The sequence below is a fragment of the Phoenix dactylifera genome, chromosome 1 (assembly GCF_009389715.1).
Source record: "Phoenix dactylifera cultivar Barhee BC4 chromosome 1, palm_55x_up_171113_PBpolish2nd_filt_p, whole genome shotgun sequence".
In the NCBI taxonomy this organism is placed as follows: domain Eukaryota; kingdom Viridiplantae; phylum Streptophyta; class Magnoliopsida; order Arecales; family Arecaceae; genus Phoenix; species Phoenix dactylifera.
Genome location: NC_052392.1, coordinates 1,243,120 through 1,304,067, shown reverse-complemented (window position 1 = coordinate 1,304,067; position 60,948 = coordinate 1,243,120). Strand labels below are relative to the sequence as shown.

Here is a 60,948-nt window from a genome sequence, read left to right as displayed (position 1 = left end):
GGCGCCGGAAGACCCGGCCACCGGCTTTTCTGCAGGCACCCCGACGGAGGACGCCGCCCGCCGACGGACCGCCGCTCTCCTGTGTCCACCGCCGCTCCCCCTCCTCGACCGACGATCGCCCCCGGGTCCAATTTCCAGCAACAAGATCATTTTTTGATTTTGTTCAAGTTGGCAACCCCACCTCTCTTTCTCCAAGCAAAGCAACCAAACTAAAGTAAAGATTCATTATGGAAAAATCTCACTCTAAACATAGTTAGGTATACATTGGATATCACTGCTTAAGCATTCTTTTTATTTCAGCTTTCTTAACTAAGTTTAATTAAAGTTAATCCATCAATATAACAGCATGCCTTATAGATGCACGAAATAAACAGCCTACTACTATAAAACATATACCTTGGATTAGTAATTCACTTTTTTATTTTTGTAATATGGGATGTTAAAAAGCATCTTCTTTATTGGCACTAAGCTAGCAGGCAAAGTCAAATTTTTGCAAACCCAATTTCTCCATTATTGTTATTGACTCTTTTCAAGATCTATGATAGCAATTACCAAGGTCATTGAACTTTTATATAAAAGTTACATGATGCTAACACATATACTTGAAGTAATAATTTTATATATGACTAATATAATATTTTTTTTATTTTTGAAGTATTATCTTTTTGATAAAAGAGAGAGGCCAATCTCTATATTATTAGAAATTAAAATTAAATTAATTAAAGTATGTTATTAAATAAGAGAATACCATTAATCACTTCGAAGGCAATATAAATGAACAACAAGTCTTTGCCAAAACTATGCGAAACTCCTTAGCCTTGTCAAAATCCAAAAAGTGGACTAGTCTTAGAATAAAATCAGTCACATGTCTTAGAATCTGTCCAATGATATTCTGTTTATCCTAGAACATCAAGCTATTCATTTCCTTCCACTAATTTTAAAGATGATATCATTTAGAACCTATATACAAAATAGTTTTCTCACTTAACCAAACTCTTAAAAGAGGCTTGTTTGGATCCAATGGTACTCCTATTTTCTAGCCTCTCTCTATGATTATAGTCGATTAACTCTGTTTTGTAATATTTTCTTCACAGAAAAAAGAAAAGATGGTTTTGTAGTCTATAAGGTTGTAAACAAGCCTAGTATGATGAAGCCGAGATTGGTTGAAATTAATTTCGAGCTTGAAAAATGAGATCAAACTTGATATGTTTACTACTATTTTGAATTTGATTTAATCTTAATTTCAAATCAAGTTGAGCACAAGTCTTATTGATTAGCTTGAAAATCCTAAATCAAAATTGTTGCAGGAATAAAGGGTTCGAACTTAGTCCCATATCGACTAGATAGCGGAGAGGTCTGTTCCTTAAATAGAGGGAGGCTACCTCTTTCTCTTCAAAGGCGTCTTTTATGGAACAAAACCGTGCGTTGGGAAGAGACTATGAAACCTCCTTCAAAGCGGACAATACCTCTGAGGAGAAGCAGTCACTTCCGCTTTCTAAAACCGGTGGGGACTGGCTCTAGGGTTCGGAGGATACCCTCCGACCTCATCAATGGTGCTTTCATTGAGAGCCCTGACCCCAGCACGGACCCCTCTGTTGGGAGGGCTATGTTGTGGGAATAAAGGGTCCGAACTTAGTCCCACATCGACTAGATAGCGAGAGGTTTGTTCCTTAAATGGAGGGGGGCTATCCCTTTCTTTTCAGAGGCATCTTTTGTAGGGTAAAACCGTGCGTTGAGAAGAGACTATAAATTCCTTTCAAAGCGGACAATATCTCTGAGGAGAAGTAGTCGTTCCCGCTATATAAGACCGGTGGGGACTGGCTCTGGGGTTCGGAGGGATACCTTCCGACCTCATCAAAGATGTAAACTTGAACCAAGTTTGAACTAAAACTTGATTCAAGCTTGGTTGAAATTTGAATTAATATTTGATGGATTCGAAAATTAAATAAATATTCGAGCTTGAAACTATCTTAATGTTATGGACCATATGATATAAGATCCAATAGCGATTAATTACCTTTATATGCTATCCAACAATGAATATCTTACTTTTATATTTTATAATATATTTATATATTTATTTTCGAGCCTAGGTCGCCGGTTCAGGTTTAGTTTGTTTAGGTTTGAAATGAGCCTGAATTGAGCTTTTCTTGAGCCGAGACCGGTCTAAGCTTGAACTATTGATATAATTTAACTTCTCTACTACACATAGTTTCCGATGAATCAAACGAGCTTAAAGTTAAAAAGATTGGTCCCACTAAATTATAAAGCATATTTTCGCTTCAAAAAAAATAAATAAAGATCAGTTTCAACTTTTCTTAATTATTTGTAAATTAGTTTTTAGATTAGTAACTCAGCTAAACAATGAAAAAAATAGCACTCCGTAACTACGTTGTATACAACCCCTAATCCCTATCCTTGTCATTTACGCTAGCAAATAATACCACATTCATACACGGCCTATCTCCGGATTGGATTAGCCCATGAATTTGATAAGAACCAGACCATTAATTCTAGAGGCTGGGCTTCATCTTCTTATTTGTACTTGTTGGGCCGATTGTGCTTTGTGTCCATTTCTCTCTCCATCTTTTTTTCTCTTTTTAGTTTTCTTTGTTTTTTTTTTTTGTTTCTTTTTTCACTTTATACTCCGAATGTAACATGATTTCTTCCATCATGTTGCTCATCAAAAAAAGCAAAACAAAAAAAATAAATAAAACAATATTGCTGGAGTTATTTTGTTAGGTTTGATAAACTATTTTAATGGACAACTCGAGGACCCATGCGGGAATGTGTTTAGTCTTATATCGGTTATTCGCCGGAAAGATTTTAGGTATTTATACAAAACTAAGAAATCCAAAAAAAATCTTTCGGCTAGTTATTTTGAATGATGTCCTACGTTGTTACGAATAGTATCAAAGCAGATCGGTCTATGGCTCATGTGGACTAGAGCACATTGCACTACAGACTGACATGGATCGATCGTGATGCTTGTGATTAGATTTAAATGGATTTAAATGGATTTGGACCTTTAGCCGAACGAGGATGTTAGGGATGTTCGTGGTGCTTGTAATTAGATTTAAATGGATTTGGACCTTTAGCCGGACGAGGATGCCAAGGCTTAAACCGAAAAAGTATGTAGGGATTCGTATGGGTGAGGATGCCAGGGCTTAAACCGTAAAAGCACGCAGGGATCAATATCAATAGACAATGAACATGCAGTCGTGGCAAGCTTCTCCCCACATCTACGTATTTAATTTTTTTTGAATCATAGGGTAGTTTAATAATTTTTTTTGAATCATAGGCCTGAAAGCCTGAAAAATAATGAGTTGTTCTCAGACAAAGGGAGGGAGGGAGGTGTCAGCATGTGGTTGTCTCGGTCTGTTTGTATAATTTGCAAGTGAAATAGAGACCAATCCATTATCCCTCGCCAGCCCAAGTAAACAAAACAAATCAACTCCCCATCGTTTAGTGCAAAGCCTCCTTCTCTCTGTCCTCATGTACGTCAAAAGCCCATTCACGGGCTCTGCTTCATCTGCAATTCTTCTCTAAAACAAAGGGAGCCTTCTCTTGTCTTTTTTCTTTTTTCTTTTTTATTCCGAGTGCCTCTATGCCAACAACCAACCTTCTCAGTGCCCAACACAAATCACCAACCTTCTTCCTAGGTTTGTAGTTGTTTTGGCAATCCAAACAGCACATAGACAAAACCTTCATGGACCATTCTCCTGGCAAACCTCCATGCAACATTGGAAGATTATAGCTAAGCATGCACATAATTCTAAAATATTGCATTTGTTTTACTAAAATCAGCTTAGTTTGCCCATATACGACAGATTATCGAAGCCCTACTTGCTTGATTTGGATCACCGACAAGGGCTCGCGGATTAAACAATCATGGCATTAGGGATGCTACATGTGACTAATGAATTGTCTTGTAACGACAAAAGGAAGGACACCTGCTAACTATAACGACAACAATTAAACAACAATGACAACAACAACGACGATGACGACAATACTTATAAGATACTGACAATCTTTCATCTTAGAACTACAAGGAAATGTCATTCCTCAACAAATTGCAGTGCCTCTTATGGGTATTGGATCCAAGTCTTTTCCCACATATTGATCCATAGGAACATCCTAAGGAAGGATTATGCAGATAGGCATTGTTTCTTATTTTACCCTTGTCAAATTATTCTTGGTTTTTAGAATTTTAATCTGCGAACACATCATTCATTTTGGTAACTAATGGATGGAAAAGTAAATGGAAATTTTGATCTTTCAAAAAATAGTGCTGCTGCACACATCACGCAATCATCTAAAAACCTAGTGAGAAAATTAGGTCTTTCCAAATCGGTGGTCAGCTGCAATCTTTAATTAAATCCTATCCATGTCTTTCTCTTTGTCGATTGTATGTTGTTGAATGAGTCAAAAAGAGGATATATGTAATCAAATATTCATTATTGATAGCTGGCTGAATTACAAATGACTAAGCTAGGAGAATAAGTTCCTATGATGGTATATTTTAGATTTAGGCATTCCCACCATCTTTTTTCTCTTCCTTTTTTTATATATAAAAAAAGGAGTGGAACTCCACTAGCTTCATTGGGGAAATGATTATATTACATGGAGGGAGCATGTAGATTAGGGAGAGAGGCATTCCCACCACAGATTAAAATCCTTAGCTTTCTATATACTTTGTCCATGGAGTTCCTTATTATATTTATTTCAACAAATAAAGTATATGATGTGGTTTGGGCTTGGGGTGGCACCATTCAACAAAAATAAATAAACAATAATAATGGGCCTGATTCCTTGGGGCTGAAAGAAACTAATTGGCCCAAGTCTTTAATTTAAATGGGTGGATCTGTAAACAATTTGCTTAGCCCAATACAAGCCAAGCCCATGTGCAACTCTTCCTCCTAGGAATGAATCCAAAAGGAGTTCCATAAGAAATGAATACCCACATTAGCACTTTGAAATGCTGTCTATTTTCTTATTGCAAGAGATCTCCATCCCACATGCCTCCTGGAAAAACTAATCATTCTCGAGACCGGGCCTCCAAAAATTTCAATTAGCAATCACCATTACGGTCCCCATCGACATTACGCCGATCGTTGACGATTCCATTGTCTATGATCGAGTGGGCAATCCACTGTATTTCAAAGAAAGAAGATTAGATAAAACATTCTCAGCCTAATGTTTGAATGATGAACTTCATTTTCATGGAATCATGCTGACTGAGATGACATCCTAAAGCCCAAATAATGTTGTCAATCACTTAGTGGTTGATGCTTAATTGCTGGAATAAGAAAAATATATTGATGATTGAGAAATCAAGTGGGGTCAGCAACATGCTCAGGCTTCCACGTGGAGCAATACTGAGGCCTGATCATGGGAAACATAAGCAGGTATTTAGGTGGACCTCCTATTAAATTGACATGTAGGTATATTCTTGTTTGGTGACACAGGAATGACTAACATGTATAGCTTAGGTTGTTTGATATGTAGTTATCTATTGTGTTTTGTTCCATAGACTTTGAACAAGTCTGATCACAGAACTCCCATGTTTTTTTTTTTTTTTCAGTGGGTTCCCTAGCTGTAAAGTTGGTGGTTTGTTGGGCCTAGAATTGACTTGAATTTGATCATATATAGTGTCAAGATGACTGTATTATTAACTTAATGCTTGAAAGTTCAAGATGATAGTGAACAGGTCAACAATATATATTGGAACAACATCCCTTTCTCCAAGGTTTGCATCACATACAAAGACTATGACTTAGACAGGATGATAATCTTGAATAGTATGATAGCTAGATTAATTAAATAATGATTTGTAAAAACGGGATACAAACTCATGATCTCCTAAACTCTGATATCATGCTGTTTTACTAATTGTTCTCAAAAGCAAGTAAAGAACGGGTCAACAATATATACTATGCTTAATATATATATATATATATATATATATATTATATGTGCGTGTATATATAGAGAGAGAGATGGACTTTACTTCTCTCAACTCCAAAATTAATAATGGAGTATCCAAATTGAAGACTTATACCACTGATCAATGATACACACACATACAAAAAAAAAATCTTAGAGACCAAAACACACATGCTTTAGTAGTGTCTAACCTAGATATTCACTTTTCTAGATATATTAATACGATAAATAGTTGTGACTAGAATGTAAATATATATGGAAATGTTGAGGTAAACCTCATAACAGTTTCTAAATGGAGTGCATCACAAGATACTAACTCCTACAAAGAAGGTTCTCAATGCATCATGGCATGATAGAGTTTGATTTTTACAGAGTCTCAAATTGTCACTATATCAATGAATCACTTGTGGAGAGTATAATCATTCTTGATAGTCTAGCTAAGCACTCCGAACTATCCATCAAACGTCGTAGTAGTAGGGCTGAATTAGAGAACAACTCAAAAAGAGTAAGTAGAAGAAGCAACAAAACACTCAAAACTTTATTAATCAAACATCCATTACAACATGCTATTTTAGCATCCCTTTATGCGCCTCCATATGGATGCATCATCTACAAATTTAAAAGGTGCAGCTATTAACTAAATATAAATTATCATGAATGCACTCTATCATTAATTCTAATCAATATATAAAAATAATTAAGTTTTTAAAAATATTTTAATAAATTTGATTTATTTTCTGATGTCACAAATTAACCTACATCACTGGCAGCATTGTTGTTGAGGTGTCGCAAAGCAAGGGTAGCAGGGTTGCCGTATTCTGAAGGCATGTGAACTAAGAGAGAAGTACCATGTAGATGTATTTCCAGAATCGCTGGTGGAAATCAACTTTTCCCACTGTTACGTGTAAGCTTCACAAAACATGCAAGGACTGCATGTGAATTAAAGTGATGTCAGGTGGTAGCATGGAGCTCGCAAAGCTTCCTTCTTGGATTTCTGAGTAGAAGTTTATTTGCTTGTTTAAAGAAATCTATTGGATGAGACCTACACGTGTGCATACACGTCAAAGCGTCTCTTTTTGTTTCAAATCTTTATATATATTCTTATCAGCCCATCAGATCCGGTTTTTAAGACATCATGATGGTGCAATGGCTTGCACCAACTCCCTTCGGTGTACCTACACCTCGTAACAAACACACACACACAGACACCCCCCCTACCCAAAGGCCAAGCAGGCTGGACAAAAAGGCTATGAGGTTGCCAGTCTTTTGCCCCCTCCTTCCAAGCCAAGAGATGTATTCATCCAACTACTTTTGTAGTTTGTGGACCCATTGCCCATGACCTTATCTTCTCAACCTTTAACAATTAAACAAGCAGCTCAAGAGACCACAACACCGAGAGCTAGACGGCAAAGCCATGGCGAGGAAGGAGAGTTCCCGATCCTCACACTCATCCATTAGAAAATTCAGTGATCCCAAGGCAAAGACACCAAGTCAAAAGAACAGCACGATGGTCAGCGTTTCAACAGGAATCTACCAGTTGTACTTTGCCAACATATGGACTCTTTGAATCCCCCCCCGGCCACCCTCAGACCATTTTATATATCTCCCCACAATAGATTCTCCATCCCCCTCCTCCAACTCCATGTTATATACCCACTAACACCCCTCTCCCCTTCTCCCCCTCCAAACCCCTCAGTGTCCCTTCTATCATATCTCCTTCTCCTTGCCTTTCTTCTTCGCTTTCCAAGACATCGATACCTATATACGTGCATACATACATATATATATAAGCGAAGAGAAAGTATGGTGGTGGCTTCTGTAACACCTGAACGCAATGAGAGGATCCGGGCACTGGGTATCCCGGTGATCGACCTCTCGTGGAGGAGAGAGCACGCATCCGAGCTCATTATGAGAGCATGCGAGGAGTTCGGCTTCTTTAAAGTCATCAACCATGGGGTGCCAAAAGAAGTCATCAGCAGAATGGAGGACGAGGGTGAGGAGTTCTTCTCCTTGCCAACCCACGAGAAGCAGAAGGCCGGGCCACCAAGCCCTCTTGGATACGGGAGTCGGAATATCGGGTTCAATGGTGATAGCGGGGAGCTGGAATATCTTCTTCTCCACACCAGCCCAGTTTCCATCTCCCAGAGAGCAAAGATTATATGCAGGAAGGATCCAATCAAATTCAGGTACTTGTAACTTGTTTTTGTCCTTTGCTTCATCTTTTCTCTCTCTCGTCTTTCCATACGTGAGGAGCCCTAGTAGAATAATACCTGAGAGTAATATGATATATTAGTCTTCATCATCTCATTACTTGGTAGCGTTAGGTGGTAGGAATATAGATAGCTACAATATGCACTAAGCCTTTGGAGCTTGGAGCCAAAGCCTGGAATGGTTTTATGTATGATCTCTCTTGGTAGTGCATGCCATATTATAAAACCAAACAAAAAGTTCGACATAATGTGTTCTTAAACATAATAATCATGTGTAATCTTAAAAGTTCGAAAAACGGCAAAAAGAAGGCTTCCTTTGCGAGTACATTCCCAAATGACCCATCACTACTGTAATCTTGAACATAATAATATTATGATATAGTATTATCTGTCACAGCTATATGTCACTCGCAAGAAGATGGAAAATCCTGCGTAAGCATAAGATAATATTCATTGCGTTGTGATCTTTTTTGTCCTACCAAGCTAACAGTTGACAGTGATAATGCTTTAAAAATAGCTCCGAAGTGTGGTTTGTGATTGCATAAAAAAGTGTAGTTCGTGGTGATGCTGGTGAAGGGTCATGATTAAGATTTTTTTTTTTTTGATGGAAAAAAATATTTTAAATTTTCAATCATTCATTGCTTGGTGGATCCCTACAAGATTATGAGTGCAAAAATTTTAAATTATAAATGCAAAAGGAAACTATTAAAAATCACAATATTTAATAACAAAAATATATGAAGGACATCACAATGGTCCAATCAACCAACAAGGAATAGACAATTCAACAGTACCAATATATATTTTATTTTAATTTATCGCAAAATGTCCTGCAATATAAAATGATTTAACGTCGAATTAGCTACCGATACCTATCAACGTTTATCATCTTTCATGGTTGCTTGCCCCTTTTGATCATGCTAACATCTTCCTAAGCTTTATGGGGTCAATTGCCATCATCATAATCCAATAGCAACGCATAGATTCCATTTACAATCGGGTCGTGATCCACTAATCTATTCTTGTCATCCTACTAGGCAATGTATTGTTGGTTGGGCAATCACATCAATTAGGGTGATGAAATGATATTGTCTCAACCTATCACAGTTGCTGCTAACCACCTGATATCTTTCTTAGATTCTTAATTTCTTAAATCCAATGGAACCAACCAACAAGCATCAAATTGTACACAGTTTTAAGCTTAATCCTTATTATGAGATGACTTACCACTATTAATGAAGCATAATCAGCGAGATATTATGATTATAAAATGATATCGATCCATTTAAAAACATATAAATCAAAGTATCAAACTCATTGACATGGCTAGGCCATAGCCATGTCCAATAAGGCAATTGTTCCAACTACTTGAAGAGTCTCAAATGCATGATAACCTCACAGCAAATACAAGCTATACAAGTCTCGATCAACGACCAGGAGATTTCAGAAAGGACGAGGATGAAAGCCCCCACAGGCAGAGCAGTACACCTGACTGAAAGATGCCTTTTTTCATCATCACACCATGCTATCCATATGAGGAAATTTTTTACTGCGAACCCCTTATGGTAAGTAAAAAAATAAGGAAAGGTGCACAAAAGCAGTTAAAAAGGGAGCGGATGCAACTGTATGACGGGTCTTTCCAATCACCAGTAGAAGTGTGACCAATCCAATCACCTTTTGCCTTTATAGCTTTTTTTTTTTAGTTTTTTTAGTCCTGTCGACACATGTCTTTCTTTTCGTACCTATTGATGCATGTCCTTGGTAAAACATATCTTATTTCCGGTCGCCACCTTTTGCCTTCGCATTTATTTTTCTTTTAGAAATCACGCAATACATAAATAACAAGTAACGCTTAGGAAGTTTTGCTTTTCAACAGGGTGGATCAATGATTTGGTCCTTTCATTGATAACGTAGTTTGACTGGAATGATTTAGTGACCATTTTCATAACTTTTAGACAGCTTTCTAAGCTTTTTTTTTTTTTTTTTTTTGTTCTTTCCAACATTGCATGCAGTTGTGTGGTGAATGAATACGTGGGGGCAGTGAAGCAGGTGGCATGTGAGATATTGGAGATGTTGGCAGAAGGACTGGGGCTGGGGGAGAAGGAGTCTTTTAGCAGGCTAATAAGAGACACCGAGAGTGACTCCTTGGTCAGGCTGAATCACTACCCTCCCTATTACACCACTGGTGGCAATGACATCAAAGATAGCCTCAGCAGGAGAAATGGCAGCAAGATCAAAGATGGCAAAGGTGGCAGGATTGGCTTTGGGGAGCACTCGGACCCTCAGATCCTGAGCTTGCTTCGATCCAACGACGTCGATGGGCTGCAGATACTGTCCTCGCACCACGACGACGGTGGCGTGTGGGTCCCCGTGCCGGCCGACCCGGCCGCCTTTTTCGTCAACGTCGGCGATGCTCTCCAGGTTGGTGTCTGGTCGGTGGTCATGCTCTAATAAAAATGGCCACTTTTGCAGCTTGAGTCGTCTTCATTTCTCTGAAATTTCTAAAGCTAGATTCGTCACTTCATTATTGGCTATGGTCCGCACCTTCCTTTTGCACGTGTGTGTGCATGGGTGGGTGGTAAAAGAGAACAGTAGCTAAGCTTTGAGTGGGTTCAATAATTGTGACACTTGGGATTACTCCAGTGTTTCTAGGTTTGAGATGCATGGAAAAGAAGGCGAACGAATGCGTGCAAACCATTCTTTTTCGTACATAAATGCATGGAAGCTAGCCATTAATGGTCAGCATTCTTAGTTCTTTTGAAGGGGTCCCGGCCCCTTGTAGGAGCGCTTAGGAAAAGCTCAAGTATGGTACAAAAATGAAAGTTGGTTAGGTATGATCATGACACCACCACCACTAATCGTTGGATCTGCAACCACTCATTTTTTGTTCAAAAAAAAATAAAGGAATAATATTTGATATGAGAAGAGGAATGCTGACCAACTAAGCTAAGATTTTATCTGCAATTGGCCTAATTATAGTGGTCCTGAGAGAGAAAGTTTGCAGCCAACTGTAATTTCTTCATCCTTGGAACAACAGATAAGTGTTAGGATTAGTACATCAATTGAAGATCTAGCCAACAATGACAAGATGAGTTGCTCCCCAAGTTGCATGACACCTTTCATAGGTTTATGTATGTGTCCATATGGTTTAATGGCAAGATTTCACTTTACATGATGTTTATTATCATAATTGATGCTAACTTGATTTGGTCCATTCTAAGGCTAAGCTATTAATTTTTTTTTTAACCTAGCATAATTAAGTTTTAAAGAGCAATGCCATGCATATAATGCTGATCACTGGCTTCATGATCTGATTTTGTGTGCATGTCCAATTGAAGGCCTTGACAAATGGAAGATTTGTTAGCGTGAGACATAGGGCCATGGCCAACTCCTACAACTCAAGGTTGTCCATCATCTTCTTTGGTGCACCTCCCCTCCATGCATGGATCTCCCCTCTCCCTGAGATGATCACACCTGAAACACCTCAGCGCTACAAGTCGTTCACTTGGGCTGAATACAAGAAGGCAATGTACTCCCTCATGCTTGGCCACAACAGGCTCGACCTCTTCCATGCAGATGATGAAAAAGAAGATGTCGATTTGATAAAATCAATTTAAGATTTGTTCTTTAGATAGTTTGTAGTCCAGTGCTTTTGGATGAAGAATATCACAAGAGGGAGTGTTTCTTTTTTGTTAGTGTTCCCCCAAGTTTTGGTTGTTCCGCTGCTTTATGAAATTGAAGGTAAGAAGGGTTACGGATTGGGTGCTTTTCACATTGCATCTGTAGAAGAGAAGTGGATGTAATATATGTTTAATTTTGTAAACAATGTGCTAATCTGTCTATTTACATATCATTACTTGGATGATGATTTGTTTTTTGACAGCATATTTATGCACAAGCTTGGTAGGCAGGGAAAATTTCGCCAAGGGAAAAAATTCATACTTCATTAGAAAAAAATGATAAACTTGATAGTACTTTACATAGTTAAAGTTTAGAAGAAACAATAAGAATTGAAGAAAAATATGAACAATTGACATACTAAATGATTATAATTAAATAAAATAAAAGATTGCAATCCGAGAGTACTCCATACATAAGTCGTAAATAACATTTTTCTCAAGAAAAAAGTTATGAGTAATTCGCATATGCATCACTAACGGCACTGAGCTTTTGGTTTTTCTTGATTAACCAATTGGCATACTAAATAATTTATAATTAAATAAAATATTGAGATCCAATAGTATTCCATAAATAAGTAGTGAATGATTTTTTTTTCAATAAAAAAAAGCTACGAATGATTCACAAATGCATCACTAACAACATCGATCAATATTTATTCAATAAGTAGCGAGACATTATTATGATTTTTTTCTTAATTAACCAATTGGCTTAGACAACCATTTATTGAATGAGTGTGAGAGAGATCTAGAGAGAATAATTTGAGGAGTCATAGTTTGGATATTATTATTGCAACCATCAAGACCACCAGCATCAGCTTGCTTGTTTGAAAGGTCTTTGGACAAATTCACTCTAGAAAGCTAGTTGGCACAAGCCCGTATGCCATGACTATCACGATCCACTTGTTATCACAACTCACAAACAATACTGCCAGGAGTGCAACTACGTAGCACTCAGTAAACTGATAAGCTGAAACAAAGGGCATAGGTGAATCTTTCTATTAAATCCGGTAAAAAAAAAAGCAGCCAGTACAGGAGTCATTATATAATTTGGAGAGGGTTAGATGTACTATTCTTACATGCAAAAAGGTTGTTTCTATAATTCGAATCTATGATCTTGACTCTTGAGACCACTACAACAAAAATAAAAAATTCCGACTCTTATGTGCCGATGCTTATGTGAGCACGCCAAAATGTGCCGATGCTTTTTAGTAACGCTGGCGGAGATGAAACTAAGACAACGTTAGTTAGCATCGTTGAAACAAAATTTATAAAACGACGCTTCTAAGCGCCATCGGAGGCCAAAGGAAAAAAACAGACGACGCTTAATTAAAAGCATCGTCGGAATCCTACTTACTAATTTTCCACTTAAAACTAATTTTTTTCTTAAGCACTAACTTAAGACGACACTTCTTAGCATCGTCGGAGGCTGCTTGGGCAAGACGACGCCTAAAAATGTCATCGGAAGCTAGACAATGCTTACACACCCCACCCCACTGCACTCCCCCCCCCCCCCCCCCCAAAAAACCCACTTTATAAAATGCGTTAAGCGATGAAACCCTAGCGATAGCCGGCCTCCAGCAGCTCCAGTAGCCCCGGTAGGAGTGAGAGACCTACGAGTAGATGTCGGTTTGGGAGCCCAGTCCCAGACATCGCATCATCCTCCTACTCCTCTACCGCCCGCGCCCCATCCCTTGTGGACTCGCTGTTCCAGCGCTCTCTGGACCACCTGATCAAGTCCCTCCACTCCCAGCCCGCCAGCATCGAGCCCTCCCTCCTCTCCTGCGACCTCGCCGAGATCCTCCACGAGATCTGCTCGCCGGACCCCGACACCAAGGCCATCGCCCTCCAACAACCCCAGTGGGAGTGGGAGACCTACGAGCAGATGTCGGGTTGGGAGCCCAGTCTCGGATGTCAAATCGCATCATCCTCCTCCTCCTCCTCGACCTTCTCCGCCCCATCCCTCGTGGACTCGCTGTTCCAGTGCTCTCTGGACGACCTGATCAAATCCCTCTGCTCCCAGCCCGCCGACGTCGAGCCCTCCCTCCTCTCCCACACCCATGCCGAGATCCGCCGCGAGAACCACTTGCCGGGCCTCAACACCAAGGCTGTCGCCCTCCAGCAGCCCCGATGGGTGTGGGAGACCTTTTTTTTGTTATTTTTTTCCCTTTTATTTTCTTCTTTGGTTGAATCCATTTAGCTGTAGCATAAATCTAAGATGGGGGTTTGTTTCTCTTGTCTCTCTTTTTTTTTCTTTTCTTCTTTCTTTTGTACAAGAAAAATATTATTAAATTTGCTTTTGAGATTGTATTCAGCTGCTGCCTTTTGTAATTATTTTTTTTTTATTGTGGTTGTGACTGCCATGGACCGCATAGAAGAAGAAAAGAAATGAAAGTGCATATGCGAAGAAGATAGAATGGAATTTGAGAGAACTAGTCTTTACAATTGTAATTGTAATTTGTAAAAGAAATATCGGGCATTTGTAAAAGAACTATTATCCAGGTTTTTTTTATCCCCCCTAAAAGTTAATTAGGCTTTTTAAATATTTTTTTTAAAAAATAACTCTAACGTTGCTTTAAAGCGTCGTTAGAATAAGTATGCAATACTCTCATTATTTGCTGACGCTTTTGAAAAACGTCGGCCAAAAAAATTTCCACTCTACGCGAGTCGACGCTTTTGTGATGCTTTACAAAGTGTCGGCGCCAAATTTACTGATGCTTATAAGCGTCGGTACAGGCTTTAAAAAGCGCTAGAAAAGATAATTTTTTTTGTAGTGGATCCAACCTTACTATTACGGCAAGGTTCTACCTCCTTTCCATTGAAAATCAATCTCCATGATAACTTAGATGAGTGTCAAAAGATATGCTTAGGACATTCATATCTATCATTGAGATGAGTGATGCAACTAGGCTCCTATTTTATGCAAATGAAGAGTTCGTTTGTAATGTGGCAAGAGATGATTAGTGCAGCTTGAAATTTGTTTCCATATATGAGAGATTGCAGGCACAGCAATTTGCAGGTTGGATCATGTTCAGGGCGGTTGAGATCACCCAAGCATACCAATGCGTCAAGAACACCCAACCCAAACCTGACTCATAGCCCACATTGACTCGTTTTACTTGGCCCAAGCCCATCTAAGATTTGGGCGTTGCATTGCATGACAATTTTTTGATAGTTTTTGGTAAAGCATGGGATATACATACAATGGTTCACATTCACCATACAAAATGAATCATAGAGAGATATTATATTAAATATATATTAAATTTAAAAATATAACAAATTTCCATTCTGACCTGTCAACTCGAGGGATCCTAGTCAGAACATGACTTGACATGTTGGTAGGTCAGGATTGTCCTATAGTCCCATATCCACTAATAAAAAAGGTGCCATGTAGATTTATTAGCACCTGTTGATTCTCTTTCAAACAACTGAAGTTTTTGGGCATAATATTGCATGATATCAACACATGTTTCTTATGAATAGGAAGCTTGCAACAATAATATAGTAAATGATATCAACACATGTTTCTTATGAGTAGGAAGCCTACAACAATAATATGGTAACCATCTTCCCACATTTGCTTTTCTGCTAGCATAGATCAACAATATTAAAACTCTCTTAATATCTAGTTATGGAAATATGATTTTATTCTTATTGGGGTGGGAGGATTTGGAAAATTGTTAGTTTTATGTTATTTACATAAATCATATATCACAAAAGTGATGGAACTAAATTACAGATGTACAAAATTGAAAAGGAGTATTCGAATCAGTATTTTAGCTGGTTAGTTCCTACCCAAGAAAAAATATTTGAAATAGAATAACAACTTTTTATCAAATTCTTGATCTTAGATTATTGTCTAATTCATGTTATATTCTTTTGTTTAATTAATTGAGCTATTACTCTTTGGGGGATAATTTATACTGAATTTTAATCTACAACAAAACATATATTTGAAAAATTATCTTATCTTAATAAATTTATTAATAAATTTATATAAAACAAAGATAGTAGATAAAATAATAAAATTATATTGATATCCATTATTTACTTTGAGATTTATATGATGGGTGATGCTGGGTGATTTGTGCGAAGGTGAAATTTCTCAAACGTGAAGAATACAACGGTTATACATATTTTGTTTACCTACTAATTGCCATAATTGGAGCAGGAATCAGCTCAGCACATGTCCGCTTCAACATATGCCATGTGTAGGCATCAGCAACCCGCACTCCCAGTTGCGGCAAATGCTTCCACATATGATCGGCTTCCTACAATTTCTACTGGTGGTAGGCAGGGCAACTAGGAGTTGCTAAATAACGGATTAGTAACATTTTATTTTCTTTGGAGCTTCTCCAGCCAAAAAATCCTGTATGTGATAAAAATGAACGTGACGTGAGACTTTAATATAATTTAATTTTTATAAAAAAATAATTTTAGCTTTAAATAATGAGGAGGAGATATTTCTTAGTATCCTTTTATAGCATAATTTATGCAATTTTTTTAATTGACTAAAATTTTCTTTCAGTGTACTAGCTATACCCGTTGTGAACAATTTCAAGGCAACACTCTCAACAACACAAATTATCTAATCTTAGATGTCACGAATTAAATGAACATATCAAATTTTAATTTCTAAATTATACATATTTATTAATAGGTTAATGAAGTAAAATGTTATATAAGAAATTTAAAATATTATGAGAAACTAACTCTTAATTTACATTCCTATGCTAGCTTAATTCTCAGGATTTGTAAAAATAGGAAAATATCAAATAATGAGCTAGAAAATCCAGTAAGTAATAAATACTTTAACTAGATAAATCAAGCAATAAGATAAATAATAATTTACTAAAAAAATAAATGAAGTACATCAGTTCAAAATCAAATTTAGATATGCAACATTATTGAAATATTATATATGCAGATCTAACTTTCTCAAAATCTAATTCTTCATTCATAAATTCAATTTCTTTCAAAACATCAAGTACATCTCATTAGCCATGAACTATGGCCATACTTATACCTTATGCCTGGGTTGGATAATAAGCTCAGAAATAATAAAAATACCAACTAATAACTCCAATTAGCAGGATATCGATATGCCAATATATAATCTTACGGACAGGATATTGATATATCAATATATATCTCATACTAGTAGGATATCGATGTGCCAATATGTAACTCTCACTAGTAGTGTATCAATATGCCAACGTATAATCCTCACTTGCAAGGTATCAATATGCTATAACTTCTTTTAGCAGAGTATCAATGTGCCAACATATAACCCCTACTGATAGAGTATCGAGGTACCAACACATAACTCATACTGGCAAAGTATCAATATGTCAGTATATGACCTCCACTAGCAGAATATCGATCTACCAGCATATAACCCCCAGTGATAGAGTAACGATGTACCAAAGCATAACCCTCCATTAGTAGGGCTTATTCAAAAATATATTCTACGTTGCAAATTGAAAGAGATATAAAACTATCCAAAATATCAAAATCAATCGAGCATGATTGATATTGAAATCAACATATTCAAATAAGAATCATATAATATTCCATACAAAGGAATATTTTTAATATCAAAACATCGTTGATCAAGTTCATAAATCATAAATAATTCAATTCAAAAAATATTTTATAATTTACCAATAAAACTAGAAAAATGTTACATTATTTACCTTACAAATGCTTTGAGAAATCTAAATAATTCCAAATATTCATTTTCCTCAAAATCCTCACTTTACAAACCGTATCGCAGTATCCTCTACACAAATTCAATTCCAGCAAACAAAGAATATTGGTAGAAAATTTGGATAATGATGGAAAAGTATGAGAAATGGGTGGAGGAGAAACACAAGGACTAGCTAGATGGTAGCACTTGATGGTCCAGGCTGGTACGATCAGGATGAATTCAACTGGTCAAGATCATCTAAAATTTAGATGACTTAATATATGTCAATGATGAACAGATCCTAGAGATGTCTAGTAAGGACCAGGGTGGGGTTCAACATGCTACCCGGCGACTAGGGCAAGATCCCTTATGGTGGTCAAGTTATACGGTGGGTTGCATTGGTGCAGCCCATAGGTCATGAAGAGGTGAGAGAAAGAGAGGAAAATATAATATTATTATTATTTTCCCTCGCTGTCTTTTTTTTTCCTCTCTCTATGTGGCGAAAGAGGAGAATATGGCTGTGCCTAGGGGTGGCAAAATATGATCCGACCCGCCAACCTGATCCGTGTTCGACCTGCCATAAACAGGTTTGGGTTTGGTCTAAACAGGTTCAGGTCATAAACAGGTTGACCCATTTAACCTGTTTATTAATTGAGTCGGATACATATTTTAGATGTCTTGACCCGTTTAACCCGTTTAATATATGGAACCTTTAGATATTTTTTAGCTGCTTTGAGATCCATGGAGACGGATGAATGAAGCTTGATCGACTGTTAAGAGATCAAACCGCTTGCATATCCTTTTCTGCTCCGCGATGGGGATTGGGGATCGAACCCTAGATCCATATCTCCGCTCCACGATGGGGATCGATCTCTTCAACTCCTCCGATCCGGGCACCGAGGATGTCGACCTCTCCAAGCTCGAGGTCAACAAGCAGTACGCCCGGCGATTGGAGCACAACAAGAAGCGGGAGGCTCTCCAGAGGTATGAGGAGCTCAAGAACCGCAGCCTCACCGGCAACTCCGACGAGGACAAGTCCTCATCAGACGACGGCAGCGATGATCCTGTCGACTCCGATAAGGGGTACCTCCAATTCTTTTTTTTTTTTGCTAAAAGAGGACCTCTAGTTCTTCGATGCCCTCGTCAAGGTTCGGAAGAAGGACCTCAGTGTCCTCCAAAAGGATGCAAAAGTCTACTCCTCCGATGAAGAAGAGGGGGAGGAGAAGCCTAAAGCTGCGAAAAAGGAGAGACTGACATGGCCCAGCATTTGATTGAGGAGGGAAGCCGCTGAAAAATAACCCCAAGGTCGATAACAAGGAGCAGGAGGAGGGTCTCAACTCTTAAGGCATTCCTGGAGGTGGCGGAGAAAGAAGAGGGCAAACAGGTTAGAAGGTTACCTGTTTAACGGGTCAGGTCGGATCGGGTCAGGTCGGGTTGGGTTAAATGTAATTTCTGACTTGTTTATTAAGCAGGTTAAATGGGTCGGGTCGGGTTACTTGTTTATTAAACATGACAGATTCAGGTTGTAATTCCTGACCTGTTTAATAAACAGATCGGGTTTAGATTTATGATTTTCTGATCCGACCTGCATCTGACCTGACTCGTTTATGTCCGACTCGACTCGATTGCCACCCCTAGCTGTGCCCCCTTTCTAAAATCAAAGGAAGAGAAGGAAGGGAAGGGGTGGTGGTGATCCGGCGAGGTGTGGTGGCACAGCCGGAGGTTCGGCAGTGGTCAAGCGGGGTAGTGGCCGGCAATGATCAGCGCAAAAGAGGAAAAAGGGGTTCGAATAGGGAATCCTTAGGCTTGTCAATCCCGGGTTCTAGCCCACTTGCCGGCGGCTGGGACTCCGGTGCAGGATAGGTTCCGGCGCATGGGAGTGTCCGAGGCCGTCGGAGCGAATGTCGGCGATGGAGATGCATGGAAAAAGGAGAAAAGAAGTGAAACAGGGGCGGTGCTCTCGGCTCAATAATCTGCTATTCCTCGACGGAATCTGGCCGGAAATCACACAACAAGAAGGGGAAGAAACCAAGGAAGAGGAATAGAGAGGGACGCTGCATTTTCGGTAGCACAGAGTTGATGGCCGTTTGGGCCTCTCCTTCACACCAGACTGGGCCAATGGGCTGGACCTGGGTAGACCGGCCGGTCAATGGACTGGGCCGGGTCTTACCAGGACTAATAAATTTAGAAAACCTATTACTAGTTTTCTAGAAAACTTTCCGTTTCCATGAAAATTTTAGTTTCTGTTTTTATTCTTTATGAATTTCCTTGCAACCAAATACCAATGGCACATTTTCATAGCTAAAGCAATGTTCAATCAACAAATCATTTTACACCATCTTTGTAACAAACTCGTAGTCCGAAGCAAATTTTAGAGTTCTTGTACTTTGCTACAAATGTCATGAGCAGCATGAATAAATAACTGTTGTCAATATATATATAAATTATCTTGCTGCTGAACCTTACTTTTTCTTTTTGGCTTATCTTAGTATTGAACATTATGTTTGATTTATACACCCAGAAGTATTCTGGGATCAATACAGATGAATGACATTATGATGCAAATAGTTCCATTAATTTTTTGCAAAGCGGATGCGATGCAAGCTAGCAGCAGCAGCATCGATGGAAGCTTTGACATTCTGAACATATTCAAAAATATAAGTCTAACATTTTCTGCAATGGATACAATATCTATCTCTTCTATGACTACATTATGAGAATATTAAAAATATAAGGGAATAAATTCCAACAGCAAGTTACACTTTTGTTCAGGTGGATTAGTTGTTCATTTCTGAAGAAAAATGAAACTGTGACAGCACTCTCGGCTGCCAACCATACAAGGGAATAGAGAGACACACTCTTAGATACCAACTACATACCATTATATATTTCAAATGATTGCGATGCAACTCTGACAACACCTCTTTTATCCAAACAAGAAAAAAAAAGGAAAAAACTCTTTAACACCACCTTAAAAGAAGCTTTAAACTTCACAGAAAACTCTTAAAAGCCATACAGCTTCTGCACAGTACCAAAATGAATTTTAAGAACCAATATAATTTCATATTCCTGCATGCTTGTAATCCAATACAATATGTTAGCAGTAGCATGAATCAGTCACTGTTGTTTGAAATATACACAATTTTCTTGTTGCAGAACTGAGACCTATGATCATGTCCGCTCAAATATTGGACAGCAGGCACCCTCCAAACCCCCAACTTTCATCTCCATCAATGCTAGCTCCACAAAAACAATGAGCACGCATTGTGGGATGAAGATGGACAAATAAATCTGTATATTCACCAATATTACAAAGAGTTCCATTTTTTTCTAATACAAATGGAACCCTTTGTGCTTATTCTTTCTGCTATTATACAGTATGAATACATTAAAAAACAAAAAATTCATAACCCCGGCATGGTTATACAAGGACCTGAGATTTTGCAGCAGAGCGCGAACACTTCTTTCGTGCACTCTTGGCACTCTTGGTTAGACTGCAGGCACAGCCCTCAAGAAGCTCGAGATCTTCCTCACATGTCAGGATGGATGACATCTCAGGATTTTCCAGGAACATTTTCGAGGCCAGGTATCCAGATACTGTCCATGTCTGATATAGCCTTGCTTGCTTCCCGATAAACCTTCCAGTTCGGGTATCATAGTATTCTGGCCACTTGTCATTAGAGAGCCTCTTCTCAGCAACAGCAATAGCCTTCCGGGCTAATTCAGGCCTGCCCATTTTAATGCAAGCCAACGTGAACTGAAATATCAAGCATGAGAGCAGTTAGCATAGCATGTTTGGAGAAGATAAAAAGTAAGAGAAGAGTCGCCAATGGAACACAAGGATACCTGCCATAGTAGCGTGGGCCAGGATCCACCATTATGATATGACCAAGGACTGCAAAGTAATGTTTTTTATTAGATGAAACATGTCAACCCCAGGGCTCCAAAAACTAAAACTTGAAAATGCAATATCTGCTAGCAGAATCTTCTAAATATAGACTTGCATTTCCTTTTCCCATTAAAAGTAAACAAGACAATCCTATCTTGATGGTTTCCATTCACCATATTATTCAATCTACTGTTACAGCAGATACAAAATCAAACACCGCAAGCTGTATCAACAGTCATACTTGCTAAAGCAAAGCCCTTTAATAATACTCTTATGCCATATGTTCACCAAATTATTGTTATTCAATGTTAATCTGCAGTTTTTCAGTAGCTATATAGAAGGTGAATAAAATTTGGTAGCTTTATAAGAATTAAACATGGATTTGAAAAGTCTAAATCATTTAAATTCCTCATGATACAGCTCGCCGATAATCAAACCAGAAAAAAGGGATATTCTAACATGTCTGTGTAATTCAGTGTCCATTAGTAGGCATGTTATCACAAGTGGCAATACATAGAGCATAAGATGCTTTACATGCTAAGTTGATAGCCGCAACATGCGTAATACTGATACTACTCAAATGATAAAGGTTAAGGCCAATACACAAAAGTAGCTTAAGGAAAAACATAATCTAACATGCTAATTTTGATATAACCCATTCTTCAACAGATAGCCATCAACTTTGTCAATTATAGAACCAGAGAAGATGACTCTAGACGTGACAAGAAGAGAATGTATTTAACATCCCCAACAATAACATGATAGCCAAGTACTAAAGGTAGCTACTCCATAATTACATTTTTTAAGTACTATATATGTAGTATATTTAATCTGAGATCTCGATTTATCTTAATCAATATTAAACCTTGAAAAATTCTCAATACTTCTATTTACAAATAATTGAGATATTTGGATATCTTAAAGTAGAGACTAGCAACAGTTTACATTTTTCTTTTTACGAAAGCTAACACAGTTTACATATTGATTTTAATATTTGGTGAGTATTACCAATAAAAGTTCTGGCCAATATACTTTCATCATAATGGTTGATTTCCAGGTATATATTGCTTCATGCCAACCAAGGGGGAAAAAATAAAGCCACTTAAGTGCCAAGGAAACAATAATAATACATATTCGTATCCCATATCAAGCTCTCATACAGGATAAGACCATGACATCAACAGAAAATGAGCTAGAAAGGCCATAGACTGTAAGAAAGCTTACGTATTCTTTGGATCGCTGCCAGTAATTATGCGCCACTCCTCAAATTCTAAAGCGGGATAACATATCTTGAGGGGCATATTACCCACAAGATCATCCCATTTATCTTCAATAAGATTGAGAATACCCTCAGCATGTCTTGGAGTAGATAAAGATGAAACAATGGCCCAAAGATTACCAAGTGAGAAGAACCTAAAGTCCATGTGAGCCGGCTGCAGGTTCCCAATAAAGTAGCCACCTTTCTCAGGAATCCAATGTACTAGCCAAGAAGGTATTTGTTCAGGGTAGATGTTGAACTTGTTTGTAGCATCTTGGGAATATTCTTCAGTCTTGTAACGGTATATCTCATTGATCTTCTTCATATCCACCCAATAGTACTCTCTGATGTGGAATGACAATGCACTGAGCCTATTATTGATAGCACGCAGCAGGTTCTTTGTTCCATCATTAACAGTGATCATTTCACGGGAGCATCGTAGAGCAGAGTAGAATAAAGCCTATGGAATGGAATTGGTCAAGCAAGTAATAAATCTTATTTTTGATAAGACATAGTTAATGTTTATACAAAATGTCCACTAACTATGGACTACTAACAGTAGTGCAGAGCAAGCATTTAATCATCCAGTGTTCAGAAATGATGACAAGATAAAAAAGGCAATGAACCGGTAAACAGTTAGAGATATTTGAAAATTAACAGGTACTATTTCTTCAGATATAGAATTCAACAACCTTTGAGCGGTAGTATTATAATGATCACTATAGAGTACTTATGTCTAACACCATATTCGGTTTTACCAGAACAAAAGTAAACTACTGAGAATGAAATAGAGCAATTTATGCATTTCTTGCCACTCATCTCATGGTTGCGTTGGTTTGTAGGCATGATGAACCAATATATTTACTTCAAATAGAAAAAAAAAACTCAACTTCTGAGAGTAAAAAAAGAAAAAAAAAAACTTCAAATCTTCCATTTGCAGAGCCACTGCCAAAAGATTATTGTGACTACAGGGAAACTGTAGCCAATGCACATATTGGCAACACATCCTAGCTCCAAATCATGCATGTTAAGTAGGTAGTCTCACAAAATGCCATTGCACACTCATAGAATACCATGTTAAACCTATCTACCCTGTCTTAAAATAATTTGAGCAAGCCATACTGTAACAACCCAGGACCTCACCCAAAATGGCTAGCCGGAAGGTATTATTTGGGTTCCTTGATCCTGTATAAGTACCCAAGATCTACCCAGCGAATAACCGATGTGGGACTAAACACATGCCTGCACGGGTTCTCACATACTCCCCCCGTTCAAGCCCTGACGTCCTCGTCAGGCTAAGGGGTTTATATCTATTCAAATCTAATCACAAACACCACGATTGGCCCGTGGTCAGCCCCAATGGATCCTGCTGCAGTGTCCCCTAGTCCACATAGGTTATGGGCCGGGTCCGCTCTGATACCATTTGTAACAACCCAGGACCTCACCCAAAATGGCTAGCCGGAAGGTATTATTTGGGTTCCTTGATCCTGTATAAGTACCCAAGATCTACCCAGCGAATAACCGATGTGGGACTAAACACACGCCCGCACGGGTTCTCACACATACAATGAGCATTGAAGATCTGAAGATATCAGTACAGCAATAATTAACTCAATAAAATCATCCTAGAAAACACCCCAACCAGCAGATGTGTTTATTTTATGTCTGGAAACAAACATGTTACAACCTGAAAAAATATCCTACCGCCAGATGCTTTTTGTCATATCAAGTTATAAGATATCTGTTAGGCGTCTCATTTTATTTTAGATGTTTCAAGAATAAACACTCATATACCCAGAAAGCCAGGAGTTCAGATACCACCATCATCAAACAAACAACTCTGCATGCAAGAAACTTATTCCTAAGCACCATTATGTAGATTCAAGTTACATGCTATCCTTTATTTTATCTTTTTCCTTTTTTTCCTTTGTCCTTTTTCCCCTTCTTTATGAAAGTTTAAGTAAACAAGGAGAGTGAGCACAGGAACACTTAAAACATGTAACTTCCAAAATAGGAGATTCAAATAATATCTCAACTTACTTGGATCTCAAGAGGATGGCCATGGATGCCCATCCGCCGATCTATCATGCAAGAGCCATCAGTTACGAGCAGAGAAGGGAACATGTCAAATCCGTCTGATAAACATAAATTCAGGATCAGTTTAATGCCCGTTTGCACATCAACTCTCTCTTGTAGGCCATAGTCCCCAGTAATCTTTCCATAAGCTCTCAATAAGATGATCCACCATAATCCTGTCGAAAACAAGAAGTACGAGTTAAATTTCTTCCAGCATTAATCAGATTCATAAGTCATGTTTACATTTAAATCTAGATTAATCATGGGACTGCAGTGATCGTGGAATATTCACCGCAGACTCACCAGAATCCACTGGGGCTACACGCCCAATGGCCGACTCGCCAAAATCAGGGTCCAGAACCTCCTCATATGCTTCATTACTTCCATCCATAGGCAGAGTTCTAACCTTAAAGCTAGCCGGCATCAAACCTTGTCCAGGGCTATAACAATCCACAGTCTTTTCCCAGCTCTGTGTATCAGATAAAAGAAAATTAACATTTTGAAAAAGTAAAATAGAAGTGTCCATACATTAGAAATGCTCTATGCTTCTAAATTGTTTGTGGTAACAAATCATACACGCTCATATAATTAGCAATCTCCACCCAGAAAGAGACCTAAGCAAATCAAGACACCCGAGGAATGCAAAGAACTGTTAACAAATCGACACACAAATGGAACTGGAAAAAATCCCCCTTTTTGTGCATGATATAATTGTGCAGCAATTGTTTGCGGAACAGCTACGTTCAAAGAAAAGTGGAGGGGGTGGGGGAGAAAAAGTTACGGATCTGCTGCATGAATTCACTCCCAAATATTAACAGGAAATAAATCGAAACAAAATAGTAGTTTCAACAAAGTCAACTGAATCGAGGGTGATGAAATATTTACCAAAAAAATCGAGGGTGATGAAACAAGCGTCATGAATTTTTATCCAGCGTTTTTTCTTTCTTTTTCAAAAAGAAAGAAGCAGAAAATGATATGATTAGATCTTGCCCACCAAATTAACAGAAGATTGATTCAACCTAAACAGTAATTGTAACAAAACCAATTCAATCAAGTTAATGGCGACAAAATCAATTACAAATCACTGGAGGAATGCATTACTTGTGACAAATTTCCTTCAACAGATCCGAAGAAAGGAATCGATTAATAGATAGGAAACGAAGATGAGATTGTTATCATTTATACCTGCAATTGCAGGGTGTGGAGGAGGAAATTCTTGACGATCTCCGACTCCCCCTTGAGAAGAAAGGCGAGGGCCGACGGCACGAAGTCCCGGATGAAGACCTGATCGTAATTGAGGGGCCCAGCCCCCGGATCGTCCGCCGCCACCGTCCCCACCGGGTTCCCACAATAGTTCACCACCGCCCTCTTCAACAGCCTCCACGCCTCCTTCTCGAACTCCGACTCCTCCCTCACTGGAGCGGCCTCCGGCGGTGCCTCCACCGGCGCCTCCGGAGCCGGTTCCTTGACGTCACCCTCCGGCTTCGTCTCGATCACGAGGGGCTTGACGGCGGCGAGGCCGCCCTGGACGTAGATCCGATCGAAGGCCTTGTCGCCGGGAACGGGGTTGACGGAGGTGGAGAGGCGGCGGAGGGCCGGGGCGGCGTCGGGGGAGGGGGCGGGGGCGACGGCGGCGCGGACGAGGGAGGGGTGGCGATGCCGGCCGGCGGCGAGGACGCGGAGGTCGCCGAGGCGGTGGTGGGGGCATTTCGGGAAGAGGGAGGGGGAGAAAGAAGGAGGACAGGGGCATTTCTGGAAGACGACGAGGAGACGGCAGCAGGGCCTCACGGCGGCGGAGAGTCCCATGGAGCCCGTGGCATTCATCACCCCGACGAGGAACTGGATGTTAATAGAAAAATTAACAATCCAAGGATCTAAATGAAAGAATTTGGGGCGCTAATCTGTAAGAAAAATAGGGAAAGAGGGATTGGGTGGAAACGTGGGAATGGCCGAAGTTGAAGGGCTTGCGAGAAAAAGCGGGTTTGGTTTGAAATGGAGGAGTAAAAATGGGGGAGGGTCGGTTTTAATATATACAAGCCGGTGCACGGGAGGAAAGTTCGGACAAGGTGGGTGGCCTTCCATTTAATTATAGGTTAGATATTTTAAAATCTAAATTTTTGGATGAAAGTAGGCCTAGAGGTTAAGAGAATTACAGGGATGCCATGTCCTTAGATGAACCTGCCATGGAGTCCCATCTCCCATGCATTATCATATTATCTTATTTTTCATTAAGATTTTGAAGAAAGCGCAGAAAAAAACTTAGTTTTGTTTTGCGAGTTCATTAAGTTCAGTGTGTCTATTGTTTGATTGGTCAAATTATGGAATGTATATATGGATAATTGTTCAGATTTTGTGGATATTTAGAATATTATAATCAAGTTTAGATTATTTGGACCTTTATACATTTCTAGAACCATAACAAAAGAGCCTTTTGTTGACGTTCTGAATAACCTTCGAGAACTTTGGTCTTGGTGGACTTGTATTCATTCGAGTTTTCTAAAGTCAATAAACTATCATATTCGTCGAGAAAAAACTAATAACTAAGATTAATGTATGCCTAGTTTTTTAAAAAACTGGAAAATACAAAAATTCCATAAAAAAGATGAAATCTTTCCCTGATCTAAAAATAAATTTACAGAATTATCAATTTTTTCATAACAAACAAATGGAAAACTTGATTTTTTTAAACAAATTATATATATTTTTCTTGCAACCAAATATATTCTTAGATTTTTTTCTAAACAATTAACACTATAGTCTATTTTACTTAGATGTGGTCCCGTGGATGTATATATATATGGTAACAAAACTTTGCTTTTGTTTTATCCATGAAAAATCCGAGTCCCTATCACATCTTTGTAAACCCGCTTATATTTTTGAACAATAGGGCATTCAGTCAAAAATATCTAATTATAGAGTTTAATTATACAATTTTTTGGTTTGTGTAAATAAAAAAGGTTCTAGCTTTTTTTACTTCCTCTAAAAAGAAACATAAAAATTAGAAAGAAGCAAAAGAAATTATATAGTGATCGACAAATATTGTGAATAATTATTATATAAAGATAAGTTGTTTAGGCTGATAAAAACTATTTTCTTCCACGTGAAATGCAACGACTGACGAGTCCATACCACCATATAATACAAACTTCCATTATACGTCTATATACGAGACGTGTCTGACCATCCTGTTTTCATGATGCTTCCCATATTTTTTCTCTTTTCTAATTTTATGTTTCAACCACAACATATCAAAGATTCAAAGCTTTTTTCTACCAAAAAAAAATCCAAAGCTTTCTTCCATTTTTTTTATTTACATATTTTCTATTAAAAACAATAGATATTATTTATCCATTTTTTTTAAAAGTTAAAACAAAATAAGTTCATGAGATGGTTGTTGTATTTGAAGAATCTCTTGGGGTGACCTAAAAATCTCCTTGGAAAAAAGACAGCGGACGCAATAATCACGTGTAGGCACCGCCCACGGCACATGGTACCTTCCCAGACGCGTCAAATTTTTAGTCCCACAATCTCACGCTATATAATAATTCTTCATTCACAACCATGAGATCTTAATCCAATGGTTGATAATACGAACATCATCCTCTCAATAACATGAGATGGTGACATGTGGAATAAGTTATCCCGAGAATATCGTGATACGTGCACGGTATGGGTATAAGACCCGAGGAAGAGAGAAGAAAAAGGAATGGATAAGATTTGTCGGAAAGCTGACGTGTTTGAGATTTTTCCTGTTTTTTTTTTTCGCTTTCAGGCGTCGCCAACGGCTCATCATCACCACAAGCGATGAGCCTTTTTTTTTGCAGCCTGTAGCTGCGTCCACAAGTAGCTTTTTGCCACATTTTAAATACAGGACTTGTCCCATCTTTGGGTGGCCTACCACGCCCAAGTCGAAGGACCAATCCTTTCAAATTGACGTGGTCCAAATGATGGTTCTTGGGGGATGAAATGGGAGGAGCACAAACACATTGAGTTGATTTGGTCAAGCTAATATTAAGCATTATCCAAGCACAATTAAAATTTAGACTTTGCACAAATTTTTGGTCAAATACTAGATACAATAGTCATTGCAAGAATCAAGTTTTGATAAAAACTTACATGGGTTGTTGACAATTAGCCAATCAAGGAATATTAGTGGGAATTGCAATTGGTGCTGATTCTCTAAAATACATCGCTTCTAAATATTTAGCATGTTCAATAAATGCAAGGAGACAAAAAAAGAAGGAATGACTATTATTAGGTATTAGGAAGTATAGTTTATTGTGATTTCTTAATCACTCTTAGTTGGTGCACATAAGTGGTTAGGGCAAATTATTCGCTTTACAGTAATAAAGTTGATTTTTAGAAATATATTTGATACAAGAAATTAAAGTATATTTAACTATTTGTAAATATGTAATATTATCAAGATCCAAATGACTTGTTTTCAAGGAGTATAAAGTACAAAGTCTTAACAAATACATTATAAGAAAATTTTAAAAAAATATTAAATATAATCAGATATATATTATACCCATTATACCATGAGATAAGTGACTATCATATCTAGCAGGATACATACAAGAAAGAAATAAGGAGAACTTCAAAGTAGAATTGTTCATTGGCCAAACCAAGCTCAAGTTAGGTTTCGTCCAAAGATCCACACAATTTATTAAAGCCCAGGCTCGATCTGATCTGGTCTTTGGGCCTATCTTCTAGGCCCAAATGCATCCGTTACTCCGAGTTTGAGCTTTGGACTGGGCCTTGGACTTCTTACACCTTTTTTAATTTTAAAAATATTAAATATTTAAAATATTTTAAAAATACTAAATATGAATAATTAGATGTTGCCAATAATCTGCAACATGTCTATTATCCTATTAAATTAATATATAAACAATTGTCAATTAAGTCTACAATTACATCAAAAACAAATAAACAATATTAAAAAAATAAGAAAAACGGTTCAAGTTGGGCTTTAATGCCCAATCCAAGCCCAAGCCTAGCTCATTTATTAAAAGCCCCTATTTTCTAACCCCAACGTAGCTCACACAGTCTAAAATCTTGGCCCAGGCCGTCCTATAAACAGTCAAAAAGGTTGCAAGCTAGCTTGAGCGCAGGCCGTCCTATGAACAGGTCTGGTTCAAAATATGCAGGCTAAGCTTATAAGATTAATTGGTGCCATAATTGGGATGACCAACTTCTGAAAAAAATAAATGAATATCTAGTCTACGTGCATGTGCACATGATCAAATAGGTGGGTAGATGAACTGAGGATTTGATGCTACGATATTAATAGCTGCCACAAATCTGAAGATCTGCTTCCATAAAATTAATCAATATCATGTTTGTGCAAGCGCATATTATTAAATAAATGGGTGCACAAACTGGTGGACTAGAACTTTTATGTTGCCAAATCTTGTAAGTTGGCAACAGAGAATATTGTTTAACAACCATTGTTATAGTCTTGAATGGGTCTAGATCATGCTTATTGGGTCAATTGAAGTAGAATCTTAAGTCGAGTTTCAAGTTTTAGGTCAAGCTTGTCGAGCCAATTCAAGAAAGGTTGTTTTTGCCAACCTGAAGTTCACCCTAGTTTAAGGATCAGATCTATGTTTTGATTGAAACTTGACAGCATTTTTTATGTCCTAGTCTGCATTAATCCAATCTAGATCAAGTCATGTAAAGTCCAAACCCAATTTCTTCTCTTTTTTCTTCATTTTTTAAATATTTCGAGAGATCTTACAGATGTCAAAAAAAATCCAAAATGCAATTAGTATTTTTTAATCTATTTGATAAGTTGGATCACATTATCAACAAGCATTTAGAATGGACGGTGCACATCCAAGAAAACATCGGTGGCCATGGAGAATAGCAAACCAAATGAAGCCATTTAGACCGGCATGTTGAAGCACTTTTATATTATAAAAATTCAAGGAAGAAAAATTACCGCGAGTTTTGATAATCTAGCATGGATAGCTCCATATGAAGAAAAATTAGCATGCTAGAAGGTACCCGTTATTTTGGTAAAGTTATTGGATGTTAGATACCAATAATATCTAGGTTCAATGTAGCACTTACATTGGATAGTTGTATTTATTTTTCTATTCTAGTTCATACATAAGAAGATTGCCATGCAAGTCTTTTGTTGTATATGATAAAATATTTATTATCTTAATATCGCAAAAGTTTCATGCGATTTGTGCACTATTATGAGAGCAAGATGATTTTTTTGACCTAAGTTCGAACTTAATCCTCTCTTAGCTTTTTTACATTCATGCCAAGATATAACTTAAAACTTCGGTTCTCAGTCCAACGGCCTAATTTGTGCCAATCCACAGTCATAAAAGACCCGTCTTTGATTTATAAAATTTATATAATTGTTATCCTGGACCTAGAATCTTTATATATACTTATTCGGGATGATGCCCAAACAGTCTCATAAAGGCCTCAACAACTACTTCATGAAGGCCGCAATGGTCTAATTATGCTATCCTCTTATAAAGGCCGACAGCACCATTGTTACAGGTGGACCTATAGCCTTTATATAGGCCCAATCCAGGTAATCCCCAAACTGGCCCAAAGGTACATCTGAATTCTAACTTTAAAATTAGAATTAAATGGGAGTGTGGCAACCTCTATTTGAATTTTAAAATTTAAATTGTACAGGAGCATGGCCAAATTCATATCGGGTACAGCGCAACCAAAGAGCCCGCATCCATTGTCATCAAAAAGTTCATAAAGCCCAACTAGGCTTTGAATTATTTGGACTTCATTCAGTCCTATCATAGCAAGCGATTTGAAGCAAAAGCTGCCGCACTTCAAGCTCAACTCAAATCCCTTCAAAAAAATTTAGAAGATGAGAAATTTTTTTTGTGAAAGTAGGGTTTGGATCCCTTTTCTTTTATAGGTGATCTCAATTCATGGTATACAACCTTTAATTATAATGCTGAGGTTCGCTCTTGCATAACTCGAGTCCGATTGCACTTTCTAATTCTAATATGACTCTTTCAAAAAATAGTAGAAACACATTTAAACTTTAGGAGCTAGATCACGACTTCCACATCAACTTTATCTTTTATCGTTTCACCAGATTCTTTTCATATTGGAAGATACGTCAAGCCAAAGTCTTACCATTTTTTTTTTTTTTTGTTTGACCGGTTCATTTTACGGCCCATGCAAAGGAATTTGGACCTGATTACTAGAGGTGCCGCCACCTAAAGTGCAATGCATCATCTCGTAGATCTCAAAAGTTATTCCATTTAATATATATATATATATATATATATATATATATATATATATATTAACCGGATATCGTATGATCAAGTTATTGTTTTTGAAAATTTGGTTTGCCACTCAACTTTCCAATATGGTGGATCTCGTTTCTGAACCTTTCCAGCCCTATTTATAATGACCAAAATGGCCAAGGTGATCCTTCTAGATGAGTTGAATACTAAAGTCCGCTCGCATACCACCAAGCGACTCGAACGTGCAGCCTGGAACATATTAAGAGGATGAGATTAAGAAAATTGAGGAGGCCTTTGAGGAGCTCTGTTTGCCTCCTTCCATAGAATTTCTTGGTATCCATGGCTATTTCCAGCAAAGATGTACCCTTCACCATGAGAAAGATCTTAATATGTGAATTGTGCAATGCCAAAGGCATATATTTGAACAAGACCCCATGTATTAGTCATCATTCTAGATGTTATCCTTTTTGTAATGTCCGGGCCCACAACCTACTAGGCCCAATAAGAAATAGGCCCAGTTAAGGGTTTGGGCCCAAATTTCACTGTGGGCAGTATTATTTTAATGGCTATCAGGAAGAGGTTGCCACCTCCTTCCTGCTCTGAAACGGAAGGATAAGACCAACAGGGAAGGGTTACCTCACGCCCCAGACAGTAAGCCAGGCACCATGGCAGAACATCACCTCACGCCCCAAGTGGTAAGCCAGGCACCATGGCAGAGCAGGGGGCAGCTGTGAGTCCTGGAGCCAGCGGATAAGGGGGGATAAGGAGGATGGGACTTCACAGAAGGAAATCCCCAGCCCTGCAAACCCTGGGAAGGTGACCTCACCCCTGCTGGCAGCCGATTCCGGCGCGCCTGAGACAGGGGGGGCGGCTACCAGTCCCGAGGCAGGGAGGAGAGGAGAGGATGGGACCTCTCAGAGGGGGGTCTCATCCTCTAAACAAATTATTTAAGCCTCTGCCGGCAACCCCAAGTCACAGACCCCCTAGAACACTGAACGAGAGAGAGAGGGAGCCGAAGCCTTGGAGCCGAAGGCAAAGGAGCCCTGAAGCTCCAAGAGGAAGGAGGGACTACTAGGGGGAGTTACTGCTCGACTGCAACCGGCCAAGGTAAGGAGCATTAGGGTAAGGGTTTAACAGGGGTAAAGAAATTCCACTGTGAGGTGCTCTTCCCCTCTGTGTCAACAGTGAAACAGAGGGGAGGAAACCGACACAGGGGAGGGGGGAAAGGGCCTACAGTCCACTGGTCAGGCCGGACTCAAAGGCCGTGCGCCCGACGACCACCCCGGCCGAACCCAACCGGGCTCGGCCTGCGGATGAACCGGACACCGCGGCCTCGGCCGCGGGTACCCTGGAGTTCGGGGGGCAACCCGGGCCGCCGGATCTGGCCGGGACGACAACAGAGGCGGCCACAGGGCCGCCAGCCCCGGCCGGACCACCACCTCTTCTCCGGCAAGGGGTGGTGGTGCCGGAGGGGAGGACCAAAGAAAAGAAAAGGAAGAAGGGAAGAAAGAAAGAAGAAAAAAAAAATGAAAAATGAACTCACCGGACCTTGAGGCTTCATCCCCTCCGGCCATACCTGGCCGTGGACGGAGCGGGTGGGGGCCCTCGGTTAAAGCCGGATCCCGACCCATCTCCGAGCCCTTCCCCTCTCCGGCATCACTTCGGAGGGAGGAAGGGCTGGCCTTCCCTCCCGCCGGTGCACCGGGGGGAAACCCCCACGTCGATCGGTGGACCGGAGGGAGCCGGGAGCTCGACCGGAGATTAGGGTCTCGGCAGGGTCAACAAAGAAAGAAAGAAAGAGGGAGAGAGAGAGAGGAAAATAGAGGGAGTGACCGAGAGGGGGAAGGCCACAGATCTGGCCGGAGGAGAAGTGGGGAAGCCGGAGGAGAGGGCCGGAGGCATGGGCTTCGGTGGAGGTTGAAGGAGAGAACGAGAGAGAGAGGAGGAAACGGAGGAGAGAGGAGGGGAAAGAAGGTGAAGAGGCGGAAGCCTCTGGAAGGGGGGAGAAGGAAAAAACATGAGCACGGGTTCGCGGGTCGGATCCGAACCCGAACCCGCAACCCATTAATCTTAAAAAGGGAAAGCAAATGGGTTAAGTAAACCCAATTAAACCGGACCCAATCTAGTTGGGTGAACCCGGATGAGGGATTGGGTGGGATCTGAACCCAAGTGGACCTGAACCCGAGCCCAATTTAATTGGGCTAAGTCTGGACAAGCCCAAACTACAAATTGGGTCAAATCTGAACTAAATTAGGCCCAAATTGATTTGGGTCCGAACCCAGTTGAGTGGAGTTAATTCCAGCAAACCCAATTAAACTTGGGATTAAGCCTAATGACCAATTAGAAGGCCAATTAACCCATATGGACCCAATCAAGGCTCCAATATGAACACATTAGACTTGGGCTAAGTTTCAAGTAGAAAAGAAAATAACATATTATTATTATGACATGATTGTAGGTGACTTAGGACTCGTCACCAGGACGCAGGAGACCTAGGAGAAAGGCAAATTACTGTAAGTAATTTGTTTTAATCTTGTTGTGAATCATGTATGTAAGAGGTTTGTCCTAATCTTTTATGGATCATACGTGAAATTTAACATGTTATGCATGTACTGTAGGCTAAGAATGATATGTGTATCCGACATGCTCTAGTTACACAAGATATGATGATATATGTTTTATATTCCGTTATGCCTACAAAATACTGGGATTACGTTACATGCTAAGATATGAGTTATGAAATATGAACATGAGTGGTACATGTCAGTCACATAATTCATAGTTGTGCACATATTATGTTTTCATAGCTCTTGTGATACATGCAAAATGAATTGAATTCCATGTTATGATTTTTATTAGCATGAGTGTAGAGAATGATAATGATTTGCTCTAGCTGCATATTGCTTGTAAGGGGGTACCTAAGAACTCCTAATGCTACGGGCCGAATGCAACTGAGCCGGCCTTGCCAGTGGCCGATAATGACTGAGCCAGCCCCGCCAGTGGCCGACTAATAACTGAGCAGGCCCCGCCAGTGACCAATAATGAATTCGCCGTAGCATCTATAAGGTACTACCTATACGAAGCATTATTTACGAACTCTTAAGAGCTACTGACCCAATGTAACTGAGCCGGCCTTGCCAGTGGCCGAGAATGACTGAGCCAGCCCCGCCAGTGGCCGCCTAATAACTGAGCCGGTCCCGCCAGTGGCCAAGAATGACTTCGCAGTAGCATTTAAGAGCATGACCACGGCATGCCGGTGGCACGATTTTTCCTACATGTGCATATTACATGATTTCTTGATAGTGTAGAATACTGTTTTATTTACTCAGCATGGATATTTTATTATGATGATTGGTTTAGTAGCATACATGTCAGCTTCTCAAACCCTGATAAGCATGGTTAGCATTTTTAGTTGATTCGACAAGATTATGCAGGATTACTTACTGAGCCGTGTAGCTCATGCCTGTTCATTTACGTTTTTTTTCAGATCACCACCAGTGATAGCTGCTGGAAGCATTTTTCTTTTGCAACAGGGCTTCCTTATTTTTGGGGATGATATAAACAAACTTTTGTGTATATAAGCTATGTAGAAGCTCTGTATTTTGTATGAACCAATGTGTTGTAATACCTTTCTTTTGATATATGCAAGTTGACTGCTTTTGACTACCTGTTGACCATGTACGAGGCTGCGTGCTATTGAGGGCAGTAGTCGGCAATAGCACGGCCGTGTCACGGATCCGGATCCGGGGCGTGACACTTTTTGTCCTCAACTTTGTTGAATAATAAATGCATATATCATACAACTCATTTGTTTGGATCCAAAAATATAATGGTTAGCTGAGCTGCACTGAATAGTGGAATTACATGCATTGAAACACCTTATACTGACTTCCAAATGATAACTCTGTCTACCATTTCCTTATTTTTTTGTGCATGTATCATATTACTTTGGTAGGCATGCGACATTTGCAATATAAAAACCATCTTTATGTATATGTAGCATTGTAGTTTCATGATGTATCTGCTAATTTTAGGTGCGAACCGTGCTTTCATGACAACTTCCACCGGCTGATGGAAAATAGAGATTCTCCAAGTTGAAAGGTAATTAGTTCTTAATCAAAACCTTATGTGCGCAAAGAGGAATGTAATTTCTTGCAACACAGCATTATGGACTGTTTAATTTATAACACCAGCAGCCTGAGTGTTTCATCGAGCAAACCTATTGCTTCTCAGAAAGTGATTTTGCATCTGAGTTTACTAGTTAAAATTGGTCCAAGAAACATATTTACTTTGGTAGGCATCGAATTAAAATTTCCTTAAATTCACAGGAAAATCGATTTACAAGTTATATTCATCTTTTTTTTTAGCAAAATGGTGGAAATACCACAACATATTTGGCTGAAATAATGAAATGGTGAAACAGCTTAGAGACCTACGAACTAAGGACTCGATTGGTTTATGGAAAAAAGGAGAGAAAGTGTGGTAAACAAAAACATATTTCTTGTTTAGTTGGAATTTTCGAAGGAGAGAGATGAAAATGTATCATGCCTATGAGAATAAGATTTCGATGTTTCATAGGAAATAAAAACTCATTAGGGATATAAAAAAGCTGCTTTTCTATTGAATGTGAATTAGGGTCTTTTTTTCTTCAAAAGTACCCTTAAGTCATCAAAATTCATGGATAAGATCTTCATACAACTTTTCTAGAAAAGTAAATACCCAACCAAACTTCGGAAAGTGTCACTTTTCCATGATCAACCAAATATGTCAAAACTATTTTTTCTAGCATTATATTTCTAAGAATCATCTTTTTAGAAAAAATATTTTAGCAAGAAAAAATTCTTCCTGCGAATCAAATGAGTCCTAAAAGAAGCCCCAAAAGGCCTCCCATTTGGACTAGCAACTCATGGATTGGTTCCGAAAGGACTCTTGTCATGACTGCCCAATATAAAATAACAACATCCATCCTACATCACTTCAAACAATCAGCACCCTCAAGCCCATTCAAACCACACATGACAACCACCCATCCTACAGGCATCTAGTATCAGCTTCGTTTTCATGTCTCTTCTTTTGCATTTTTTTTTTTTTTGGTGCTACGGCTGGCGTTATTCAACGTATCAGTTCGTTCCTTCTGGTTAAAGTTTTTTTTGTACATGAACCCAATAGATTGTTTCATTATTTTCGTTCTAGCGGTAATTAGACTAACATGACGTTCCCACACAATCGAACACACTTTTATGCTGCTTGAATGTATTAATCTTATTTCAATAAACTAGAAAGCTAGAACTTGTATGAGAACTTTGGAAGGGAGATGGGACCAACGGCTCACAAATCCAATATCAAAACTGGGTTTAATCCATTAGTTTTAAAAAGAAAATTAGGATCAGTTAGAAATCAGCTCCAAGCACGTTAGTAATTTCAGACTTTTTCTTTGGAAAAAAAAATAGGGAGGGGAAGTCCATCGAGATTTCATGGAGTCAATGAAAACGTAGAGAAAGAGTTACAACATGAAAGAATTCATTTTTTTTGTAAAAAAAAAATAATTCTTCACTACAATATTTTTTTTTAAAACTGATGCTGCATATATAATATTTAAAAAATTATTTTTATATGTTTGGTTAATTATAGAAAAGTAACATATTTTAAAATAGCTTATGTTTGGTTGAATACCTATTTATCTGTAAAAATTATGTAAAATATCTATTATATATATAGCATTTTTTTTTAAAAATAAATTATTCTAATTTTCAGTTGATAAAAATTAATTTTTTTATACTTATATAATTTTTTATAAAATATAAAAACTTTATTTTTATAAAACCTATCTTTTATTTTTCTAAAATCTTGAACAAAATAATAAAATATTTATTTATTATTTTTTATTTAGCCTACTTTCTTTCCTTCTCTCCGGTCAACCAAAAAGTCCCAACAGCTAAATGTGACGGCACCGATAACGCAAAGAAAGTTGTGAGGTTATAGAAGTTAAATTTTTAATAATATATTTTTTGGGTACATTATTCTTGTTTCCACAACCATAGCAGCTGTATCCAAGAGCAAGTTGTGGGATTTCCATATTTTTTAATATATTTTTTGGGTACAGTATCCTTGTTTCCACCGCTGCACGTGAATCAGAGCCGGAAAACAACGAAGCGCGAATCGGATCGGATACTTATACATCCGGATCTATATATACATCCGGATTGGAAGGGTATTAGCCGTCATTAAATAGTTGTCTTTGCGGAGAGTGCAAGGAGTACCCTACCATTTTCAGCTCTCCATTTTCGGCCCTCCAAGATAGCCATGATTTCGGATGCCTTCGTTCTCAAATTGTGTGAGATGCTCTTAACCTATGTAAGAGAAGAGGCTGCCAAGATCTTGGGTGTGCCTGACGACATCAAGAAGCTCCTTAGAATACTGAAGAGGATGCAGGCCGTTCTTGCTGATGCAAAGAATAGACGCTTCGACAACGAGGCCATCAACCTTTGGCTGAATGAGCTGCGAGATCTCATGTACGATGCAGACGACATCATCGATGAATGTCAGATCGAGAGCTTGAAGCTTCTCAGCTCAAACTCATCCTCATCTTATTGTGTTGAGTAGGTATGTTGTTGCTATCCTCCTATTGCTTGCTTGCACAAAACCAAATTTCGTCATGAGATTGGCGATAGAATTAAAAATCTCAACCGTGAGCTTGAATAACTTGCCAAGCCCCAAGATGATCTCCATTTTATACCTGTTCCTCGTGATGACACTATAAGAGTAAAATTAGCCTCAAAACATCTTCTGTACTTGTTGAACCTGATCTTGTGGGAAAGAAAATTGAGGATGATGCAAGGAGTTTGGTGGACCTGTTGAAGCAATCAGCAAGTATGGGCCAACGACAATCAACTGTACAAAAAAAAAAGGTCAGACATTTTTTCTACCTCTGTGCCTGCTTTCTTTTCTCTCCTATAGTTTTGAATGGAGGATAATTGACAAATAGGCCCATCAATTTATTCTTCATGTTTTGCAGCTGCTTCAGCTACCAAGAGATGTTATTCTGCATCATTCTCGTCCTTTCAGGTATTTAGGGCTCGTTTGGTTCGCGGGAAAAGAAGGGGGGAAAGTGTGGTCAACGGGAAAGTAATGAAATGCCTCTTGTTTGGTTGGAGTTTTCAAAGGAGAGAGAAGGAAAAGTTGTATTCTCATGGGAATGTGATTCCCACATTTCATGGGAAAGTCTTTCCCATGAGAAACATGGGAAAGTTACTTTTCCATGAGGCGAGAATCACTCCATTTTTACTTTTTCCCAAAAAGTCCCTTCAGCATTAAAGAAGCATTAAAGAGATATTAAAAACCTAATTTTTATTAAGGGCATAATAGGAATTATATATAACTTTCCTAGGAAAGTGGATGGCCAACCAAACATAAGCACCTTGGAAATTTGTCACTTTCCCATGGTCAACCAAACATGCCAAAAGTACTTTCCTAGGCATCCTTTTCCTAGGAATTTGTTTCCCAGGAATCATATTCCTAGGAAGGAAAATGCTTCCCGCGAACCAAACGAGCCAATAGTTTGTTCAGATTACCCATGACCGTGCCTCCAAAGAGAGGCTATTTGATGCCAGTTTTTTATTTATTTTCTTTTCTTGGCTGCCTTTTTTTATTGAATACATGGAATCCTTGTGCGCATATTGCATGATCTACAGCTTTTTGTGTTGGACGTTGACCCAGGGACTACAGTAAGAAAGAAGGAAAGTCTGGGACTGGATGGTATGATTACTCATCTTAGTTTCACTCTGAATTAGATGTAATACATTGTATCCTCCTTCCCTTTGCATGCGATAAGCGTTATATATAACACCTTGTAGGCTGGAGCTGTTGCTTTGCTCTATTTGGTGTGTCTGTTGATGTCTTAAAATTACTCAAACAGAAGAGTATAATGCATGAACATTAGGACGATGTTTTTTTAACCCGATAAAACATTGTTTTCATGAGGTGGTCTGATATTTATGCGGTCTGATATTTAACCTTCAAGACCAGTATCTCGTCTTCAAGAAGATCAAGCAACAGCAATGGTTATTACATACAAAAAGCAATTCGAGAGGTAATTGGCTACCAGACTCGCAATTACTGAAATCTAAGGGGAAAAATTGGGTGACAATTTATTCTCAAAATTAAAAGGTTGCTTGGTGAAAGCATTCCTCCACCCTTTGATCATTTTTTTTATTTTTTATTTTTTTTTTGATGTGAAGAACTTATGTTATTCAAATCCTGATAAGTAAAGATCTAACATCTTGTTTGTTTTTATACCCTTCCTTCAGCTTTTGTGTGTTCTTGCAGGCCCAACAGGTCAGCTGAAATCCCTTGTTTCTAAAAGCTTCTCTCCAACTGCATTGGTAGCTGTTATTCTACCAACAACCAATTACAGAATCTATGGTACTAATTCCGAAAACCACTATCTACTAACATGCATTAATCAACAGTCACTAATTAGTAGAATCAAGACTAGACCTCTTTCTTGTTCTCGTGCAGAGAAAGGATCGATGACCGCAAGATGATTGTGTTCCAAACTTCATTATTTCACCTGCTTGGCCGGAAAAAGTTAGCATCATGGACAAAACCTCATGAGATCAGTGTATCATACTTGGGAGCATGAGACATTGGAAAGATGTGAATGAAAGTATCGAGTGTGCGAGCAAGTACATTATCGAATTTTGGGACCATTTGTTTTGAGGATTTGACTGTGGAAATCATGTTCGACGTATTATTGACACATTTGGATGGACAAGGATTGGAAAGAAATGACATTTTTTTAGAGTGTATTTGCATGAATGCAAGAGCAGAAGGATTCATGAATACATAAACCATATTTTGTACTTTGATGTGAGAGCATGTAACAGCAGAATTCTCTCATTTCCTTCAAACATTCTGCAAGATTTTTCTAAAGCAAATTAGTATCCGAAAACATGAGGTCATGCCAGTCTGTGTAATAAAAATGTGATAGAGAAAGCATGTTGCATGTCTATGATCAATTGAAAAAATTCTTTTGATGCATCTATCAATGTGACCATATGAAAACCATTTGACCCCATAATTGGGCTATTATTCATTTGATGATGATGATGCTATTTTTATGATGGATTCTGTAGCTAGGGATGCAAACTGGAATTTTGTGATCCAAGATCAGCCCAACCAATGAAGATCATAGGATTGGTCTTTTCCTCTTCTGTTTTCTCATTCTAATCAATCTTGCTTCTTCTATAGAATTGCACCTAGACGCCGATTACTCTTCTCTTGAATTCTTGCAAGTACCAACAAATATATTGCATTTATTATTATTATTATTATTCGAACTAGATTCTTGTTAAGAAAAACCATTATCGAGAAACCCATCCATGTTATAAACCATCGAGTCTAGATATTTGATGATGCATCATTCAAAAATCAAACACAGAATCTCCTATTATTAATAAACGGGCATGACCATTTAGATTAATCCCAATTCACATGCACTAAATTTTATTTGGATACAATTTTTAGCAACATGCTCAGAATAACGGAGTCTACCAGCCAATGTTTACAAATGATGCTGAATATAAAAAGAAAAATATAAAATTATTATACACTTGACAAATCATTTTCCTTCATAAATATAACAGAAGTACATTTTTTTTTAAGCAAAGATTGGAAATGCTCCAAAGTACACAGAGTCGATAAAGAAATTGAAAAAAAAAAGTTATGGGAGTTCTCTTGACCTTGCAATACCCGAGCAGGCTCATCATCATATCTTTGAACCTTATGTCATTGTTGGTGTTGCTTTGAGCAATCATCTCCACTAGGTCATTCTCTCTCTTCAATTTTCTTTATCTCATGAAGCCTGAGCAGACAATTTTATCTTAGACCTTCTTTAATTATGGATGTCGATCTTGTTTGAGGACTCATCTCCACCGGGATATTCCTTCTTCCTTTACTTCTCTAGTGGTGTTGCACAGGGTCTTTGGTCCCATCAAGAAATAGTTTTTCAATCTCAACCCATGTTGTCTTCGTATCTTAGTGGAGGTGGGCTGAGTTGCTATCTTCTCCTCCCTAACTATCCTCAATCTTGTACCAATGCAAGAAAAAGATTCAGTTTTTAGTGCATGATAAAATTTAATCAAATCCTTATCACTACCTTATATAAGGCTTCAATTGTGTTGACAAAATGCCTTGATGCCACTCAATATAACTATCCACAATAACTGGATTATTTAATATATAATATACTCAAAAAATCTAGATCTAAAGGTCGAGTAAGGTCCTACGATGCAGTATTAAGTCAGCCTTCCGATTCTCAACTCTAAGGATGAACAGTTTACTTTGTCATGCCGAAATTTTCAAACCAAAACTAAAGATAGAAACATTTTCTAAAAAAGAGTAAAGATCAAAAGAAGAACACAAACTTACGAAAAGCAACTTGGAGAGCTCTTCGTGGTTCATCTTGCAGAACCCACTCTCCAAACCCATCCCCCTTTTGCTGTAAACCTGGGATGCGGACCCTACCACCTTCTTGCTGGTGGCTCTGTCGCCTCCTTGGAGGCGGCATTCATATTTGAACCTCACCAATATCTTTTGCAGGTTTGGTGCACCCAAAGAAGTCGTGGATTCCCTCAATGTCCATGGCAGAGCCTCCTAGCCATTGGAGCAGCCTTCTCGAATTAGCCATGCCCCAGTAAGCTTCAGGACTCCATGAACGCTGCATGTTGGAGCAAGAATAATATTAGTGATTGTGACACATTGGCTTGTCCTTATGGACCCTTTTATAGAGTTGAGGATGCATAATATAGTGAATAAACATGGAAGGCATTTAATGGCTATATCTTGCAGGATTTGGACTAGTAGACAGGAACTGAGATTAAGAGTTAGGATATTTTAGATGATGTAAATTGGAAGTAATAAATGAAAGCTTATAGAGGCTGTGGGCGGGCGCATGAACATGGTAGGATGTTTTAGGAGCCATATCTTTTTTCTCTTTTTTTTTTATGGAAAGTGGAGGAAGTGAGTGACTTCCCCTAAATTTTATTAAGGATCTAAATCCGATGGATGGCAGACAGAAGGAGTTACAAAGAAATAGTTTACATGCAAGAAAGAATGGAGGAAATGGCTTTGTGACTGTTTTAGGAACCATATCGTGCACCACCGACAAGTTGGATATTGGTTCATGGACTGAATCTGATGAGATCACAGTATCACATTTAGTATCGATGGCATTATTTACTACAATATTTTGGAAGATAGACATTGGAAAAGAAATGAATGGAACTTTAGACTCTGCGGGCGAGTTCATGAACCTCACAGGTGCATCATGGACCCTATTTTTTATGACTTGACTGCGGATTAATTATAGTCCATTTTGGATTAGTGCATGAACAAATCATGAATTAGAATATAACAAATTCTATATTTTGATGCAACCATGTTCTTTCTGTTATTCTGCAAAGATTTTTCCAATGTAAATTAACGCTCCAAAATATATCAGATATTGCTTGTATATCAGAAATTTGATAATATTATCAATATGCTACCATAACAAATAATTGTAGTATGTCCATGGTCTATAGAGAATTTCATTTGATACTCACAGCAATATTGCACACGTAAGTAAACATCTTAGATTTTCTTAGGGACATCATAACATCTTTACATATGTATACCTATCTGCTATTTGAGTAGCTTAAAGGAGTCGGCCTATATTAGTTCAAGGTCAAAAAGCCCATTATTAAAAACCGTCAGCTGATGGTGGGCCTAATAACCAAGAATCCCCATAGATATCGTAGGTGCCAAGAAAGGTTGGGCCTTCTCTTTAGTTAGCAGACGGGCCCAATGAACCCTCCCCGTCCAGTTAGCATCTGGTCCCCTGCATTGGTACCCCCCATAATACACACCGCTCCTAAATAAAAAGGTAGATTATAATGTTGTTAGTTAAGTAGCAATTCAATGACTTGTTATCAATAGATCATGATAGCATTAATATGTTGAACCATTTTTATTTTTATTTTTTTTTCCTCTGGGTGAAAGGTAAGCGCATTTTGAAAATTTACTGGAGGCTTATATTAATAATTTTCGAGAGACTGAAAAAAAAGTCTTAATTAATGACTATGAGGCCTCAAATCTCTTGCTAATTTTTGATTACTGATATCTGAAAAGCAACCACAAGTAATGGCTAATTACTGAGTTGGTAATTTAAAGAATGCTAACAACTGAATTGATGTTAGGGTTAGCAATCTACAGGTCAACATTGATTCAGATCATATATCAAATCTCTTAAGGTTTGGCCTGAACTCGACCCAAACTATTAGCGGGTCAAGGATGCCTGATCTATACCCAACCTATAGCTAATCCACTAACTCTTGCTATTTGGCCGAACCCATATAATTTTGTGGTTCATATTGTATGACTACACCCTTTTTCATAATTTTTGGACTAAATTGCATCGCATGACGAAAAAATGATAAAATAACAATATTTATCACAAATTTCTTATCTTTTTTTTTTTTTTGATTAGGGTGTTCATCACACATATAACTTTAAATTATCTCGAAGATTAAAAGTATTCATATTAGTTGCAAGTTTGCATACCCCACTATTCATGTGCTTACGTGTAGATGCTAAATCATCTTGTATCATATTAGCAGAAGATAGGTGGGACGAAAACTCAAGCTAGAACTGTTATCATATTTCTTAACTCAAAGCTATTGTCAAAGCAATTCCTAGTTTGTACAGCCAAAAAGATTAGAGTTTGAGTTAAAAATTTAAAATCTCTTTTTTTATTTTTTTTAATTGCATAAAAAAAATTAAAAATATTCTCACCCCCATACCTAAATCTAACATTGTCCTTAATATTAAAGAAAATTTAAAGTAGTAATAGGACAGAGGAGAAGTTACCTGATATAGGTGGGTAAAGTGACAATTGGAGCCAAAAACCCCCAAACCTGCATGTTAGTTATTTTTTTATTTATTTAATTATTTTATTTTATTTATTTTTTTATTTTTTTATAATATTTACATGTTGGGTTGCAAGAGCGCTAAGTTTTATGTCTTCAGCCAGACAAATTTTTGTGGATTCATTTTTTTTTAACCATTATCTAAGAATGGTTTTGGAAGAGTCCGAGGAAGAACAGTTGGCTGATGACAATCTATGCTCATGAGGGGAACAGAATTAGGAAGCGCATGCTCGACCCCTTCATCGGAATGGGCAAGGTAAGCTTCGAAAGGGTCCTTACTATAAGTTTGAAAGAAAGTCTCCTGAACCAAACTTTCAATCATGTCAACTTTATTGATTTCTTCATCGTCTGGTGGTTGTTTACTTATGTTAAAAACATTAAGCTCGACTTTCATGTTGCCAAAAGATAACTTCAGCATCCCATTTCGACAATTGATCACAGCATTTGCTGTGGCTAAGAAAGGTCTACCTAAAATTATAGGTGTGTGACTGTCTGGATGTATTACAGGTTCGGTCTCAAGGATAACGAAGTCCACAGGATAGTAAAACTCGTTTATCTTAACTATTACATCCTTTACAATCCCCTTGGGGTACTTCACCGTCCTATCTGCTAAGGAGAGGGTAATATTTGTGGGCTTTAATTCCCCCAAACCTAACTTTTGGTACACATAGTAGGAAAGTAGGTTCACACTGGCTCCTAAATCTAATAGAGCTCTCTGAATGATGGTTTCTCCTATTTTAATTTCAACAGTGGGACAACCAGGGTCCTTGTATTTTGGGGCAATCTGTTGTTGAATGAGAGATGAGGCTTGTGCCGCCATCACAACTTGCCTAAGAATACTGGTTTTTCTTTTCACCGTGGTCATGTCTTTTAAGAATTTTGTATAGGAGGAGATTTGTCTGATGGCATCTAGGAAGGGTAAATTTATTTGGATATTCTTAAAGATTTGCATGATTTCATCAAAGTTAGATTGTTTCTTGGAGTCCCGAAGTCTACTGGGAAAGGGAACCTTAGGTTTGTATGTTTTTATGAGTTCTTCCTTTTTGTCTGATTTATCCTGTTCTTGACCTCTCTTCTGAATAGGGTTCTTATCATATTCATTTTTATTTTCTTTTTCATGTTCAGAAAGTTGGACTTTATTATCCACTTGCTTGCCAGACCTTAAAGTGGTAATTGTCTGGACTTCATAGGTCAGATTTCTATTAGAATTGATTTGATACTGACCTATCTGACCTTGATTTTGTTGTCTACTAGGGTTAGACACTGGTTGACTAGGTAGTTCACCTTTCTTCCTATCCCCTAGAGAGTTAGCTATTTGGCTCAGACTAACCTCAAGTTTTGCAATTGCTTGCGCATGGAATTGGTTAGTCTGGGCTTGGGCTATATTCCCAAAATATAGGATGCTTCCCCAAGGTCTTTCATGGAGAACCTTTTTGACAACCAGACCTTGATCGAGGTTAGCATGGGAATATCATTCCCTATCAGGAGGATGTCGTCCACGTACAGTACGAGAAATACGACAGTACTCCCACTAACCCTTTTGTAAACACACGGTTCCTCTTCATTTTTGATGAAATCAAACGTTTTGATTGCGTCATTGAAACGAGTGTTCCAACTCCGAGATGCTTGCTTTAGTCCATAGATGGACCTTTGCAGCTTGCAGACCTTGTGATCTCCATCACTGGAAGTGAAACCCAAAGGCTGTTCCATATAGATGTCTTCATCAAGATATCCATTCAGGAAAGCTGTTTTCATATCCATCTGCCAGATTTCATAATCATGAAATGCTGCAATGGCAAGCAATGTTCGGATGGATTTCAGCATGGCTACAGGTAAAAAGGTCTTCTGATAGTCAATGCCCTCGCGCTGACTATACCCTTTCGCCACAAGCTTTGCCTTATAGGTCTCTACCTCTCCATCCAAACCTATCTTCCTTTTGTAGATCCATTTACATCCAATAGGTACAATACCTTCTGGTGGATCTACTAAGGTTCAGACTTGGTTGGAATGCATGGAGTCTAACTCTGACTTCATAGCTTCCAACCATTTCTCAGAATCGATATCAGATATCGCCTCGTCGTAAGTTTTGGGATCCTGCGTGTGATCCCTATCTCCCACTAGAAACATTTCCTCGGTATCCTCTTCTAGTATACCTAAGTATCTATCGGGAGGATGGGAGACCCTACTAGATCTGCGAGGTGGTTGAGGGACATCGTGTACTGGCTCAGTATGAATGGGTTCGATAGGATCCATGACTCGTTGCTTTTCAGAGACTTTCTCTTCAAGCTCAATTTTCCTCCCACTGCCTCTATCAAGGATAAACTGGTTTTCCAAGAAGATGGCGTGACGGCTTACAAACACATTGTGATCCTCTGAGACGTAAAAATTGTATCCTAATGACTCTTTAGGATATCCTATAAAACGAGCACTTATGGTCCTAGCCTCTAGTTTGTCCGCCTGTAGTCTCTTGACGTGGGCCGGACATCCCCAAATCTTGAGATGACCAAGACTTGGTTTCTTACCATGCTATATCTCATACGGTGTGGTATGAACGGATTTAGAGGGAACTCTATTCAACAAGTAAATAGCTGAAAATAGGGCATCTATCTAAAGAAACAAGGGTAAATCAGTGAAGCTCATCATGGACTGGACCATATCAATAGAGTCCGATTCCTCCTCTCTGACACTCCATTGAGCTGAGGTGTATCAGGAGGAGTCCATTATGAAACTATACCATTCTCCTTGAGATAATCACGGAACTCTCCATTAAGGTATTCACTTCCTCGATCTGATTGAAGAACCTTAATGAGTTTTTGTGCTTATTTTTCTACTTCATGTCTAAGCTTTTTGAATCTTTCAAAAGTTTCATATTTGTGTCTCATACACATATCCATACCGTGAGTAATCATCGGTAAAATGAAGTAAAAATTACAACCCCTAGCCTGCACATCGAATGGACCACACACATCAGTGTGTACTAGGGTAAGTATTTCAGTGGACCTCCCTGTGTCCTACAAAGGATAATTTGGCCATCTTTCCTTGAAGGCAGAATTCACAAATCAAATATGACTCGGAAGTCAATGAGCCCAAAAGCTCATGTTTCTCCAATTTGTTTATTCTGTCTTCTCCTATATGGCCAAGCCTGAGGTGCCACAAATACTTTAGATTTATCTCATTTTTGGATCTATTAGATCCTATGGTATTTACTGTTTGCTTAGATATATTCACAGATACATCCATATGTATGTGATAGAGACTGTCAATCATAAAACCATGTTGAATCAATTTATTTTTCAAATAAAAATCTTTCTGTGCTAAATAAAATACAGAAATCAAATTTCTGCTAGCAATAGGTAACAGTCCCTAAGTATCCTGAGCATATCTGACATACCTTCTGAAGGTCTATCACCCTTCATGTTCTTTATGCTTCCCATGTACGTAGAACAGTTTCTCTTTCAATGGCCGTCCATGATGCAATGGAAACACTTTTCCTTGCAATTGGCCTTTTCCTTGGAACTTGCTAACATGGTGTTTTCTTAGTCTTCTGCTTCTTCGCAGGCTTCTTCTTCTTCCAAATAGACTCTCTCTTGAAAGTAGAAACCAACTTGACAGCGAAAACGATGCCCCTTGAACTTCTTCAAGGTCCCTAAGTTAGTTACTAATTTATTTAACAATTCAATTTTGGTGCATACAATCTTGTTCATATGGTAATTTACTATAAACTGTTCATATGAAGCTAGAAGGGATTGTGGGATCAAATCCGTTTGCAATTCCTTGTGCATGGTCATGCCGAGCTTCTCAAGCTTCTTCAAGTCCTTTATCATGGTCAAACCATGATCGTGGACAGACTGCCCCTCACGCATCTTTGTCTTAAAGAGCCTCTTGGACACTTCAAAACATGCTGCGTGACTCTGATCACCATACAACTCTTGCAGGTGATTTAATATGTCCCTGGCAGTCTCATGTTCTCATGCTAGCATTGTAATTCATTGGACATGGATGCCATTGTGCAGCACCTAACTTTATTGTCATTGTTCGTCCACTTAGCATGCGTCTTACGCTGATCAGTGATCGGATAGATTGGTAACACCGGGATTCCATGGTCTAACACATACCCTAATTTCTCATAATTCAAAACTATTTTGAAATTTGCGGAGCCAGTCTTTATAATTGGGTTTGGTCAAACGGTTGTTCTATAGGATATGAGTTAAAAGTCTAGAAGCTGACATTATAATCCTCAGAGAGTAAAGATTCTAGTTAGAATTTTGTACTTGATTCTAATTTGTTCTAGGGTTTTTTAGAACAAATGTACCTTCCACTATTTTCTCGAATTCCTCACACTCCCCTGGTAGGAAAACAGAAATCCTACACGACTAGGATTTCTAGTGGGTACTGCGGTCCCACCGATTTACATGCCACCTCACCTAACAGTTATTGATGACACATAAATTGATGAATGTACAACTCTTGTACAATGCTTCTCAAGCATGTTGCAGTGCTACTTGGTCTCTAAGCCATGAAGACCTCACCTAACAGTTATTGGTCTCATTTCTTAGTTAAGTCATACCCACCGTATAACCGTAGAAATAAAGTCGTCATTGGATCCTCACCTAACAGTTATTGGTGCCCAACCCCACTTTTATCCTACAACATCTCATGTCCATAGAGAGGTCCAGCCCCCCGATGCAACTTGACCACTGTGTCCAGCCGAGACAAATCAACATCAGAAAGACCTTAGCAGCTTTACTACGGTGGAATACCTATAGACTTAATATTGGTTAATCATGTCTTAGTGTTTACAACTTGAGCTCTTCATACGAGGTAATCGAACAATTGGCCAGGTAAGCAGGTGGGAGGCTCCCCTTACTCAGAGAGTAAGGTCCTAATTAAGTAACCACCTTTCATGCTTTCCTAGACACCAATTAGATCAATTAATCTAATATGACTCGCTCATGTTGGTTCACTCTCGACTTGATTGAGGAGGTTTTAATTTAGGTCTCAATTAGGTTTGCTACATCACATGTAAACCTATCTACCCGACTCTCATTCACATCACATGCAAACGGCACATTGCAGGCAGTTTATTAAAGCTAAACTTTAAATAGGTGATGATCATGGATTCTAATTAGGTCGTATTATAAGCACATGCACGTCAATCGATCAATTGGTCTTCAACTCTTGAATTGGTTCCAAGCCTCCTTGATTCGATCCTTGACCAACTCTTGATCCAATCGCCATCAACCGCTTAGACCCCTGTTCATCTCATGCCTTGTCTTCAACTTGATCGTTGACATACATCACATCACAGAAATACAACCAGATATAAAATAAAAATAATAATAAATTACATCTTCTTTTAGGAGGCACGCAGGCCTCTCAAAACATCAAATAAGATGCATGCAAGCATCTGAAAAATTACATGACATTGCAGATCACATCGCAGGTCTTTACATTTAATACCAAAAGGGTTTGAATCCTATCATCATCACCACATGCAGCAATTATAATTTTCAGATCTGAAATCTAATTGATTATCTCATGCCATAGGTTGCTGATCATGCTAATCATGATTCTAAACTTTGTAATCCCATTAACAATGCAATTAGAATCATCTTTTTATCACATAAAAATCAGCATGCAAAAATCAGCATCCTAGAAAAAATCTGCATGCAGAAAATTTTCAGCATGCATAATTTTTCAATTTTCAGATCTAATAAGCCTACTAATAATTAATCCTTACCTTAATCTACGAAGCCTAGGCTCTGATACCACTGTTAGAATACCCCGATCATGCCGCTGAAATTTAACAGAATTCAGATGCAGCGGAAGAGGCATGCGCGGGATCAACCGTTCATCGCATAAACGTTGTTCAAAAACCGTTCGTAGATAGATGAGGATTAAAAACTTTTTAAAACATTAGAAGATCAGATCTTCACCTTGTCCGGGTAGATGATCACCGCAAATTGAAGTTCGTGGTTTAAGATGATGGTTCGCTTGAAGCCGTTCAAGTGTCCGGCCTCTACGGGTATCCACACGAAGCAGAGGACCAATCCAAACGCTCTAATCTCTCCGGGGTGCTAGCTCCCTTGCAGAGATATGTTTTGATGGCTGATCTCCTCTCTTTCAATCAACCCTTGATTGTGCTTGAGAGGAGGAAGAAGAAGAAGGGATGATGAAGAAGAATCAAAGCATCTTGCTGCCCTAGTCTTTCCCTTGCGTTGGATGAAGCAAAGGAGGAGGGAGGAGGCCGCCAAGCTTCCTTTTTCCTTTCTTCTTGCTTGCGGCTGAAACAAGGGAAGGGGAGAGGGTGGCCACGGCACAAGAGGAAGAGGGCTTCATCTATTAGGTCAGCCCCAAAAGCATCCTCTTAAATAGCATCTAGGGCTCCTACAAATTAGGAGCCCTTGACCTATTTCCAAGAGGGGCGCCGGCCCCTCTTGTGTTGCCGCACCAAGGAAAATAAGGAGGAGGGGCGTGAGCCCCTCCTTCTTGTGTTGCCCTAATCCTCCTCTAAGGAGGATTAGGAGGCCTCTATTTGGTTTAGCCCTAATCCAATTAGGGTTTAACCAAATCATGAATCAATTGGGTTCAATCTATACTAGTCCTAATCCAATTAGAACTTGAATGAACCATGACTCAATTGAACTCTTCAATCCTAACCCAATTAGGAGTCATGTTGATTCATTAGATTAATAATTAATTAGGACTTAAGAAACCCTAATCCAATTAGGACTTATTTAATTTTAGTCCTAATCCAATTAGAACTTTAATTTGAATCCGAAGTCCTAATCCGATTAGGACTCTAGGAATCCTACTCCAAGTAGGAATCCAATTTTAATTCAAAACTCCTAATCTAATTAGGATTGTAGGAATCCTATTCCAAGTAGGAATCCCAGTCCTACTCCAACTAGGATTTCCAGTCCTAATCCAATTACGACTCTAGGAATCCTACTCGAAGTAGGATTTGTGTTTAAGTCCAATTAATTAATTCCATTGTTCCTTCTTCAACTGAATATCAATCGAATTGATTACTTGTGATTCCTAATCACGATTCAACCATCGGATCGGTCAATACTTCTAGTGTGTGTGACTCCATAGGTTCTATTCTGACTGGTAGTGAGATATATTGTGATCTCTATCACAATATCATTGAAAACTCCTTTCAATGGATTGGAACGATTCCAACTCTACTCATTAGGGTTTATCGATCATCGAGATAATCCCTGTGAGTCCCACCATCCACCAGTGATACCTAGCAGCATGTAGTGGCTACCCAGTAGAATAGAATGATGAACCTCTAGGTGCAGTTATCATATGATACAGTCCTACTATCGTGGATCCCTACAGGACGGAGGTCATGGATAACTCGTCAAACCCCTTCGTCTGTCATATGTCAAGATTTATTTGACTCGAGTTCGATAGTGGAAAACTCTTTCTCCACTTTCTATTACTGCCCTGGCCAAGGTCTTAGAATTCAGTCTAACAAATCACATAGGATCACTCCTCTTCTATCAAGGTCGATAGATTCCATGTGAGTGCATACCCTACTCCTACAGTGAACTTACTGCAGCCAATCTACACTACAGGGACCCATATGACTAGAGACCATGTATACGTGTAGTCAAACTACAATAACCTCACTGTGAGTAGCTGAAGCACCGCAGGTCAAAGGACCAGTCATACTACTGCAACATCAAGCAAGTCACTGACGAATGGATAGACATCCAAGTGACTTCTTGTCTTGGTTACGCTCAGTACCCTTATTCTCTAACAAGCACCTGCACTATCACTTCAGTGTCCCTACACTGTGGACTCAAGTCTCGTCCATCCAGAAGGAAAGTGATCTGTGCACTGATCGGATCGATCACCGTCCTCGTGATGATCCATTGATCAGGAACATTTAGAAATTAATTACCAATGATACATCTCAAATTCTCAACTCTTGAGAATATGCATCATCATCTTATTAATTTCTTGGACGATTCATAGACACATAAATAATATGAATGAAAAGATGCCTTTTATTTATTCAATAATAAATAGTCAAGTACAAAATTATGTCCCTAGAATTAACAATGTGTCAGCCAGATTGGCTTCTAGGGCATACATCTAACACACAGTCCCTACCACTTCCTTGATGGTGGCTTTGCCGTCTCCTTGCCCTTGGAGGCGGCATTCATATTTGAACCTCACCAATATCTTTTGTTGGTTTGGTGCACCCAAAGAAATCGTGGATTCCCTCGATGTCCATGGCAGAGCCTCCTAGCCATTGGAGCAGCCTTCTCGAATTAGCCATGCTCGAGTAAGCTTCAGGACTCCATGAACATTGCATGTTGGAGCAAGAATAATAGTAGTGATTGCGACACATTGGCTTGTTCTTATGGACCTTTTATAGAGTTGAGGATGCATAACATAGTGAATAAACATGAAGGCATTTAATGGCTATATCTTGCAGGATTTGGACTGGTAGACAGGAACTGAGATTAAGAATTAGGATATTTTGGATGATGCAAATTGGAAGTAATAAATGAAAGTTTATAGAGGCTGTGGGCGGGTGCATGAACATGGTAGGATGTTTTAGGAGCTATATCTTTTTTCTCTTTTTTTAATGGAAAGTGGGGGAAGTCACTCACTTCCTCCAAATTTTATTAAGGATCTAAATACAATGGATGGCAGAACAGAAGGAGTGACAGAGAAGTAGTTTACAAGCAGGAAAAAAATGGAGGAAATGGCTTTTAGGAACCATATCGTGCAGCACCGACAAGTTGGATATTGAATCTTATGAGATCACAGTATCACATTTGGTATCTATGGCATTATTTACTACAATATTTTGGAAGATAGACATTGGAAAAGAAACGAATAGAACTTTAGACTCTGCGGACGGGTTCATGAACCTCGCAGGTGTATCATGGACCCTATTTTTTAGGACTTGACTGTAAATTAATTATAGTCTGTTTTGGATTAGTGCATGAACAAATCATGAATTAGAATATAACAAATTCTATATTTTGATGCGACCATGTTCCTTCTGTTATTCTGCAAAGATTTTTCCAATGTAAATTAATGCTCCAAAATATATCAGATATTGCTTGTCTATATCAGAAATTTGATAATATTATCAGTATGCTACCATAGCAAATAATTGTAGTATGTCTGTGGTCTATAGAGAATTTCATTTGATGCTCACATCGATATTGTGCACATAAGTAAACATCTTACATTTTCTTAGGGACATCATAACATCTTTACATATACCTATCTACTATTTGAGTAGCTTAAAGGAGTGGGCCTATATTAGTTTCAAAGGTCAAAAAACCCATTACATTTAAAAAAGCCTAAGCTGATGGTGGGCCCAATAACCAAGAATCCCCATAAATATAGTATGTGCCAAGAAAAGGTTGGGCCTCCTCTTTAGATAGCAGATGGGCCCAATGGACCTTCCCTGTCCAGTTAGCACCTGGTTCGCTACATTGGTACTCCCCATAGTACACACCGCTCCTACATCAAAAGGTAGATTATAATGTTGCAAGTTAAGTAGCAATTCAATGACTCGCCAAGGTCGTACACTACAATTATCACTAGATCACGATCACATTAATATGTCGAACCATTTTTATTTTCATTTTTTCCCCTCTGGGTGAAAGGTGAAAGGTAAGCGCATTTTGAAAATTTACTTGAGGCTTATATTAATAATTTTCTGGAAACTAAAAAAAAAAGTCTTAATTAGTGACTATGAGGCCCCAAATCTCTTGCTAATTTTTGATTATTGATATTTGAAAAGAAGCCACAAGTAATGGCTAATTACTGATTTGGTAATTCAAAGAATGTTGACAACTAAATCGATGCTAGGGTTAGCAATATGCAGGTCAACATGGATTCAGATCATATATTAAATCTCTTAAGGTTTAGCCTGAACTCGACCCAAACTACTGGCGGGTCAAGGATGCCTGACCTATTGCCGACCTATAGCCCATCCACTAACTCATGTTATTTGGCCAAAACCATATAATTTTGAGTTTCATATTGTATGACTAGACCCTTTTTCATAATTTTTGGACTAAATTGCATTGCATGACGAACAAAATCAGAAAAATAACAATATTAATCACAAATTTTTAAACAAATGCTATATCCAACGGCAGATAATCAGCCTGATAAAAATATAACATATACCCCCTTTTACTTGATTGTTTCACCCAAAGAGCCAAACATTCCATGTCTATTTTATCAGCATAAATAGAGAAAGGGACAACTCAAAAAAAATTAGGTTTTACTTAAATAAATTATGTAATCCATGATTCAACAAAAAAAATTAGTCCAATCTTACTGGATTTCAAACATAATCTCATTTTCAGTTTGCACAACCCAAAATACAGGTTGAATTAGCTGACCGATGAAACCATTGTCCTTCAATTTGACTTAAATGGTATGTTATTAGGTCAGGCGAGGGTTGGCCAATCTCTTAGAAAAGAGATGCCAACAAATTTTGTACGTGTTTTGTATCCTCATTATCACTCGCTTGCTATTTTTCTCCCCTCCCTTCACCCCAATCCTTTCCTCGACCAATCATCCCCTGCTGGGGAACATTGAGAAAATGGATAAATAAATAGTACCATTTTACTGAACTGTGACACAAACATCAGTTTCATGAAGCGTTGGAGCAAGCTCTTAAAATAAAATAAATAAAAAGTCTACTTTGCGTTGGGAGGTTAGCCTAGGAAAAGAGGCTACTTGTTTAGCATGTGTCATGCATGCAGGAAAATCACATTAACGCGGGTTTGAGCCCTGGGCCTGGCCTCTTCGGGCCAGCCCACAAGCCCAAGGAGCTGGGTTACTACAATCATATCCTTTACAGACCCAAATCAATTTTTTTGGTGAAATAAGTCCATTCCAAAGAATCCACCAAGGTAGTAGCCTGGTGGTAAGGGGGCGATAATTCCGCCCAAGTTGCCCGGGTTCGAAACGCGCGGGCGTCGATTAAAATTAGGGGACCGGATGCCCCATGCCCGGCTGGCTTGTTGGCGGTTATGTTTTCCTTCCACTTGTACCAAGGTGGCGCTGGGGTGACGTACCCACACGTGAGGCGGTGAACCCAGTGGGGTGAGCCCACGGGTCGGGGAAGGCACGCGAAACCTGCGACCTGTATCGAACATTCCCTGGTGGAAGGGGGGCCCAGTAATGGGGCTGCTACGCGGGTGGGCTGGTCCCTCCCCCTCCCCTCCTTTTTTTGACCGAAAAAAAAAAAAAAAAAAAAAGAATCAAATCCAAGTTAGACCAGATTATTGGTTTCAGTATAATACTAATTAAGCCAGAGTCAATGCTAGCTCCAAAAAACACCATGATGTGGACCAAGATGACACCAAGTAGCATGGGTCTTCATGTTGCGCAATAATACGTTCTAGAAAGCTTGGCTCGGACCCATTTATCATGCATACCACTTGTCAGTTGATGAAGTCAATAGTATTGCTAACTTACTCCCAGTAACCCAATGTTCATGAGCCAACAAGCTATGATCTCTTCAAACATGTCATCGTTGAGGCCTTGGAACTTGTTTCCCTCTTGTCCCATGCATAGCAAGGGAGGGAATGAGTTGACATAGTTTTTACTTAAATAAATTATATAATCCATGACTCAACAAAAAATTTAGTCCATCCCTACTGGATTTCAAGCAGAATCTCATTTTTACTTTGGACAACCCAAAATGCAGGTCGAATTAGCTGACTGATGAAACAATTTTTCTTTCAATTTGACTTAAATGGTATGTTATTAGGTCAGGCGAGGGTTGGCCGATCTCTTAGAAAAGAGATGCCAACAAATTTTATATGTGTTTTATAGTCACTCACCTTTTATTTTTCTCCTCTCCTTTCGCCCTAATCCTCTCCTCGGCCAATCATCGTACCCAGTCCCGCTGCACTGTAGCATATGTGTGAGGCCCTTGCATCCTAGAGCTTCATCCCTTATAGGGGAACTAAGGCTAAAAATGGGTCGGGTTGACCCATGACCCGACCCGACTCACTTAGATCCATCTCGATCTGAATTGGAGGACCCGTGGGGCAAGGGTCGGGTTCTAAAATTGGACCTATTCCATTTTCCAGATCGGGTCTAGGTTTACTGAATTCAGACCCGACCTGACCCGACCAGATCTATCTGAAATTTAGGTAATTTTAGGTTTTCAATCCTACGACCCGCCCATCTAAATTTATAAAATTATTTGAGCTTGCGGGCCATGGGGGTACAAACCAAACAAGTTAACTAGGAGCCTGGAGCTGGTTGCTTAAGGTCTGGCCCAGAGCTCCAGCATAGATCAGGGCCAACCCCTCTCTGTTTTGCCCAGACGGGCCAGACGGCCAGATGGCCCACCGTTGTATATGTTGTGCGTATTTTATTTGAAGACCTAAATGTACGAGTCTGTATTTGTAATGTCCATGAAAACCATTCTCCTGAGCCTCTGATATTTTGCTGTTGCAGTTGTGGCTGCATTATTGCAGTTGTGAACCTCTGCTACAGCCATGCACCACCTGATGGTTTATAACTGGAAACATATGCATAGATTTTTCTCTTTTCGGTTTCGTACTCTGGAGTGTGGACTGTGGAGCTTGAATTTTGTGGGAGGATATACTCAAACTTAGACCCTTTCCTTACTCCAACAGCTTCTTTCATATACTGGTCTGTAGCCTGGTTTCTTCATGTCAGATGTGTCTAAAGCAATCTTTGTAATATTAAAGTAGCATCTAAATTTTTTACCCTTGATTCTTGAATAAGTTCTGATGACCAGAGAGCATGATCACCTAATCATTGATCTGTGAATTATCACCCTACAGCAGGGTAGGCTAGCAGGTGCGACAGGGTAAAAGGCTCAAGACAAACACATCTGTTTCAGACTGCCAGAATGATTTAGCTGACGCTATTCAAGAAGCCTGTTATCAGAAGCCACCATGCCTGTAGATTGGGTGGCTATTCAGAGCAGAGTGCAGCTAGATCCTTGATCCTTTGCATCTGAAGGGGACTTCCTTCAGGCCATAGTGCTATAACTAAAGAATCTGCCATGTTCATCTCCAGCAGTTCTTCAAAGAGGGATGTGGTTGATCTGCTGGCTCCAGGACTGGATGAGCAATGGTAATGTCGATTTGAGCTCCGTGCTTTGGCTGCTAGCTTCCAGTAGGAAGATTTTCTGGAAGGAGATATATTTTTTGAGGGCCTGTTAGGGTGCTTGGCATCCGTTATCCTCGTAGTTCTTAACCCTCACCAGAAGTTGAGAATGGAAGAGAGGCTAGTAGAGAAAATTAGTGCTCCCCGCTCAAAGAATTTTGAGGAATATAGATTCATTCATTGAGTAGAATTTTTGAACCCGACCCGGATCCGAATTTTGGGTTGGGTTCAGATTATATATAGACCCGATCCGACCCGAATGGCTCATTAGGTCAAAAATTGTAGCCATGGATCCAATCCGATTTTGTATTAAGTTGAATCTGAGTCTAAAATTAAGATCCGAACAAGGAACCAATTGAGTCGGGGTCACTCAAGGCCCGATCCGACCCGACTCATCTGCAACCTTATGGGAACATTGAAAAAAATGGATAAATAAGTAGTACTATTTTACAAGCCTGAACTGTGACACAAACATCAGTTGCATGAAGCAAGCTCTTAAAATATAATAAATAAAAAGTCCACTTTGCGTTGGGAGCTTAGACTAGGAAAAGAGGCTACATATACATCTAGCATGAGTCATGCAGGAAAATCACATTAACTTGTGACACATTTCCTAGGCAACAAACTCATTATTTTTTATTATAATTATAACAAAAATAAGGTTTCATGGTATAGAATTGCACCAACCAAAAAGGAGTAATAAGATGATAGTGCAATAATAGAAGTGACCGTTGTACTAAACTAGCTTATTCTTTCGTTGCACCTTTCCAGTGTTTAGGGGAGCTTCCAAATTCGCCTTTCTTTGAGCAAATTCCTTTTCCAGATTTTCCAAGGTATTTGACAAGTGCAATTCATTATTGGGAGGATTGGCATTGGAAAAAAAGAAATAATTTGTTGTCACGTATCCATGATGAAACAGATGGGAACATCCGTGGGACGATGAATTGATCTCAAATGCCGGCATGAGAAATCGAATGATAACTGTAATGGAGTTTTGAACATGTCTCGGCACGTCAGAGCGTGACCTTTGACACGATCTAAGTTGGTTTGTCAAGCCGAAATTCTGATCGATATCTCACCTACTTGCTCTTGGTAGTTGGGTCTGAATCAATTTCTAAAGTTTTAGGTTGGGCTTATTGGGTCAAATCAGGAGAGGTTAGTTTTGCTAGCTACTCTTCTAAATATCGAATTTTGCATGAATACCTTTTCCAAATTGATATTTACATGTATATCCTCTTAAAACACTTATTTTGCTATTTTATTCTTTTTTTATTCTTATTTTTGCATATGTACCCATGCCAGCTAACGCCGTTAAAAAATTAACGGTTTCAAATTAAAATAACTAAAATATCCCTTAATAGGTAGACGTGGAAATAGAAACATTTATAAGGGATTGCGATCGCGACTCTGATGGCTAAAAAAAAAGACGGAGACAATAGCATAATTCCAAAATTTTATTTTATTTTTAATTAATATAAATATGATTTTTCTTAACACCGTTAGAACAACCGTTATATTAGGGGCATTTGTACAATAACAGAGTTTTATGAGGGTATACATGTAAATATCAATTTTGGAAGGATATTCGTGCAAAATCCGATATTTAGAAGGCTATTCATGAAAAAAAAACTCATTATTTAACTAAAAACTTGACTGACATATTTTATTATCCAACTCTAGATTAGTATGATTTAGATAAAGTCACTACAAATCCAAATCCCCCATGCCTATCATATAAGTACGAATATTATATATATATATATATATATATATATATATATATATATATATAATATTATATATATATATATATATATAATATTTATTATATATATATATTCACAAATTTTGCTTTTTTCATTTTTTATTGTTTAATATTTTTCAAGATTTTGCGATGTAAAATAGGTGTCAAAAAAAAATGTGCAAGATTTCTGCACAGATTTCAGAGCATGGAAAATATATAGATCACTACTAGTGAGATGCTACTTCAGAATTACTAAAATTTAGATGTAAATTGTTCACTAAATAAGACAGGCAAATACTAGCAGATTCAAATTCATTCTTAGACTATTGGAAAAATTAGGTGCTAATATTTGCAAATAATTAGAAATAACTAAGATTTAGATAACATGATTAGAGGGAAATCAGAAAGATGTTCGTGGAATTGATCGTATAGGACCACTATCCTAAGAGCAAATTATGCTCTCTCGAATAGATATACGACATTATTGTCTTCAGATGAACCTGGTTCAACCATAAACCACCTATGACGGGCACAATTGCATGGAGGTGTGATCCAAAAGCCTCCTTCAATTGCTCACAAGGAAAGTACACGGTATAATGAACCCGACTTAGCACGGTTGTGTGGAGATATGACCCCAAAGGTACTCTCATTGCAAGGAAAGGAAGTAGAGAGGGAGAAAGGAATCAAGAAGAAAATTCAAGAAGGAATTTTATTTCCTACAGAGATTTTACTTTTTTGATCTATATCTAAGATCCTGAATCTAGAATCATTATATAAACTCATTCCGAGTAATCCCTAGAGATGCTCACAGAGGCCTCAACAACTACTTCATGAAGGCACATCCAGATTTCTAAGAGTTAATGAAATGGAGTTACATCGAGGAAGAGTAAACTATAACAGGAGCCCATATGATAACAGAAACAGAGATGTAAGATATTCTCCATTGCCATATGAGCTGTATCTTGGCCTTTTTTTTGGTTCATGAAGTCGTATGAGCTGATCTTGGGAGGTGGTTCATGAGGCTTGGAGGGTGCCAGCTAGAGAGAATGCCATGTATAGATTATTCTTTTTCATCTGTTGCTGGAAATT

General features: G+C 38.6%; 2 protein-coding genes and 1 long non-coding RNA gene across 3 annotated transcripts; 2 read left to right on the top strand and 1 right to left on the bottom strand.

Moving 5' to 3' along the window:
* The first annotated feature begins 7,328 nt into the window (after nucleotides 1-7,328).
* On the top strand, nucleotides 7,329-11,985 carry LOC103721482 (gibberellin 2-beta-dioxygenase 2). Its single transcript, XM_008811724.4, has 3 exons — nucleotides 7,329-8,135; nucleotides 10,172-10,580; nucleotides 11,498-11,985. Exons 1-3 carry the CDS (start codon nucleotides 7,504-7,506, stop codon nucleotides 11,774-11,776), a joined length of 1,320 nt encoding a protein of 439 aa, XP_008809946.2. The 5' UTR covers nucleotides 7,329-7,503; the 3' UTR covers nucleotides 11,777-11,985.
* Nucleotides 11,986-20,388: 8,403 nt separating this feature from the next.
* LOC103710534 (neutral/alkaline invertase 1, mitochondrial-like) lies at nucleotides 20,389-26,758 on the bottom strand. Its single transcript, XM_008796289.4, has 6 exons — nucleotides 25,937-26,758; nucleotides 25,055-25,220; nucleotides 24,716-24,927; nucleotides 22,642-23,135; nucleotides 21,375-21,423; nucleotides 20,389-21,285 (listed from the first exon to the last, which is right to left on the bottom strand). The coding sequence occupies exons 1-6, from the start codon at nucleotides 26,573-26,575 to the stop codon at nucleotides 20,950-20,952; spliced, it is 1,896 nt and encodes a 631-aa protein (XP_008794511.2). The 5' UTR covers nucleotides 26,576-26,758; the 3' UTR covers nucleotides 20,389-20,949.
* Nucleotides 26,759-39,424: 12,666 nt separating this feature from the next.
* Nucleotides 39,425-40,859, top strand: LOC120113063. Its single transcript, XR_005514893.1, has 2 exons — nucleotides 39,425-40,419; nucleotides 40,516-40,859. It is a non-coding gene; the product is annotated as an uncharacterized LOC120113063 (long non-coding RNA).
* The last annotated feature ends 20,089 nt before the right edge of the window (nucleotides 40,860-60,948 follow it).

Bases quoted from the DNA above. Each gene is read 5' to 3' on its own strand.
- LOC103721482 (XM_008811724.4), top strand. From the start codon at position 7,504: ATGGACTCTTTGAATCCCCCCCCGGCCACCCTCAGACCATTTTATATA. The intron at 8,136-10,171 runs GTACTTGTAACT...CATTGCATGCAG, and splicing joins AAGGATCCAATCAAATTCAG to TTGTGTGGTGAATGAATACG. The intron at 10,581-11,497 runs GTTGGTGTCTGG...GTCCAATTGAAG, and splicing joins ACGTCGGCGATGCTCTCCAG to GCCTTGACAAATGGAAGATT.
- LOC103710534 (XM_008796289.4), bottom strand. From the start codon at position 26,575: ATGAATGCCACGGGCTCCATGGGACTCTCCGCCGCCGTGAGGCCCTGC. The intron at 25,221-25,936 runs GTATAAATGATA...TCTGATACACAG, and splicing joins TCCACACCCTGCAATTGCAG to AGCTGGGAAAAGACTGTGGA. The intron at 24,928-25,054 runs GTGAGTCTGCGG...TGTTTTCGACAG, and splicing joins TGTAGCCCCAGTGGATTCTG to GATTATGGTGGATCATCTTA.